Source organism: Colossoma macropomum, unplaced genomic scaffold (assembly GCF_904425465.1).
Source record: "Colossoma macropomum unplaced genomic scaffold, Colossoma_macropomum, whole genome shotgun sequence".
NCBI lineage: Eukaryota > Metazoa > Chordata > Actinopteri > Characiformes > Serrasalmidae > Colossoma > Colossoma macropomum.
In genome coordinates this window covers 45,559,081-45,631,169 of record NW_023494793.1, presented here as the reverse complement: position 1 = coordinate 45,631,169, position 72,089 = coordinate 45,559,081, and the positions used below count along the sequence as shown (strand labels likewise).

The 72,089-nt window shown below is 39.2% G+C and overlaps 3 protein-coding genes across 5 annotated transcripts in view; all 3 read left to right on the top strand.

Moving 5' to 3' along the window:
• LOC118814008 (guanylate-binding protein 1-like) overlaps nucleotides 1-6,132 on the top strand; it is a 15,281-nt gene extending 9,149 nt beyond the window's left edge. Inside the window, exons 8-11 of the mRNA XM_036579680.1 lie at nucleotides 1,796-2,008; nucleotides 2,143-2,245; nucleotides 3,526-3,719; nucleotides 5,792-6,132. Of these exons, the coding sequence (XP_036435573.1) occupies nucleotides 1,796-2,008; nucleotides 2,143-2,245; nucleotides 3,526-3,719; nucleotides 5,792-5,914 (633 nt within the window). The 3' untranslated portion in view covers nucleotides 5,915-6,132. The remainder of the gene's footprint in view (nucleotides 1-1,795; nucleotides 2,009-2,142; nucleotides 2,246-3,525; nucleotides 3,720-5,791) is intronic.
• A 5,528-nt stretch (nucleotides 6,133-11,660) lies between these two features.
• Nucleotides 11,661-54,849, top strand: LOC118814007 (low-density lipoprotein receptor-related protein 8-like). The gene is made up of 12 exons (XM_036579679.1): nucleotides 11,661-11,741; nucleotides 14,429-14,710; nucleotides 20,408-20,527; nucleotides 25,348-25,473; nucleotides 26,268-26,439; nucleotides 27,271-27,489; nucleotides 34,169-34,287; nucleotides 35,543-35,682; nucleotides 38,519-38,663; nucleotides 52,547-52,627; nucleotides 53,177-53,307; nucleotides 54,295-54,849. The coding sequence occupies exons 1-12, from the start codon at nucleotides 11,678-11,680 to the stop codon at nucleotides 54,322-54,324; spliced, it is 1,629 nt and encodes a 542-aa protein (XP_036435572.1). The 5' UTR covers nucleotides 11,661-11,677; the 3' UTR covers nucleotides 54,325-54,849.
• Nucleotides 54,850-57,235: 2,386 nt separating this feature from the next.
• On the top strand, nucleotides 57,236-65,732 carry LOC118814006 (N-acetyllactosaminide beta-1,3-N-acetylglucosaminyltransferase 3-like). Of its 3 annotated transcripts, XM_036579677.1 has the most exons (4): nucleotides 57,633-57,740; nucleotides 59,376-59,479; nucleotides 59,651-59,710; nucleotides 63,896-65,732. In XM_036579677.1, exons 3-4 carry the CDS (start codon nucleotides 59,683-59,685, stop codon nucleotides 65,038-65,040), a joined length of 1,173 nt encoding a protein of 390 aa, XP_036435570.1. In that variant the 5' UTR covers nucleotides 57,633-57,740; nucleotides 59,376-59,479; nucleotides 59,651-59,682; the 3' UTR covers nucleotides 65,041-65,732. The 3 variants fall into 3 exon arrangements, with proteins under 3 accessions (XP_036435571.1, XP_036435570.1, XP_036435568.1); XM_036579678.1 differs by lacking the exons at nucleotides 59,376-59,479; nucleotides 59,651-59,710 and adding an exon at nucleotides 57,236-57,377 and having other exon boundaries at nucleotides 57,635-57,740; XM_036579675.1 differs by lacking the exon at nucleotides 59,376-59,479.
• Nucleotides 65,733-72,089: the final 6,357 nt, after the last annotated feature.

The following is a 72,089-nucleotide window of genomic DNA, read 5'->3' as shown; positions in this document are numbered from 1 at the left end:
ATGTTAATGTAGCAAACCAGTTTGGTAACACTTGGTCCCTAGTAGATGATTAATAAACACCTAACAGAGAATGACTTACACATCAGCAAAGTACAGTGAAGTAGCAGTAGGGCAGCATCTGAATACACTGAAGTGAATACCTTAAAGATTTACTGTTTATATATGACTTACATTAAGTAGATGTCTAAGCCAAATAAAGTGAAATCCAGCTGAATTCAGCAGATTATCAACAAATTTTATTTACGTAGTTAATTAAAAGTGTCTTGATAATCTACTGAATATATTTACTGCTGCTACATCATTAATATATTGTTGATGTTATTGAGAAGGACCACTCAAAAAAAGTGTCACCACCAGTTTTTCTAACTTACAATTAAATGCTTGAATTTGGTCACACTGTCTCCTGGTGGTGTAAGGGCCCAGCCTGTACCGCCGGCCACCAGCAGAGGGCGACAGCTTCCTCTACTTAAGGCTGTGGCAAACACCAGCCCTTTGTCACACCTTTGTAGAGGGGTGACCGGTACGGTACTTAGCCCAGGTGGGTATTTAAACAAAAAGAAAAGAAAAGAAAAGTAAAGAAAAGAGAGCTGGAAAAACAAAAGAGAGAAATTGCCCCAAAACTACTTAAAAACCCAAAAAGAAGGCTTGAAAAAGAAACAACTCCAAGACATAAAATAAGTTTAAACAGGTGCAAAAAGGGCAAACAGGTGAAACATAAAATTGACCATACTCTCATAATTACAGAGAAAGTGTCTTTTGTTTTCTGATTATCTTTTACAGTATTTCACTTTTCTATCTCAGCCTTTGTTTGAGTACTCAGTACAATCACCAAATTCACATTCCATCACCTCATTAAATTCATTTAAGACCCTTTTTCATGGGTTTTCCTCTCTGCACTTGGCTCCGCCTCCCTGTTGGCATTTTAACCTCTTTTTGGCAAGCTGCACAGGATGGCATCCCTCAGGAAAAATAGGTTTATCATTTTTATTTCATCCCAAAATAGGGTTAATAAGTGTGAAGACCATTTTTGTAATATTCAGTGTCTTATAAATTACATATTATGTGATGGTATTTTTTGCTGAAATATGTTTGTTGCCTAAAAGCAACATTATCTGACACTGGAATGGATATAGCCAGAAGCCAGCCAAGTGTTTCTTATGCTGCCACTTGAGATGACAGAATTATTATTTATTTAGTACATTTTTATGTACTATTTAATGTATTCAATAAAAATATTTAACATTTAATGTATATGCAGTATTAGTGACTAGAAGCCTATTCTAGCCAATTCTGCGATGTAACACTCAACATACAGTATATTTTTCTAAAACCACGTTTTATTTACAGAATTCTGAATCAATTCTGAAAATGACTTGATTGTTTTTATGTTTTGCTTTTAAACAACTGTTTGCTGTGCAAGAAATTGAAAAATTATGTCAGTGTTAAATTATGATAACATAGTTTTACTGAAACAATATGAAACAAAATTCATTCCTCTTTGAAGAATTCTTAGTATTATAGATCAGAAAATTGTCTCTGGACTTGGTGTCATTTCAAATATGTATAATACTGTGTTCCATATGATACTCTGTATTATTTCTTTCCATTGTTGCACAATGTTGCCTCAAGGCAACATATTTCACAAGGACCCCTGTACACATTATTAACAAAAATGTTTTGTATTTTAATAATCAGATACATTTTGTGAGGGAAAAGTGAAGCAAACATTTTGCCATGCATGCAAAAGAGGGTTAAATTTAACATAAACATAGTTTTTTTCATTTTTCATCCTCAGAAATGCCTTAAGAAGGAGTATGAGGAGTTTGTTAAACGGAATATGGAAGAATCCCGCAAAGCATGCGGGTCTATCATTTCTCGGGTGTTCTGTCCTCTGGAGGAGGCAGTGAAGGAAGGTACTTACATGCAGCCTGGAGGCTACACAGAGTACTGCAGTGCCCTGGAGGAAGCAGTTCAGCAGTACAGGTCAGAGAAAGGCCACGGACCTATGGTGAGTTGCAATTTAGCCACTAACACATTTTCGTAATAATAATAACAACTGAAACATTCATATCAATTCAAGCCCTAGTATTACCTCTAAAATATCTTACTTGAACATTTATATCCTAATTGTGTTCTTCTCAGCTTGAGGAGGTACTGTCGAATTACCTGGCCGAGAAGAGTGCAGTGGGAGGGAACATTCTTGCAGCTGACCGCTCCCTCAGTGAAGCTGAGCAGAAGACAGAGGGTAAAACACACGACTGTTAGTCTCGCAAGACTTCCAGTTTCATTACTTAGCATGGTCAAGAACTGCTTACTAAGTCTGTCACGATTATTGCATATTAACCAGATTGCAATTGATTTAAACTTTTAAAATTATTTGAGCTGACCACAATTATTTTCTAAAGCTATTAGCTTGTTTGTTTGCTTGATGTTTGATAATAAAACATTTAGAGGGCGGCGCTGAGCGACGTTTGTTTGATGTTTGTTAATGATGCCTTTAGAGGGCGGCAGTGAGTGACATTTGTTTATCTGATGGTTGTTAATGATGCCTTTAGAGGGCGGCACTGAGCGACGTTTGTTTATCTGATGGTTGTTAATGATGCCTTTAGAGGGCGGCGCTGAGTGACGTTTGTTTATCTAATGGTTGTTAATGATGCCTTTAGAGGGCAGCGCTGAGCGACGTTTGTTTATTTGATGGTTGTTGATGACGCCTTTAGAGGGCGGCGCTGAGCGACGTTTGTTTGTTTGATGGTCGTTAATGATGCCTTTAGAGGGCGGCGCTGAGTGACGTTTGTTTATTTGATGGTTGTTGATGACGCCTTTAGAGGGCGGCGCTGAGCGACGTTTGTTTGTTTGATGGTCGTTAATGACGCCTTTAGAGGGCGGCGCTGAGCTCGTTTGTTTATTTGATGGTTGTTAATGACGCCTTTAGAGGGCGGCGCTGAGCGACATTTGTTTGTTTGATGGTCGTTAATGACGACTTTAGAGGGCGGCTCTGAGCGACGTTTTTTTGATGGTTGTTAATGACGCCTTTAGAGGGCGGCGCTGAGCGACGTTTTTTTGATGGTTGTTAATGACGCCTTTAGAGGGCGGCGCTGAGCTCGTTTGTTTGTTTTTGATGGTTGTTAATGACGCCTTTAGAGTGCGGCGCTGAGCTCGTTTGTTTGTTTTTGATGGTTGTTAATGACGCCTTTAGAGGGCGGCGCTGAGCTCGTTTGTTTGTTTGATGGTTGTTAATGACGCCTCTAGAGGGCGGCGCTGAGCTTGTTTGTTTGTTTGATGTTTGTTAATGACACCTTTAGAGGGCGGCGCTGAGCGACATTTGTTTGATGTTTGATGATGACGCCTTTAGAGGGCGGTGCTGAGCGACGTTTGTTTGATGTTTGTTGATGACGCCTTTAGAGGGCGGCGCTGAGCTCGTTTGTTTGTTTGATGGTTGTTAATAATGCCTTTAGAGAGATAAATGGAGAGGCTATTTTGTGGAGCTGTTTAAACCTCCCCATGCCTGTTCATCTTTCTTTCTAGAGGAAAAGCGTCAGAAAGAGGCTTTGGAGCAGCAGAACAGACAACTAGAAGAACAGAAGAAATTCCAGGAGCAGCTGATTCAAGATCAGAAGAAATCCCACGAGGAACACATCGAGCAGCTGAAGAAGAAAATGGAAGAAGAGAGGAAACGTTCAGAGGAGCAATTTAGGCGAACACAGCAAGCTTTACATCAGGTAACTACTTATTGATAAAAGACCCTTGAAGGTATTAGTGCTTAGAGACGGTTGCCATGCGGTGATTTGTAGAGTGTTGCCACAGTTATTTCTGGTCACTGCTGGTCAGAGTTGGCCAATGTCCTTCGCTTCTTTTTGGCTGCATTCACATTACAAGCCTCATAGCTCAAATCTGAATTTTTGCTCTGATCCAATCTTTCTGACTCGATGGTTCTCATTCGTGTAGGTAAGTGACCCAAACCTGTAATTAATGAAACGACCTGCACGCGCACATCCTAATCAATAACTTCATATTAATGAACCACATGCATCATGAACATCAAGCTAACCAGCAGAACGAGCCTTCATCACGAAGATAATTCAGCTGTTTGTTTTCAGATTGAGAATGTGAAAGAATATCTTGTACAGTGCAGCTTTAAGTCCTATTAGATCTGTCCCTGAGACAGTCTATAAAAAGACTGATCTACTACGTGACACCTTGATTTTACACCTACTGCTACTAATTTACTGACAGATATTTTAGGGATATTTTTTCTCCCCCAGACTGCCTAGTAGGGGTTTTGTCATGAAGCCATAAATCTACTCCAGTCTATTCTACTGTTGAGACTGACACATCGGGTCACATAAAGGTTAAATGCTTTCTAGGCTTGTGTGATCCAATGTTTTGTGCGAGCAGACTAAAAATCAGTAGCACAAAGTAAAATCTAGCAGACGTCACATAGATGTAACATTTGAAAAAGTTTTATTATTTTAAAAGAGCCGCTGGAAATCTTTTGGTCACTGTGTGGTAAACTGGCAGGTTTTCGAGTCCAACAATGATACGTAATAGATAAGCTAATGCACCTCCACTAACACTAGAGCTGACCAGTGCAGCAGCAGATGGTGAGGACTCTACTTTACTCTACTAGTGAGGGTTTTTACTCACGGTTTTGAGTAGTGATTGACGCCTTTGAATGATGTGAATATGTTTTTATTATTTTAACTAACAGATGCTAAAGTAGTTATGGTACCTCTACCTTCTTAATGCATCCTTGGCAGCGCACTCACAGAGGCACTTGTGTAATATAGGGTGACTCAAAAAGATTAATCCGATTTCAAAGCGCCATATTTTTACAACCGTGAGGCACTGAGGAACCAATCACAATCCAATTGAAAGAGGGGGTCATAGAGTTTCTGACTGTCAGTGGAAGATGGCTCCCTTCAGTCTGAGAGGAGATGAGACCCCTGAGCAGAAAGCGTTCTGCGTTCTCCACTTCAATAAGAGTGAATCCGTCATAACTGTGCAGTGTGATTTTCGTGGGCAGTGAAGCTCCAACAGCTCAGAGCGTTCGGCGTTGGTTCCACAACACTGGATGATCTCCGAAATCGCACTGAAAGAGCCGTGAGTGCAGCGACACCCGACACGCTTAATCCAGTATGTGATGAGTTTGACTATGGTGTTGATGTTGTCTGTACAGCTGGAGGAGGTTCAGACTGAGACCTTCTACAATTACATAATAAACTTTATGCTCATTTAAACCATTTACAGTTCACTGCACTGATCTGTAATGATTTACAAGAGAAATAAATCGTTTTGAAATCAGATTAATTTTTTGGAATCACGCTAGTGTGTATAATGATAGTGACTTCAGTCTTGAAATACTGACATCCGGAATGTTTGAAGGAATGAATGTTCTTCATTCTACAGCTCATTCTACCGGTGAAATGAAAATTGATTTTTCATTAATATAATAAAATAAAATATTTCTTCCTCATAACTCTGTTATCAGATGAACTAGGACTCTGTTGTCTCGGTGTGTGAAATGTTGTTGAGCTGCTAGCGAGCAATGAGGGGTGAAAGGGGAAGAGTGAGAACCCCTGCTGTGAAAAACTATACACACCTCTCCACAAAGCTTTCTCATGACTGCAGCTTTCTTAATATCAAACAGTCCTGCACAACTGACACAATAAACACACAGCATGTATTATAACAATAAACAAACAACAAAATCTTTGAAATGTAACTGAAAACCCAGAAATCATGAATGGGATTGACTCACTATCAGCCCATGTTTTATGTTTCATTGTTTCAGGAGCAGATACGGTTGATGCAAGAGGGCTTTTGGAAGAAAAGTGCAGAGATGCAGGAGCAAATCGATAAACTGACAAAGGAGATAAAAAGGAAAAAAAAGAAGAGGTGGTATCAGAGAATTTAAAAATTTTTAATTGGTGACCTTTGGAAGTTACTTTTAATTAGAATTTAATTTAAATCCTAGATTTATGACTTGATCATGTGTTTATGGGAACTGATTTTTTAAAGATGTTGAAAATAGATGCACAGTCCGGTTGAAATGAAACAATAATCGTGAGGTTAAAATGCGGTCTGTAGATTTTACTCAAGCGGACTTTAATTAGATTAGATTAGATTAGATAATCCTTTATTAATCCCACAACGGGGAAATTTGTGGTGTTACAGCAGCACAGAAGACAGAGCAGCAGGAAATATACAAACAATATATAAAATAGAATAAACAATAAAAGTATAAAGATATATATGTATATGTACAAAGATTAAAAGAAAAATATACTAAGTATTAAATTTAAATTTAGAAATGTAGAAATGTATGTATTGTAGTGAGTATTGCACAGTGAATAAAATAGCAAATAAATAAACAGTAAATAAATGGAGAAATATTGCACTTGACATAATTGCACATAATGGTGTTAAACATGTTGACAGTGATCCGCAGTGAATATACTACGCATGGTGGGTTGAGATATTGCACACAGTAAAGTGCTGTGGCAGTGATGTTGAGAGTTCTTGCACATGGAAAGTAATTGTAAACTACTGTCTACTGAGTGCCGTGACTGTTATAGAGTCTGACAGCAGCTGGGAGGAAGGACCTGCGGTATCTCTCCTTCACGCACCGCGGGTGCCGCAGCCGGGCACTGAAGGAGCTGCTCAGTGCTGTCAGAGAGCGGTGCATGGGGTGGGACAGGTTCTTCAGCATGTTTGTTTATCATGCTGGGGTGAAATAAAAAAATCATTTTTTTTAACCTGATTTTCCCAATTTAGTCGTCTCCAATTCCACCCGCTAGTTAGGACTCCCCCAATCACACGATACTGTCAGCGCTAGGAGGGTGAAGGCTAACACAGGCTTCCTCCGAGACCTGTGAAGCCAACCACCGCATCTTTTCGAGCTGCTGCTCACGCAACGTCACCGGACAGCTGAACGCGCTCGGAGGAAAGCGCCAACCGCCAGATCTGTTACGTCAGCTAACAGACGCCTGCGCTGACTAGCATCGCGTTAAGTGATGGGGGGAGAAGGAACTCGTGATCTTCTGATGATAGGACCAACGCTTAGACGGTCGCGCCACTCCGGAGCCCCAAGGGGACTTAAATCTTAATTGAAACATGTAGAAATTATGGACAACAATAAACAAGTATGATTTTTACAAATTTAATGAAATAATTTTGAATATTGAAACTTAGAAAGAGTAATATGTTTTGATCAAATTGTAGCCCTGCACAGTTTTTCACGTCTTACTTCGAGATGGCAAAATTAATTCAAGTTTTTGTCAGAAAAAGTTACTGAATTTTTTCAAAGAAATAAAATAAAACAGTTTTAATTTTTAAAAAATGTTTTATTCTGCATCTCTGAACAATGGTCTGAAATGAAAACTGGCCGATTTTTATTTTGTACATAAATATTGTATTTTATAATAAATCACACAGAAGCTTAATGGTAAGTCAGCTAAATGGCCACATCAGGAACAGAATGTATCAGTGACCTAAAATAACACTGTTTGTTTCATTAACTCCTCAGTGCTTTTGTTATTGGGTCTGCAGTGTGTAACTCTCTGTCTTCTCTTCCAGTGTGTGTAACATTTCATGACTTTGGGTTTGTTAACTGCGCCACCTCACCCATAAAAAACATTCACCTGGCACCACCTGTTCCAGTTCTTGCACAGCCACTGTTTATCTGAACCTGCACTGCTCCAATAAAAATGAGTTTCTGAGATCCACACCTGATGACTGATGGACTGAATCTGGAGTGCTTTAGCAGAAGAACACCAAACTGTGCTGGACTCACCACCCAGTGAGAGTGGTTTTTGGGCTTATTGGCTTTCTTGGGACACCTGGTATTTGGGACTTATAGATCCTGTATTATAGTTCTGAGGAGCTTTATAACCAGTGAGACCCTCCCTATGCAGAAAGTTCACCAGACCAATAATCAGGCTAATACATTTGTAGTGAGTTTAGCAGTATAATTGACACTGCCTGACAGGTTCCCAATACACAATGATCATTTAAGGAGGGAAATGACGATTCGGATTTTTATTTTGTTTTTCTTTTGGGTTTTTCTTTTACTTTGAATTACTTTGCTATTTGATTTGATTTTTGGTTTGTTTTTGTTTTTAACTATTTACTCTTTGATTTTATTCATTAATCTTCACTTATTTTGATGTTATTTTACTCATTCAACATTTATAATATGTTATTCAGCATTACTCTCTGTTTGGTATGTTAAACACATTAATCAATTATAACGTTCACAGTGAACCGTGAAAAGGGAGAAAATGACAGAGATTTTGAATAAATATTCCCTTAATCAGTAATCAAATAGATATTGTAATCAATAACCAAATAGGAGAATATGAATTTTCTCACAAAGCGTCAGCCTTTTAATTACCTGCTCTAGTAGCTGGAGGGAATTCAAATGGAAGCTTATTACTAATAACTTCAGAACTTCAGAACACCATATATAACCAAGAGGACTGGCTCATCTTCATCAAGCAGTTGCTGGAGGAATTGTGGGGAAACCGAAGTGAACATTGTTCATATGTTTTGGTGATGTGAAAAACTGAGGAAGTATTGTGAGGATATCTACAATGCTCTAAACTCTGTCTTCGGTATTCCAATCCCTAAAGAACCTTTAATGTCATTGCTAGGAGTTGTCCCTCGGGGATTTGATAATAGGTGCCAAATCTACCTTCTCCAAATTTAATTAGCAGCAGCCATTAAGGGTATAACTGTTAATTGGCTGAAAATTCCTGTTCCAACAAATGAGTCCTGGATTCAGCGTTTCTGGGAACTACATAATATGGAAGAAATAACACACAATTTGAGATTACAGACACAGAAATTTATCAAAAGATGGAGACCAGCAATGTCAATAATGGTTTGAAGATATGGTATAATTAAATTTAAATAGGTAGAAGGCATCAATCCTGATTCCACTACATCTCCTCCCTTCCACCCAGGTTATTGTTTTGTTAAGTCTGTTGTTAGATTTTGACGTATATGTGACCAGCAGTGTTTATGTATGTATGTCTGTATGTATACACCTGACTTACTGTGGCCTGACTGCAAAGTTGTGAGTCTTTTTGTGATCCTTTAATAAATAATAAGTTCCAAAAACAAAGGGTCGGCCTTAGTCTGTCTGCATAGGAGATTCTAGACACTGGAACGCCCCTGGGTTCACAGACAGTCCTGTGTGTACTTACTGACTCAGTGAAGAGAGGTGCAAGTTAATAAATAATAATAATAATAATCAGAATTAATCATTAATAATAATTAATCATTAATAATAATTTATTTTATTAATTTATTTATAGAGCACTTTTCATGCCGGTGGCAGCTCAGGGTGCTTTACAGACAGGTGATAAAACATATTTATACAAGAAATCATTAGTATTTATTTAGAATCAGAAGAAGATGAAACAGATCAAATTAGAAGATAAAAACCACGAGACGTAGAGTTTTAATGAAGCGCTGAGTTAAAGAGCTGCATTTTCAAATGTTTATTAAAAGTGAGCTCTGAGCTCGACTGTCTAATAAAAGCTGAACTGAGCTCCACAGTTTAGAAGCAGAATAACTGAAAGAGTCTCTCCACGTTTTCTGTGTTTTACTGAGGGTTTTTGTAGAAGGTCAGAATCTGCAGATCTAAAATCATAAACAGACAGACCTTAAAAGGTAAAGCAGGCTGGTAAAAAACCAGTGATGAAACCAGTTTTTATAAGTGAGCTCATCATGTGATGGCCAAATTGACAGATGAAGAGATGCACCTATTAGAGAATAAGCTAATAGCAAAATTTAGAAAAGTAAGGAGGGGGATATCAAACTACCCCAGATAAATGGTATAAACTGTTGTTTGGATCACTGTATTTGTGCAGCTGGGTCTCTCTCTTTCTGTGCCACCTGACGCTGAAATAAAGAAGAAGTCTTTTTCCCTCTTCCACAAACTCAGCGTCTGAAGATTCTTTCCTTTTTGTCATCTTTTGAGAACTTAAAACAGTTATTAGTGAAAGTGTTTAGCTGGTATTAAAATATTTCTTTTTATTCATAATATTATGTTGGAGGCCTGGGGTTGAAGGGGAACAGCCCTTGGTACCAACAGTGCCTCTAGCAGTCGTTTTGAATGATCAATGAGCCTGATTCTCCAGTATCTCCCTCGGTTTGTTCTTAGGTGTGTTCTTGATAAAGGTTCTAAGAAAATGTCTGCGTGTTCTTAAAGCGCAGAGCTGTTCTCACCTTTGTGCTCTTGAGTGTAGATTCTGTTCTTATCTAAGAACAAACAACCCATTAGAGAACACTGGTGAGTGAGTATAATGATCAGTTTCATAAAGAAAAATGTTAAGTATCGTTTTGATAAATGTAAGTTGGGAATTCTAACTTTTTTCACATAGTATTAGCAAGTTGTGGCTCCCAAAGTGCCTATAATTTTTTTGAAATGGGACAAAATGGCTTTTTTTAACATTTGGATTGCGACTAGGGCTGGGTATCATTTGAAAATATTCGATACCGATACCAATACGATACTTTCAAAATGACAACTTTTTTCTAATTGTGACAAAAAAATACAAAAAAGGAATAATTATTATCATGGTCTTTTTCTGCTGCATACCAGGCAGGTATTAGTGTGTTTGATGGCATATCTCTGGATGGGGCTGATATTTTGGATTTAATGCTTTTATCATCTCTCTGAATAAATAAAAACACAGAGAAAAACGTATTTATAAACACATTATTGTAGCCACTGTTACAGGTTTGTCATAGAGGGATAAAACGTATGATCTATCCTGCGTCTCCCACCTAAACCAGGGAGACTCAACAGTCAAAAGGGGCTGCAATCCTTTAACAGTAAAACTGTGAACTGTGAACAGCCAATCAGGCTCTGTTGCACCGAAACATGTCGCTCAACCCAGAAATTAACTGGCAAATGTAATGTTTAGGAAGAAGCTGAGCCTTTAATTCTTCATCTCACATAAATTTGGATATGAAAACAAAAGTAAATCTCTTAATCACTGGATTTTTTTTCTGTCAAATTCTGCCACATTTTACCTTCACAGAGCTTTAAAAAATACCCAAATTTGCTGTTTTCTGTGACAATTATTAAGAATTAAATCTCAGTAGAGTCTCAAATTCAGAATGATTAACAACACAAAGAATGTACATTTAAAAAAAAAAAGCTTTAATGTAATATATGCACCCCACCCCTTACATAGCTCCCCCGTCTCTATATTTTGTGTATATTTAATATACTTCAGTTTGAGTATTATGTTTATATTTTTATTTTTACTTAGTTTACTTCTGTAGAGTGATTATCTGAGCCTCGCCACAAGCATTTCAATGCATGAATGTCCTGATATGTTGTGCAAATGACAAATAAACTTGAAACAGTAATTGTTCTTTTCCCTCCTTTTTTGTACTTAATATAATATATATAATATATTTTGTTTACTTGTACTGTTATTTGTTGTTTGTCATTTTTAATCATTTCTTGCATTTAGGCGTGTTTAAATGTGTAATGTTGCCGTAATTATTTAATAAAGACAAAAAATCGATCGTTCTCTTGTGCCCTTATTTTAGTTCCCTAGATAGTGATTCCCTACGAAGGGAACAAGCGCTCGGTTCGTGACGCGCTCTCGCAGCGTCATATTCTCGCGATAGTTGGTAGAGGTCGGTGTAGTAAAGCATGGAGCTGCTCGGGTTTCTGCTGTGGGTGACCGGCTTTCTGCGCTTAAACTCCTCAGCATCAGGTAAACACGCGTTTCACCATCCTCCTGCGGTGGTGTTCGCTCAGCGGGGCTGCAGGGTGGGCGCTGTAGCTGAGTTTAGAGCCGAGCTGAGAGCAGAGCTGTCAAACAGCAGCAGCACATGGCTCAGAGCCCAGAGCCCATCCTAGTTCACTGCTGCGGAATGAATGGCAGAGCTGCGAGTCTGCAGGCTGGACTGAGACTGAGAGCGTCTGTGAAGTTTGTGTCCATTTAGATTCATTTTCTCATTAAGAAAAGAGAACATGGACAGAAACATCACTCCTTACCTGCTCCCTCACCTTTCCCACCTTAACCAGGTTGGCCATAAAGTGTCAGGTGGACGTTAGGAGAGTATTCTGTGAAGTTTGTGTCCATTTGCATTAATTTTCTGACAAATTCAGAGTATATGGACAGACGCATCACTCCCTACCTGCTCCCTCACCTTTCCCACCGTAACCAGGTGATCCGCAGTGTTCCGGGACGATGTTAGGAAAGCATTCTGTGAAGTTTGTGTCTGTTTGTATTAGTTTTCTTAGAAATTGAGAGCATATGGACGGACACGCGAGTGCCTACCTGCTCCCTCACCTTTCTCACCTTTACCTGGTGCCCCACAAGAAAATTAAGAGCCTATGGACAGACGAATGCCTACCTTCTACCTCACTTTTCCCACCTTAACCAGGTGACCCACAATGTTCCGGGAGGATGTTAAGAACATTTTATTTGAAGTTTTGTCTATTTGCATTAAATTTGTCATAAATTAAGGGAATATGGACAGGTCACGTCATGCCCTACCTGCTCCTTTCCTTTCCCACCTCGACCAGGTGACCCACAGTGTTTCACGTGGATGTAAGGAGAGCATGAGCAAGGAGAGTTTGTGTCCATTTTATAGGTTTTCTTACAGTTTGAGAGCATATGGACAGACGCTTTACTCCCTGCCTGCTCCCTCACCTTTCTCACCTTAAACAGGTGACCCGTAAAGTTCCAGGTGGGTGTTAGGAAAGCATTCTATGAAGTTTGTGTCTATTTGTATTAGTTTTCTTAGAAATTGAGAGCATATGGACAGACACACGAGTGCCTACCTGCTCCCTCACCTTTCTCACCTTTACCTGGTGACCCGCGATGTTCCAGGTGGATGTTAGGAGAACATTTATTTGATGTTTTTGTGCATTTGCATTTATTTTGAGAGCATATGGACAGACACTTTACTCCCTACCTGCTCCTTCACCTTTCTCACCTTAAGCAGGAAACCCACAATGTTCCAGGTGGGTGTTAGGTGTATATTCTGTGAAGCTTGTGTCCATTTGCATTCTTCTTCTCACATGTAGCTGTTCTCTTCTTTCCCAGGTAGCTGTTAGGTGTGTTCATGTTTATGATCAAAGCAAATGCAAACATAAACAACCCAGTACTGAAGAGACAGGTACAACATAATAGAGGTATAACAGAGAATAATGAATTTGTGAAATATAAAAGCTCTGAGACGACGTACACTACTTTCAAAGGTTTGGGATCACTTGTCATTAATTGTTGCTGTAGTTTATGCAGTGTGGATTTAAAATGCTGTAAATTAGACACTGAACGGTACATTTTAGATGTTTTAAGCAATACTTCGTTTTTGGGGAAGTTAAATCATGGAGACCATAAATAAGATACTGTGAGGTAACATTATTTATGAGGCATCTTACTGTCTGTCTCTTTATAATTATGTTTCCCAGATTTTTATCACCACATTTGGTTTATTAAAATGTTGCTCTTGATGTTCTACAGTTTTTTTTTTTCAGAAATAATCATGAAAAGATGAAAATTCAGCTTTTTTTAAATATTCAAATTCGAATCGCTGTTGTCGGAGCAAAACCTCCTATCTCCAAAAAGGCAACTTTACAGGAAAAGGATAAACAGTCTTACCTTTTAATGGAAGTAAATGGAGAAATATTTTTTTCCAAGTGGTTTTGGAGCATTTCTGTTGGTCCATTCGTTGTGAAATTTTGACGCATCATAAAGGGCAACTGGCCTTTTTAAATTATGTCAAAAATGGAAAGCGACAAACATGAAGATATGAGGTTTTGTCTCGACAGCAACAAAATAATTCAAATAATATGGGCCCAACTGATAAAACACAAATGTGCCTAACATGAATTTACTCCTAATAGTGCAGCGTGAAAGAATACAGTAATTGCAAAAGTGCTGCCATGTGTGTATAATTTAAAAACAATGAGGGCAAAAAAGTAGTAACACTTTTTCTTTTTAAAAAGTTGTGAGTAGTTATGACACAAAAAAATGTCAATCAAAATGTAAAGAGTTTCATACAGTGTGCACCTGTCTATTGGCTGTAAACTAAACTGAGTCTGGGCTGTGTCTCTTACTGTGGCTCTACAGGACATGCAAACTGTCTTTGTTTGGTCTAATCGGTCTTATCTTTGTCCTGGCACTTTGCAGTTTGTACCTCATAGATAGTGTGGAGTACAGTATATTCCTGTGTGGTGTACAGTATATTCCTGTGTGGTGTACAGTATATTACTGTGCTGTATATAATATTACAATGTGGTGTTTAGTGTGGTGTACAGTATATTACAATGTAGTATAGAGATTATCACAGTGTACTATTAGTGTAGTACAGAGAATATTAGTGTAGTGTAATACAGTGTAGGGTAGAGTATATTACATTGTTGTTTGGGATGTTTGTATGTGTGCAGGTGTAGGACGGTGTAGTCTGGAGGAGTTTACCTGCACTGCAGAGGGGGTCCACCATTCTTCCTCCGGCAGCTGTGTGTCTCTCTCCGTGGTATGTGACGGCTGGCCGGACTGTCCGAATGGAGCCGACGAGCGACTGGAGGAGTGCGGAGGAGCAAAACCAGGAAAACCAAAGTCCTGTAGCAGCCCTGAGTTCAGCTGCTCTAATGGACAGTGCGTGCCACACTCATGGAGGTGTGACCACTCCAGAGACTGCGAGGACGGCAGTGACGAAGACAATTGCAGTAAGAAATTTTCATATTTATGTACATATATTTGGTTATTTGTATATAACCGTGTTCAGCAGCTGATGAGCTATCGTCTCTAATTTTACATCTAAAAGGTGGATAATAGTGACACTTAAATCGGTATCGGTGATGGGGATACCGATACCTGTGACTGACACCACAAAGCAGTTTCTAAAGCGTGCATTTGCACCAGTAGTTGGCTGTGTGGGACAACAAGCAGCAGTAAAAACGCGCGTGGCAGAATCTGTAACGGCACCCTTTGGTGTTAAGAACGCGCTAACGGAGCCGCTTACCTGGACGGCTGAGCGGCTTCTTTTAGTGATCACTCGTCTGCTGCTGTGTGGTCACTCATAGTCTGAGTTAATGTTACTGAGAAAGTGGAAGGAACCACAGGACAGTCGGCATAATGATAGCATTTAGACTTGATTTAGCCTTTAGCCTAGCAGCCTGCTAGAAACATGATTCTTATTACTAATTATATACAGTAAATAAACAAATACCTTTTCTTAAGCATATAATAAATATAATCCAACAAGTAAAAGCCATCTACCCAAACTGATTGTGTTTTATTTGTGATACAGAACATAGATTTTACCAAAATAAAAGATTTTATGATTGTAATTGTATAAATAATACATTGCTATATAAGTGTATTCTTAAATATGTTTAATAATAAGTGGACTCTAATTTATTATTATTATTGAAATATAATTTAAAATGCGTTTAAGTGCGTTTAAGCTGCAGTACAACTCAATAGGTAGTGTATCAGTGCTGAGAAAGGAGAATGAAATGCAGTGCTGAGAATGGGCAACCATCCAAATAGTACCTGCTCTGTTGAGTCAACAAAGTATGTAGAGAAGCGGTTGGACTACTGCCTGTAACTGTAGAACTACAGAGTACAAAGTTTGAGCACCGCTGATCAAATTACATGCTTTGTTGATTTTCCAAGTTACTAAGTTAACACATCCTCTGCAGAGAACACACTGAAATATGACACTTTAGTGCACAATTTCTAATTTTTTGCTGAATTTAACATATTGGGGGGGGGACAAAAATATACAGTATAACTTTTGCACAGGCCACATTTCTTGTTCATTTTTTTTCCCAGTACCTTTTGGCAAGAAAAAGAGAAAACACAGCTTTTTGACTTTAAAAGTGGATGTTGTAACAGCTGAATTTTCTGTCTTTCTTGCCAAAAAGTTGCCCCTTATTTAAAGTTTACATGAGCATATAGTAACCACAGCTTCAGTCACCAGGAGATACAGCGTCAGAGTATCAACAAGGCTAATAATCTAACCCAGGGGTCGGCAACATATGCGGCTCTTTTACTGCCCTGTTGTGGCTCCACAGCAGAATCAGATTTGTAGGTAAAAATAAAATAATCCTCCTTTACAGTAAAATAAAGCTCTGCTGATCGTTCAACACAGTTTAACAATAAATGGTCTTAAACTCTGGAGTTAATGTAGAACTGCTAATTCACCCTTTAACCCTGAAGATCAGCGCAGACTGCTGGTCACCATAGCAACACAGACAACAGTCTCGCCTAGCTAGTAGCTAACGAAACGGCAGAGAGAGAGATTTAAGATGAACATCAATAATTTCAGACGAATGGACTTATTTGCATTTATAATCACTCCAGCTGGTTTCCTGATACGTTTAATCTGCAACGAGAAACTGAAACACTAAAAAGTCACAAAGCTGAAGTCAGATTCTCATTCGCCAGCTTCTTATTCAAATCTTTCCGTTCCACATTAAATGGTGCAGCAGTTAAGTTCTGGTGCCTCAGACACCATTTAAGGTGCAACAGGAGAATTCAAACAAGAAGCTGGAGAACGAGAAGCGACTTCAGCCTCGTAAAAAGTTGAATGTTGAGAGACATTTTACAAGAAACTGTTCTACTTTAGCTGAAAAGTTTCCTGCTGGAGATGCGAGAAAAGCAGCTATAGCTGAGCTAAAGCTTAAAGCAGAGCAAAGTGAGTCTGTGGTTTTGTTTATATTAGATTTTTGGCCAACTTTAGCACATCAGCACACACTGAGACATTTACAGCCAAGAGGGTAAAATGGACATAAAGGTTGTGGTTCCCATGGTGGTGTAATTTTCATTAAAAGGACAAAATAGCTCTTCTTAATTTGGGTTGTGACCTCTGACCTACACTAAAGAACAACAAGCCCAAACCACTGCGACTGTGAGGCGTCTGCTGCCAGACTGAAACACCCAACGCAGCTACTGCTCTTTGTTCTGGGCCTTTTCAGTGTCAATTAACCACCGGGCTCAATCATACGTGACCTCCTGCGCTACACCAACTCCCAAGACTGGAACGTCAGTCTGAAAGATACAGACAGAGGAACAGAGAAAGGTGCAACGCCAGACAAGTAACAAGTTCAACTAACATTACAGAACATGTCATAACAGGACGTAACACAGCACATAAACAGTAATGGTGCATTAAATTATGTTCTCTGCAGAGGACAGAACATGTCATTTGACCAGGGCTCCCAAACTTTTGCACATGACTGTACATGGAAAGTGGACTTTGTAGTGTGAGCCCACAAGAGCAAGATTAATCTGCTTAGAAAGAAAACACGGATTTAGATTCCCCGGGGCTTTAAGCAGTGGAGTTATGGAAACACTGAAGCATGTCTGAAGCCCCTCCTCCTCCCGATGTAACAGCCTATAAATGTCCCATCTCTACCTTTTGTTTCTTGTGCCTCAGTACTTTTTAGAGATGCACCAATATCACTTTTTCCCTACCAATACTGATACCTGATCTTTAAGTACTGGCCGATACCGAGTACAGACACCAGTACTAACTCTGTCTAACCTAACTCACCTATAAGTCCTGATATTTATATAGTTACATTTTAAAATATTTTATTTTGGTAAAAACTGTGTTCTGCATTACAAATAAAACACACTTAGCTTGGCTACATGGTGGTGTTTACACATCAGCACACAGCAGCTTCTCTGGCTCAAAAACGGAGCTGAATGTTGTTTCACATCCAAATTTCTCAGGTCATTTGTCTCACACGAGCATCTTGTTCCCTCGCACTGTGTCTCTGAGCGTCAGTTTGGTAAGATCACCATCGTTCACGCTGTCAGTATCAGTGACTTTAACTGTTTTTTCTGGCTTGGTTGAAGCGACGGGCCGTGAGACGCCGCTGCTGAGTCATACAGCTGAGCGACGGAGGTGCACTGCAGGCAGGGCTAGTGGACGCACAGGCCCGGCTAGCGGGCTGCTATGCTAAAGGCTAAATCAAGGCTAAAGGCTATCATTACGCCGAGAGTCTGGGCGGTTCCTTCGGCTCTCTCAGTAACATTAACTCAGACTGTGAGTGACCACACAGCGGCAGACGAGTGACACTGAAAGAAGCAGCTCAGCCGTTCAGGTAAGCGGCTCCGTTAGCGGCTCTTCACACCAAAGGCTGCCGTTACAGATTCTGCCATGAGACACTGTATGACACACTTACCTATAAAATTTTGTCTGTACTTCAGCCGTTGTTTATTGACAGCAGTGTGACTTAAGCGCAATTCAAACGAGATTAGTTTTATATGAGAAGATGGGGCAACACCGGTTTGACTGGACGTCTCCAGGGTTTACGAGCAGTTCACACTGGTTAAGAAACCTCAGTGTAAATGACAGAGATGGGAGCGGCTACTCGATTTACAGCCCGGCTTCAGTGCAGAAATGAGTAGAAAACATGTCGAAATGTTTAATTTAGCCTTTATTCTGTTTTTATTGTAAACATCTGTCCAGCTGTCTTCAGTGAATACAGTGTGTCACAGCCAACAGCCAACATTACCGCATAAAAGCAAACGTTTTTCTGTAAATTTTCTGTTTTAATGTTCGAAGTTGTTCAGTTTTGGAGGACGTACTGGAAAAAATGGTCTCTTGTCAAGTAAAATAATCTTAAATATAGTCGATAAATCTAATATTTCTCCTGTTGAGATTGTTGTAAGCTTAATTTAAGATTATTTACCTTTAAAATGATCTCACTATGTTGGCAGATAATTGTGCTTGTTGTAAGAAATGAGCTTGAAACCAGCAAAATTATCTGCCGGTATAGTGAGATATGCTGTGTCTGATCCACTCATACCAGCACAACACACACTAACACACCACCACCACATCAGTGTTACTGCAGTGCTGAGAATGATCCACCACCCAAATAGTACCTGCTCTGTGAGGGTCCATGGGGGTCCTGACCACTGAAGAACAGGGTAAAAGGGGGCTAACAAAGTATCAGAGAAACAGATGGACTACAGTCTGTAACTGTAGAACTACAAAGTGCACCTATATAGTAAGTGGAGCTGATAAAATGGACAGTGAGTGTAGAAACAAGGAGGTGGTCAGAATGTTATGGCTGATCAGTGTATAAGTTTGATTTTCGCCACAAGAAAGCCTCACGAAAACGCTTCTGCAGAAAACTATAGCATTATTACTGACATACAGCTGGTTTTATGGCGCCAGGGTCTTTGAATCCACCTGAATGAAATGTTACATCAACATGATTTCTATGCGTAAAGTACTTAATTAACTTTATTGATGTTAATTTAATGTTTCATTTGCGTAGAAACAAAATACACCTTTAAATCACATTTTAGTGTACACAACAAAATCCGGTCTATTGGAGGTCACTGATCCGTGATCCACATGGTCTGAAACAAGTGATGATTTAGACATGCAGTTAGCGCCGTGCTAATTAGCTAATGCTAAAAACTGCCATTACTTGTTAGCTACATTAGCCTCGTAGCTCCAGCCTTCAGTGATTGACTCACTACATTTGGTGTGAGGAGGATAAACAGGATGAACACTCTGAACTATGGCTTTAACCCCACCCATCTCTGTCTCTCTCGCGCTCTCTCTCTTTCTCTCTGTCTGTCTGTCTGTCTGTCTGTCTCTTTCTCTCTCTCTCTCTCTCTCTCTCTCTCTCTCTCTCTCTCTCTCTCTCTCTGTCTGTCTGTCTGTCTGTCTGTCTGTCTCTCTCTCTCGCTCTCTCTCTCTCTCTCTCTCTCTGTCTGTCTGTCTGTCTCTTTCTCTCTCTCTCTCTCTCTCTCGCGCTCTTTCTCTCTGTCTGTCTGTCTCTCTCCTCTCTCTGTCTGTCTCTCTGTCTCTTTCTCTCTCTCTCTCTCTCTCGTGTCTGTCTCTCTCTCTCTTGCACTTTCTCTCTGTCTGTCTGTCTCTCTCCTCTGTCTGTCTGTCTCTCTCTTCTCTCTCTATCTCTCTCTCTGTCTGTCTGTCTCTGTCTATCTGTCTCTCTCTCTCTCTCTCTCTCTCTCGTGTGTCTCTCTCTCTCTTGCGCTCTTTCTCTCTGTCTGTCTGTCTCTCTCCTCTCTCTGTCTGTCTCTCTGTCACTTTCTCTCTCTCTCTCTCTCTCTCTCGTGTCTGTCTCTCTCTCTCTTGCGCTTTCTCTCTGTCTGTCTGTTTCTCTCCTCTGTCTGTCTGTCTCTCTCTTCTCTTTCTCTATCTCTCTCTCTGTCTGTCTGTCTATCTGTCTGTCTCTGTCTATCTGTCTCTCTCGCTCTTTCTCGCGCTCTCTCGCTCTCTCTCGCGCTCTCACGCTCTCTCTCTCGCTCTCTCTCACGCTCTCTCTCACGCTCTCTCACTCTCACTCTCTCTCTCTCTCTCTCTCTCACTCTCACTCTCTCTCTCTCTCGCTCTCGCTCTCTCGCTCTCCCTCTCTCTCTCTCTGTAGGTCAGAATGAGTGTGAGGTGAATAATGGCGGCTGCTCTCACGTCTGTTTGGATCTGCCGCTGGGCTTCGTGTGCGATTGCCCCCCCGGCATGCGGCTGGTGCAGGACACTCACTGTGAAGGTGGGAGGAGCTTGATTAACAGATTTACTCTGACAGTCAAGAACAAGTTCAGTCAAGCTCAGTGCTGTAATGCTACATCAACCACAACCACCTACATCCATAAGACCAGACAGACACAGTACAGTGTCAGGGTTCCTGTGAGTCCTTAAAGGGAAATTCCACCAATTTATTTAAATTTCTGCATGATTCAGTTGTTGCACTACACAACATGCGAAATTAGCCAGTGAATGTATCTTAAATGTGGTCAGTATCTCATATTTCTCATTATTGTTCCATTGACACTTCATTTACTTGTTTTGAATAATATAGCAGATCATTTTGCTTATTTTAAGAAATAAACAATGTTTAAAGCAAGTAAAATGACTTAAAACAAGAAAAAAAAAGATCCATAATCTTAGAATATTCTTACAGCAATCTACTAATGAGAAATATTATATATATTGACTAGATGTAAGACTTTTCACTTATTAAAGTATTATTTTTGCAGTGTGAGATGTAAACAGAGAGATTCAGAGTGGTGTGAAATGGTTCAGATGTCTTTACAGTGGTGGTGATAGGAACCAGGGGTCGCCATGACTACAACACCAATATAGACATTTTATTTACTATCCAGAACCACCAGTGAAGGTTATTAAATATCTAAAAATGATCATTTTTTTTACTGAGATAAAAAAGTTCTGATATCAAAGTTAAACACTGAAAACTAAAAAATAAATAAACAAATAAAGAGGGAAACTGAGAAGACTGTGTGAGTCTCAGCTGATTTAACAGAACGTAGTCTCATTCGTATTTTAAATGTCATTTTTATTCTCGAGAAGGTTTAGTTGAACTGCGCTTTATTGACTGATATGATGGTGTCAGAGTTCACGATTCTCAAACTTAAATAAACAGCAGAAACTCACCATCTTAGTAATGTAAATAATGTAGCACCGGGTGCAGAGAAACCCAGAACTCTTTGGTTTTGTTTTCTATTTGTAATGTCTTACTTTGATTTTTCATTGTTTTTGTGTGTTAGTAGACGTTAATGTGGTGCTAAAGTTGAGGTTTGTGTTTTATTTCATTGTTTTTAATAGTGAAACAGCAGTTCCCATTATTAGGTTCCTCAGGGGCAGAACTGTCTAAGCTTTTGTCTTGTTGAACGAATAAGTGAGTGAGTGGGCGAATGAATGAGTGAGCGAGCAGGTGAATGAGTGAGCGAGTGAATAAGTAAGTGAGCGAATAAGTCAATGAGCGAGTGAGTGAATAAGTGAACGAGTGAGTGATTAGTTTGCACTGTTGATTGGTGAAAATAGTTTGATTTGCCCTTAAACAGGTATTAAAAGCATTGAGTTTGAGTTTAAAGCGTAAACCCATCAGACTGAGCTGTAAAAGAGTGTGGCTTAAATTTCAGTGCTACAAATGTGACATCAGGAGAAAAACAAAAACAAAATCAAAGTAAACAGCGAAGAGTCAACATGCAGATTAAAGTTCAGTCAAAGTACTGAGTGCATAAAAGCACTGGACCTAAACTCTCAGCGTTCTGGAGTCTCTGACTTTTTACTGAAACTGAATTAAATGCTGTTGTGAAAAGCAGACACTCCTCAGACGCCACTCAAAACAGAAAGAGAGCGAAGAAATGAGCAAACAGGAGAGATGAACTGGGAACATGATCTTCATGAGCTTCATCCTCCTCAAGATCTGCACTGGCTGTGTCCAAAACCGCAAACCACACTACGTAGTGAGTCTGAATAGAACAGCAGCATTAGCAGCACAATCATTAGTGCAGTTCAGTACAAAGGACTTGAATCACTGTTGACATATTAACAGTTTTTGTTATTTTATATCAAAAATAACTAATTTTAAGTTGGGTTTAAGTTTTACAAACCACCCACCAAAAGGCCTTTTAGATGTTTTATTCAGTATTTTAACAATTCACTGAATAAAATGATAAATAAGATACTGTAATCATCTGTTTACATTTGTTCTGCCTGAGATTTTACCTCCACTTTTAAAATATGATGATTCCTGGATGTTTGGTTTATTACAACTTCATTCCTGGGCCCAGTCCCATTTCACCCCTCGCCTGTAACACTCAGCCCTTAGCCCTCCGTTTTGCGTGTTCACGTCTAGGGGTAGGGTGTCCTGATTCTTGTTGAGATAAAAGGGGTAGGGTGAAGTGTTGGGGCTACACGACCCTCCAAACGGAGGTTTTTCAGACACTCCAAACAGAGTGATATGAGAAAAAAAGAAAAACCAGCAAGATGAGTAAGAGACCAAAGAAACACACAAATTTGAGAATTTTCTCTGTTAAAAAATTACGAAAACCACTGTTTTATCTTAGTTTAATGTTGTTTCGGTGTATTATGGTCGTTTTCTTCATAACAAGCATAAAAAATCGCTAGTACTATGCTGACGTCTTGGTAGCTAACTTTCCCGTTCCACCTTAAATAGCCCAGCAGTTCTGACGCCTGAAGCACCAGAATGTAACTGCTGCTCCATTTAAGGTGGAACGGGAAAATTCGAAAGAGAAGCTGGTGGAAAAAAAACTGACTTCAGCTTCATATCACTGAAGAATTAGAGGTGGGTGATAATAAATAATTGCCCCCCTCTTTGAAGGCATATGATGCCCTAAATGTACCCGAAGCCCAGCAGTGAGGAGCTGAACTTTACCCTCATCATCATCATCACTTTCCCATGCTCAAGGACGCTTTACAATCAATACATAATCAACAATACATAACACAGAACATGCATGATGCATGACACAATCCTATCTGGTTCTATTAATATTAGCCCATTTGACAAAGCACTACAATCCCCAGCATGCACTGCAATGTAAAGTGTGCTCTTACTCTCCTCGCCCAACAACAAACAATGAGACAGTTGCTGCACCGCAGTTGCAGACCAACATGTGCTGCAGTTCAACGAATATAAACACTGAGCAGCTCAGAAATGGATCCCAAGAATGAACCCTCTGGGGTTCCTGAGCTCACATCAGATCTTCTGTCTCTATATCTGTGTCTGTGTCTTTGTGATGATCCAGCTCAGAAATCCAGTTCAAACACTTCCTGAATCTGTAGAGTCGCCCTTTCCATTCCATCTTATCACGAGATCATACGAGACTCACATCCGGAGTTATGAGCCTATGAAGAGGGGCTGAGATACACGTCATCTGCCTCTCACCTTGGGGAACTGGTGGATTGGTGTGTCCGTCTACATTCTGTGTGAAACTGACTAATGGACACTCAGGAAATCACTAAGGACTGACCATCACGCCGGAAACCCTTCATTCTTCATTCAGTCCACATCGGAGACTCATGTGAAATGGCGTGCAGAGAGTTTACAGCTGCTGAAGCTGCTGCAGCGGTTTTGGAAAGTAGAGATGAAGATAACGGAGCATTTAGATATGAAACATATGAGGATCATGTTATATGAAGAACCTTTAAAGGAGAGAATTTGAACAGATCGAGAGAGAATGACCTCAGAGCTCAGAGGGTTAATGAACTTGCAGTAAAGAAAGGATGCCAGGTGTCTAGTTTAAGCAAATAGGTAGGTTTAAAGGACTGAGCTGCTGGGGACGTTTACATTTTGAATATTGCACAAAGTAAAAACAACAGAGGAAGAAAAGATAATCAAGAATAAAAACAAAATATAACAAACAATAAATAGCAGAAAATGAATATGTTAGGATGTGTTATTTACACTTGGAAAATCAACAAAACATGGAAAAACAAAAACAGACCACTTGGCATCAGGAACAGCTATTTTGTGGGCATTATATCATGGATTTAATGATCATTATTAATAAAAAAAAATCACAAAGTAAAAAACAGTATCACAATAGGCTGTGAGCACCTCACTGTGAATTATGGGTAACTCCGTGAGCAATGTGTGCTGAAGGCTGCATCCCAAGCCTTTCTGGAACTTTATGGAATGTCTACATTATCCCCCTTGCGGTCTAGATGAATGCAGGATTAGAGTATTAGAGGATTAGACTGGAGATTTAGATTAGGCCTTTGTGTGTACAACAAACACGGGCGCACCTGCAAACCAACAGAAACACCACTAGGTGGCACTCTTCAACTAGAAAACAACAGCAATGGCAGCACAGTATGTCAGCAAAAAGGGTTCTGTACAGAACCAGAGAAGGAAACGGTAGCAGAACCCTTTTTTGGTCTTATATACATTTTTTAAAAGGTCAAGCTATGTAGAACAGGTTTGTACAGAACCATCTATTCACTCACATGTGTTCTTTATGTGGTCTTGGTTCTGTAATTGAGGTGTGTGTTAATGAGAAGAACCTTAACTTAAAGGTTTCATAAAAACCTTTCTAATTTGTGTTCACTCTTTAAAAAGATGGTTCTTCAAGGGTTCTTTAGTAAAGACAGTGGTTCAGTATAGAATCTTAAACACACATAGAACAAAGAATCTGCATGCTTAAATGGTTCTCTGCATGGTGAAGTGGTTCTTCAGATTGGTGGAGAATGTGTCATATATGGTAGTACCAAAAAGCGTTCTGCTATTGTTGCAGTGTCAAGCTTGTGTACAATAAGAAGAACCCTTTAGTGCTACATGGGACTACTCTCAAAAAGGTTCTGTGTAGAACCATGTACAGCACATTCTCCATCAACCTGAAGGACCATTTTGCCGTGCAGAGAACCATTTAAGCATGCAAATGTGTTCTTTGAGTGTTCATAGTTCTGTATGGAACCATTAACTTCACTAAAAAACCCTTGAAGAACCATCCTTATTTATTAGCATTTGTTTTTTTGTTAATAAATAATGTAGAACTTTATTTTTATTTAATTTTGAATTAATTAATTTATGTGATTGTTGCTCAGAGGTGGATCCTTGTCTGGACAGAGATGTGTGTGATCAGCTGTGTGTCCAGTCTAGCGGCTCTCTTACATGTGAGTGTGAGGAGGGGTACCTGAAGACTTCAGAGAGTGGGCGGTGCCTGGCCACAGGTGAGTCCTGTTAGTTATTTATTTATTTATTTATTTATATATTTATTTATTCATTGCCTAAAAGAGTAAACTTCTCTAAAGCAAAATAAATAAAACTTTTGCAGCTTGTTTAGACAAAGTTTTACATATTTTGCATTAATAGGTTTTACAGGTGCAGTGTGTGAGATTTCTAGGGATTTATTAGTAAAAATGGAATATAGTAAACAAAACCAACAGAATCATTAATGTATAATCACCTGTAAATATGAATCGTTGTGTTTTCGTTATCTTAGAATGAGCCCTTCATAGCTACATAGCGAGCAGCCCCTCTTCAACAGAGGCCGCCATGTTGCGCCACCATGTTTCTACTGTAGCCCAGAGCAGACAAACCAAACTCTGGCTCTAGAGGGCGCCTTTCATGTTTTTACGCTGAAGCAGCAGCTTGAATTTCGTGGCGCTGTAGCTCCGCCTGGAAGATGTAGAAAGAAGAAGGATCAGTGGTTGCTTCTGGTGCTGCTGACCATTCTGTGTTCAGACGTTTGGGCACCCAAATTTTGACGAACAGAAAATTGGGACAGGCAGCAGCAGAAAACATGGTTCAGTTGGTTGCAATTTGCAACCTCACCACTAGATGCCACTAGATCTTACACACTGCCTTTAATTTTAAATATCGGGTCATAGATGTGTTCAGGGACACACAATTAATTATTATATGTTGTTGTTATGTTTTTTATTATATATTTTCTGTTTTTGTGTGAACACAGTTCTGATTCTGATGCACTTTTCTCTCGTTTGCTGTGCTGAAATGTGTGCAGGTGATGCTGCAGGTCTGGTTTTCTCCAGCAGTGCAGGGATTGGCTGGATGAGCAGCTCAGGTTCAGATCAGAGGAAAATCTCAGACAGTACAGGAGCTGCTGGGCCTTTAGCAGCATCCTTAGCAAACAGCACCCTCTACTGGAGCAACCCTGAGCACACAGGAGTGTACAGGTACTGCAGGAACTCCTCACCTGCACTCACATCTGACAATCAGACATGATACCTGATGATGATGATGATAATTATGGTAATAATAATAATAATAATAATCATAATAATGTGTTATTATCCCAAGGCACTTTGCTTAGCATCAACAATAGAGAACAGAGCCCATGAAGCAATAAAATAATATTGCTTCATAAAAATATATATATTTATAAATAAATAAATATATATATTTATGAATAAAAATAAAAATCAAAGGCAAATAAAGAAGAAAAAATACACAAACCATAATAAAATGAACAAGGTTGACACAATATACACTCTTAAACTCAAAGAAACATTTGCATGATCAAATAGGGAAATTGTTCTTCAAATTGAGGGAGAATGTGTTCTTGATGGTTCCGTATAGCACCAAAAAGGGTTCTGCTTTTGTTTCAAGCATGACATTGTAACAATAGCAGGGTACTGTGTGGGACCCTCTTCTAAAAAGGGAACCATTTTCAAAAAGGTTCTGTATTATTATTCTCCATCAGTCTTTTATAGAACCAACGACTTTACTAAAGAACCCTTAAAGAGCCATAGTTTTTAGGAGTGTACAACAATCTACCATGTTCATAGTGTATCATATTCATATTGTAATGTATACAGTGCAATACAAGAAATACAGCGTGAGTAGTTTGTATTGTATAAACAAGTAAGTACAGTAGTGGAATTCTGGGAATGAGTGAATTCAAAACCTATTAAACATACTCAGATGTAACAATGTAGAGGTAAGAATCCTGGAGGGACTAAAGCTCTTTGAGAACGTTGTGATTCCCCTGTGTGTGGGTGTTTCAGGCTGTCTCTGGCTGATGGAGATCAGACGCCTGCCGTGCTGTTTGAAGGCACCAGAGGAATTGTGGGATTGGCTGTGGACTGGGTGCATGAGCTTCTGTACTGGACCAGCAATCACACTCGAGCTTTACACGTCTCCTCTCTGAACGGATCAGAACAGCACAGAGCGCTCATCACCGGACTGACCCGACCCGCCGCCGTCGCTGTCCAGCCTCTGCTGCGGTACGTCACGCTGATAATGACAACTGAGGCCCAGTCCCATTTCACCCCTCACCCTACCACTCAGCCCTTAGCCCTCTGTTTGTGTGTTCCAGTCTAGGGGTAGGGTGTCCCAATTCTTGTTGAGATAGAGGGGGAGGGTGAAGTGTTGGGGCTACATGACCCTCCAAACGGAGGTTTTTCAGAGACTCCAAACAGAGAGTTTTGAGGAAAAAAGAAAATGGAGCACAAGAGACCAAAGAAACCCACAAATGTGAGAATTTAAAAAAATTACGATAACCATCGTATTATTTCAGTTTAATGTTGTTTCAGTGTATTGCGGTCGTAACTGCTGCACCATTTAAGGTGGAACAGGAAAATTCGAACAAGAATCTGGTGAATATCTGACTTCAGCTTCATATCACTGAAGAATTAGGGGTGGGTGATAATAAATAATTGCCCCCCTCTTTGAAGATCATATGATGCCCTAAATGTAACTAAAGCCCAGCAGTGAGGAGCTGAACTTTACCCTCCTCTGCTGTCACTGTAGACTGGCAGGGTCGCCTACAGAGCAGCGCTAGTAGCTGTTAATGAAGCCATGTGTTATTTTTTTTTATTATTATTAATTTATTTTTTTATTTTAATTTGAGGGTCCCATTTCGTAGGGCAAGATTTCAACTACTACCCCCTGTAAGTCAGTTCCAAGGGGTTAAGGTGACACTCGAAAACAAGGGGTAGGGGTAAAAAGAAGAAATGGGACTAGGCCTACTTTACACTGTAAAGTTGATCAGTTCCTACTATTTCCTTCTCACCCCAATTCTTACCCTTAATTGATCAGCCAAAATGTGTAATTTGATGGTTAATTGATTAAGTCAGATTCTTTAACTTACATTTACATTTGTGGCATTTATGTAGATCAGGAGTCACAACCCAAATGTTAAGAAGAGCCATTTTGTCCTCTCAACAAAAATCAAACCACCTTGGGAGCCACAACATTTAATGTCCATTTTATTGAAGTAACATTTCACCATCTTGGCTGTAAACATGTCTCAGCATGTGCTGATGTGCTAGTATGCGCTAAAAAAAATAAGATAAACAAAAACACAGACTTACTTTGCTCTGCTTTAAGCTTTAGCTCAGCTATAGCTGCTTTTCTTGCATCTCCAGCAGGAAACTTTTCCTCAAAAGTAGAACAGTTTCTTATAAAATGTTTCTCAACATTTAAGTTTTTGCAAGGCTGAAGTCGCTTCTCATTCGCCAGCTTCTTGTTCGAACGTTCCTGTTCTGCCTTAAATGGTGCCTGAGTGTACCTGCTGCAACATTTAAGGTGGAACGGGAGAATTTGAATGAGAAGCTGGCGAATGAGAAGCTGAGTTGCAGATTAAATGTATCAGGAAACCAGCTGGAGTGATTATAAATACAAATAAGTCCATTCGTCTCTAAATTGTCAACGTTTTAAATATTTCTCTTCTTTCTCTTTCGTTAGCTACAGGCTAGGCGAGATTGTTGTCTGTGTTGCTGTGTGACCAGCAGTCTGCGCTGATCTTCAGGATTCAAGGGTGAATTAGCAGTGTTTAAGACCATTTATCGGCTGAACCTTGTGTTAGAAGCCCCAGCAAAGCTTTATGTAACGGTTACGGAGGATTATTATTATTTTTACCTACAAATCTATTAGAGGGTAGTAAAAGACGTTGCCGACCCCTAATTTGGTTTAATCACGTTACAGAGGCAGGTTAGGTGTCTTGTCCAAGGACTTGGTATAGTGTGTGTGTGTGTGTGTGTATGTATGTATGTGTGTGTGTATATATATATATATATATATATATATATATATATATATATATATATATATATATATATACACATACATACATACACACACACATATATATATATATATATATATATATATACGTACATATATATGTGTGTGTGTGTGTGTGTGTGTATATATATATATATATTATATATATATATATATATTATATATATTTATATATATATATATATATATATATATATATATATATAGATACATGTGTTGTTTTTATTAATTGTATTAGTTATATCAGACACACAAGCCATATAGAAGTGCAGGTATATTTTTTTTTTTTTTCACATTTAAGACCAAGTTTAGCGTTTTTCACTTTCATTAAAAATTGAGTGAAATTTAAACGAGAAAAGATGAGTGTTTCAAAGTTTGACACCTCTTGAACGCAGTGTTAGATTACTTCAGTTCACAGAAACAGTTTCTGCGAGATTTCACAGCTTCTTCAGCAGCACCACATGTACAATAACAGCTTCAGGACACGAAAACAGACACGAGTGATCTCATCATTCTGCACACAGCATTATGGCCAAAAGTATGTGGACACCTGACTATCGCACCTATTTCAGCTTGTTGGATGTCCAATGCCAAAACCATGGGCATTAATACGAAGTTGCCCCCCCTCTGCTATAACAGCCTCCACTCTTTTGGGAAGCTTTCTAAAAGATTTTAGAATTTTTGATTTTTGAGATTTTTGCCCATTCAGTCTAAAGAGCATTTGTGAGGTCAGACACTGATGTTGGACGAGAGGGTCTGGCTCACAATCTCCGAGTTCCTCCACACCAAACTGGTCAAACCATGACTTTATGGAGCTGCTTTGTGCTCAGGGGTTCAGTCATGGAACAGGAAAGGCTCTTCCCCAAACTGCTGACACAAAGCTGGAAGCAGATAACTGTGTAAAATGTCTTTGTGCTGCAGCATCAACATCACCCTTCACTGGAACTGAGGGGCCCAAACCCTGAATAACAGCCCAGCTCATCATCCCTCCTCCACCAAACTTTACTGTTGGCAATGGTAGGTAACGTTCTCCTGGCATCCACCAAACCCAGATTCATCATCAGACTAACAGATAGAGAAGCTAATTCATCACTCCAGAGAGCACGTTTCCACTGCTCCAGAGTCCAGTGACGGCGCTTTACACCCCTCCAGCCGACACTTGGCATTGCGCATAGTGATCTTAGGCTTGTGTGCAGCTGCTCAGCCATGGAGACCCATTTCATGAAGGTCCTGATGCCCAGTTCTTGTGCTTTCAGAGGCAGTGTGGAACTATGTGGTGAGCAAAGTTACAGATAATAGGTCATTTTTATGTGCTACCGCTGTTGTTATGGAGCTGTTGTTACTCCTAGATGCTTCCATTTCACAATAACAGCACTTAACCAAGGCAGATCCAGCAGTATATGTGTGTGTATGTATATATGTGTGTGTGTGTGTGTGTGTGGAATATATATGTACGTAATATAAGTAGGATCACTGCTCAGAGCTCATAACACAGTGACTTCACCAACACACAGGAAAAACAAAGGAGAACATGTAGATCAGGGGTATGTCATTAAAATTCAATAAGGTCCAGTTAGAGAATTTCCTCAAGCACAGGTCCGGAACATCATGTCTAAGCTGCATCATGACTCAGTGCCATATACTGTTTACTGAAGTAGCCTAGTAGGTATATCAACGCCTTATACTGTCAACAACTGAATATCAAATCAAATAAAGTACAGTTCAGTCATATTTCAACAACATTTATTGTCAGTTTTCTCTTTTTAGAGTGCGCCGTGTGAAATAACTTCCCTCTGACTCAATTTCTTCTCCGACACCTCGTCCCTCCCCTGTGTGTGCGTCAATCACTCGAGTCCCAGTGCTCATCGTAATGCACAGATCTGATTGGCTGAGTAGCATCACGTGTGATATTTACAACGCATACGATTGGTCTGTGAGTTTCCCGGGCCGCTAAAGCTACCGTAAAGGCTAGAAAAGTTACGCCGAATAAAACAGGACCACCCCGTCGAAATTAAATAATTCTCCATAGTTTATCGGTTATAGGTCCAGGTCCGCATAGGACAGCGTCTGGGTCCGGACTCGGACCACGGTCCGCCTATTAGTGACCACTGATATAGAGCCTTATTTAGTCTTTGGAAGATTTATGTGTGTGTGTGTGTATAGAAGAGGAGTGGGTGGGACCAGAGTGGAGCTAGAAAAGAGCAACAAAAGCACATTGCCTAACCATGTGCACTACCGCACAGACCCAGGAGGGGGTAGTATGAGACATCTTGATAGAATGGACCCAGATATATATGGAATGATTGATGTGTATGGTTTGAACATAATGTTTGAGATTTATTCATTGAATGTTTATATTTATAAATTGAATATCCACCCATCTGTGGCTGCTTATCATTTATCAGCCAACCTTAAGTATTTCTGGTCAAGGGATCACCATGTATACTAACTGGCATCTTTATCATCATCATCACTTTTATTTCTATAGCGCCTTTCTCATGCTCAAGGATGCTTTGCAATCAAAGAACAATGAACACATTGAACAATTTGCAACAAAAGGTACACATTGACGTGTAAACAGAACAATGATAACACAGTGAAAACAAGTAAGGCTTTAACAGAGATTTAAATGAAGACAGAGAGGAGCATACTGAATAGACTGGGGGAGAGTGTTCCATTATTTGGGAGCTACTACACTAAATGATCGACCACCCATAGAAGTCAATTTAAACCTTGGAACATGAAGGCCTAAATTTAGCGATCTTAAAATATGGGATGGGACTTTTCCACTATCAAGCCAAATAGTTCTCTGGACTGGCCTGGGGGTTTCGCACTATTCCAGACTCATGAGACCGGTTACGGTTTCTGTTTCCATCTGGTGGTGTTTGAGCATCTGTTACTGAAACAGCCTGTACTCAGGTGGGTTTCACCTGTAGTTGAACAACCAGCTACATTAGCATTAGCGTCACCTGGTTCAGCTCAAAGCACCACAGAGCAATTCTATTGTTTATCTTCACTTCAACACCAGTCATTTTGAATTTGTGCTCTCAGATGTGAGTCTTTATCCTCTAAACGGGTGTTTTCAATCATCAGTTCACTAGAACTGAGCCCTTACTGTGATGAGAGGCACCGTGCACTCGTGTTAGCTTAGCCTACCAGGTTACAGCTTAATGCACTACAGAACGGGTCAGATTTCGTCTTTCTGTCAGTCGATCAGTCGACTTTGCTCTCGCTGTCATAAGTTTTTATCATTTATACTTTTGATAGCAGAGCAGTTAGTCGAATCAAACCTGTACTGCGGTGTTTGGATCTCTTCAGCTAAGCTAAGTTAGCTAGGAGAGAGGAGCTGGCTAGCATTAGTTTAGCTGTAAGGCTCCAGCTCCAAACACCAGAGAACAGGTTTAAGTTCAGCGTTCTGTCCCTCCAACATCAGCCGCTCGACTTCTCTTCCTCAGAGCTGAGTCATTATCTAAATTAGTGTCAGTGAAGCTTCTGTTAGTCAGAGTCAAACCTGTTCTGTGGTGAGCAGAGCTGGCAGCATGCTAGCTAAGATATTGCTAACCAGCTACTCTCTTCTGGTTAGCAGCGCTGTTTGACTTTTAGAAACTGGTCTTAGATTGAAGCTTTCATGATTATTGAATGGTGGCTTTAAAATCGTGCACTGTTTTCACTTATTTGAGCAAACTGAACTTATTTGATTGTTTTTGGGTTGAAATAATGCAGCAGGAGGCTGTGGCACAAAACTGGCATAAACAGATAACGAGTCAGCGAACAGCTACATCGTTACATCATCCCACCGAACGGTTCTGTGACCCTGAGTACGGTTAGCTAACCGTGCCAAAGAAAAACAGGCTGAGCCCGGTTTTTAAGCCTTCCATGTCAAACTGTGTTCATGTGGAAACGCCACTGGAACGGTTACCCTCCGTGCTCAGAACTTCTCGGCTCTGCAGTGGAAAGCCTTAGATGAAACTCAGCCAGATATTGGAGAAGGAGTCACCAGAATCCCATCAATATTGATGCCAAGGACAGATGAACTGGATGTCAGTACCTTTTGAGCAAATTAAAAAAAGCAGTTTTGCTGGCGATCAGTATAAAAAAAAATTCATACTCATCCTTGACTTTGTCAGGAGCACAGTCAGATAAAGCAAGTGGTGGTTTAGTCTGAGCAGGACACTTACATAGATCTGAGTGTCGTCTGCCTAACAATGAAAATTTAAACCAGGATGGGGTATTATATGGCCAAGTGGCAGCGCATATATGAAAGAGTAGGGGACTTAAAACTGAGCCCTGTGGAACACCCTTAGAAGCAGACCCCTTTTGGCTCTATATTTCCGTTTATCACTAAGACATAAAGGAAGCCAGAAAAGGGCGTATTCAGTAATACCAGTGCTGCGCATACGAGGGAGTAATGGTTCATGATGTATGGTATCAAAAGCGGACCTAAGATCAAAAAGTGTCAGCATACTAAGAGCTGCTGAAACAGCTACATGTAGGAGATCATTAGTAACTCTAAGAAGTGCACTTTACCAGAAACACTTTTCTTTAAGCTCCAGCTGGTATTTGCTGAGGCCCTTCAACAGTTTCCGACCACAGAGCTGCTCTGAATACATGTGGGTGGTGCACTAGTGACAATGAGGTGTGCAAACTTCAGGAACATGTCAGTGTTGTTTTGTGTTGAAATGTCACCTTTCACTGTTTGTCACTGTTCATTCTATATCAGTGATCATTCCATGTGTTTCAAAGCTCATTCCATATATATCAATGTTCGGCCAATATAGATCAGTATTCACTCCATATATATATATATATATATATATATGTGTACATTTCATATATTAATGCTCATTCAAAATATATATATTATATGTATCTTTCTAGGTTGCTGTTCTGGGCGGATGGTGGGGTTTCACCCAGGATTGAGCAGTCCAGTCTTGATGGAATGGACAGAAAAGCCCTGGTTACCTCGATAATACGCAACCCGGTCTCCATCTGTTTAGGTGAGAATATGCACTTTCGTTCTGCGGGTCATCATGGACGTTATTTAGAGATACAGTACCAGTGAGAATCACATACCTAACTGTTTTGCAATCCCAGTTCCAAAAAAGTTAGGACGCTGTGTAAAATGCAAATAAATGTAAATAAAAACCGAATAGAATAGTTTTCCATTTTGCCTCAGTGCATCTTAAATGAGCTTGGGCCCAGAGAAGTTGGTGGCATTTCTGGATCCTGTTTATATATGGCTTCTTCTTTGCATGATACAGCTTTCACTTGGATTTCTCGATTGACGGTGAACTGTGTTCACAGTCAGTGATTTATGGAAGTGTTTCTGAGCTCATGCAGTGATTTCCAATACAGAATCAAGCCTGTTTTTAATGCAGTGCTGTCTGAGGGCCCGAAGATCACAAGCATCCAATATTGACCGTCGGCCTTGTCCCTGGCATACAGGGATTTCTCTAGATTCTCTAAATCTTTTGATGATATTGTGTACTGTAGATGGTGGAATATCCAAAGTCTTCGCAATGTTACACTGATGAACATTTTTCTGAAATTGTTCCTCAATTTTTAGAAAGTTTTTGCAGATTGGTGAACCTCTGCCCATCTTTGCTTCTGAGACACTCTAAAATACTCTATTTATACTCAGTCATGTGGGTTAGTTGCACATTGCTTCTCCAGCTGTTTTATTTATTAGAACCACTTACTTTTCCAGCCTTTTGTTGCTTCTGTCCCAACTTTTTTGAGATGTGTTGCTGCCATCGAGGTCTAAATAAGTTAATATTTTTTCATGAAATGGTAAAATGTCTCACTTTCAACATCTGATATGTGTTCAATGTTCTGTTGTGAATAAAATATGGGTCTATGAGATTTGCAAATCATTGCATTCTGTTTTTATTTACATTTATTTACAATTTACACAGCGTCCCAACTGCTTAAATGCTTGAAATTTGTTTCCAAAACAAACATAAATAGATATATTTATGTAGTTAGGTACAAAACATTTAATTGCTATAAACAGTTTGGATATTTTTGTTATATTTATCATATATCATTATGTGTGTTCTATGTCTTCTTTATTATTATAAAATTGGAAAATAGTAGAACTAAAGAAGAGTCCAGTCTTTTCACTAATTATGTTTTTTATATAGAGAACAGTGAGTGCTGGTTTGTGTCCTGCATTGTTTAGCTGAATTTTTGGATGATTGATTATTTGATGGACTGATTGATTTTATGCATTATTTTTCTTCCTCTAATCAGATATTCCCCGTGGGCTGCTGTACTGGGCGGACTCAGGACTCCACACCATATCACGGGTCAGATACGACGGGCAGCATCGGAAGACGGTGGTGGAATCGAACGGTTATCTGGACGAGCCGTTTGGACTGGCAGTATTTGAGGTATGTGCTGCTGCTCCTGTGCAGAACTGCAAAGAATGATTATTTCTGTACTTTCAGTCACATGATTTTTCTGTTATGGCTGCCGTGTTTGAAACCAAATTTCTGTCATTGCTGCACTAGATTACCTTTCTGTGGGAGAGAGAATATCCTAGATGTGGAATTTTTTATATGAATTTTTTTTAAGTGAAAAATTCTCCTCTACACTGTCAGAAAAAAGGTGCTGTTCACCTATTCAGCCTAGAGCAATTTAGCCCCGCCCATTCACACTGAAGTTTTAAGGAGTGTTTCAGTCTGGAGTGCTTTTTGAATGAGGGTAGCCAATCAGAACAGAGCTCATTTACATGAATCAGTCTTAAAGGCTCAGTAACAGTTTTATTCTGGGAAAAAAAAGACTGGTGGGAAAATGGTCATGTAGAAATTATTGTGACTGTTTTTGGTACATTAAACCTCAAAGTGTTATAAGTGGGCCCAAAATGTGAGGAACGCCTAGCATATGGGGAAAATTTTGGAAAGTAAAGCTAATTTATTTAACTTGCTGGCACGTTGCAATTTCCTGCAATCATCATTCAAAATATATTTTGTGCTGTGACTGTTTTGTCTGCACTGCCTGTACATTTTCATTACCAGCCACAGCAAATCCATTTGAGATGATACTTGTGTGAAAAATCTCATTACTGGATAGTGTGAGATACATAGGTTAACAGTCTACACTGCTAAAGCTCTTCTGATAATCATACACTTTTGGCAGGGATGCTGTTGTCTTCCTTATAACTGCATGGTGCCACTGGATATATAACACTTCCACCACCATGCTTTACAGCTGGTATGAGGCTCTTCTGATCAAATGCTGTCCTTTGGTTTTCACCAAGCATGGCTTCTGGAATCGAGGACCACTATGAGGCATGGAATGAGTTTTTTTTCCTTTTCTTTTCTTTTCGAATTTAACATGTAAATGCAGCATCAGGCCTGCTGTCAGCACCATGCTAATTGGTGGGGTATAAACTTCCATAACATTTTAGCTATTAGCCTCTTCACTTCATTGCTAAAACTAAAGATGCAAACTTAAGACACCCAACACGTCTCAGCTGATCGACTACATTTGTGGTAAGCAGAAGAAAGAAATGTAAATAATGTGTTTATATATATATATATATAAACGATGCCTCAGTCAGTAACTTGGAACGGATGTAAGGTGGTCCTATTTTTGCGACCACTGTCTTCACTTCGTCTTCAACAACAAGCTGCTCAGTGGCTTGTTCAGTGACTGCCACTGCATTTCCTTTCCTTATTTCCTTTATTTCTTCACTTTTTATGTATTTATCAGAGACATTGCATGGTAATAAACCCAAAGTGTGCCAGTTCATTTTCAACCACAGTCCTTGTGCTGAAATTATAGTATTAAAAATAACTAAAATAAATTAAACAAAAAAAAAGATTTTTTTGTACCAACATACAGATATTATAGCAAAATAAATATACTTAGGGGGAAAAATATGTCCCATATTCCTGTCATTGTAGTTATTTTTGTTTAAATTCTATTGCTTGTTTGCCTTTATTTCAGTGCTAACAGTATTCTTCCCCCTTCTCGTGCTTTTTTCTTGCTGCATGTATTCAGCAGTAGTGAGGAAGTGGCGGTTGTGGCCCAAAAGCCCAACCTTTTCTCTGGTTATTTTGGCTGTGTCTTAGAGAGCTGCCTGAAAAAGTGGTTAGGGTGTTTTTACTTAAGTGAATATGAAACTGTCAAACTCACCATGCCTGCAAGAAAGTTGTCAAGACTGTTGTTTTATAGGTACGTAGGCTGTTGGATTTAGTTCAGAAAGGGCTGGCATGCTGATTAAAAAAAAGCTTAAAATTAGTTTAGGCTAGATCTTTAGTTTGGCTCTGCAATCTGTGCTGTACTAAAGCTACTAAAGCGGTTTATGTCCACAGTGTGGCAGAAATGTCATTTTTTGAAGTCCGGCACGTAGCTCAGTGATCATAAAAGCATATGATTCCCAAATGATTAAACACTCAGACAGGAATTTTATATCATCAAACCGAAGTTTAGCCAAAAATGAACATGAACAAAAAAAACATAATGTCTAATTTATAATGACTTATGACAGAACCTCATCACTGTGCCGGAACGTTACTGTATACTGAGCTGCTGACAGGACAGGCTCACTGGGCACTAACTGGACATTGTTATTCTCGTCTCTCTGCTCATATTACTATGCACTGCCGCTTTGTTTATACATCTATAGAACTATAAGCATGTTATTGTTTATAGTGTTTATCACTCAGTTTATCCACCCTGTCACCTACATATTTTATTTACTGATTTTTGTACTGCACATTAAATTTTTTATGGTTGTTTTACTATATTTTATCATATATCTTTACTTCTATATGGTAATACCTTTGTTCTTGTTTTGCTCTGTAGTGAATTTTATCTGTCTATCTATCTATCTGTCTGTCTGTCTGTCGTCTGTCTGCCTATCTATCTGTATGTCTGTCTGTCCATCTATCTATCTATCTATCTATCTATCTGTCTGTCTATCTATCTATCTGTCTGTCTATCCATCTATCTGTCTGTCTGTCCATCTATCTGTCTATCTGCCTATCTATCTGTCTGTCTGTCTATCTATCTATCTAGAACTGTAAGTTCAGTTGGTTCGTGTTTGGATCAGTTGTTGATTTGATTGTGAAATATCTGAAGTGAACATTTCCTTATTAAACCCTGTCCAGCTTTAAAACAGCTCAGACTCCTGATGCTGTAGAGTAGCATGTGCTGAATTCAGAGTTCACATAATTCAGATTTGGCTACTGAAACTGTCCTGTGTGTGTGTTTGTGCAGGGTCGTGTGTACTGGAGTGACCAGGTGACCGGCTCGATCTGTAGCGCAGATAAACATAATGGGAGATCGCTGAGAGTGACTCAGAACGCTGGGACGCGTTTCCCTGCAGGACTGCTGATTTATCACCCACTCATCCAGCCCACGGGTGGGTACTGAACCGCATATTCAACACAGACACGAGATCGAGTAGTGGGGGATGTATGTCGTTCAAGTAGTGTCTAAAAGTGCCCTTCTAACGAGTAGACTCTGCTGTTTAACCCTTAAAGACACTAAATTTCAAAACTGCACTCTGTCTACGCCCAAGTCTGGCTTAAAGGGGAATTCCACCAATTTATCTAAATTTCTGCATAATTAAGTGGTTCAGATGTAAACAGTCATTCAGAGTGGTTTGGTCTGAAACGCGCTCTGTGCTAGATGAACTTACCGAGTCAGAACTGTTCACAGTGGTGGTGATAGGAACCAGACGTCCACCTCTAAAAGCTCCCTCACAGAAAGTTCCTACATGAAATGGTTATGAATTCACTGCCTGATGACTGAGACACTGTTTTATGATAGTTTAGAGAACTTAAACGCCATTCATGGTGGAGGGATACATGCAGGGTGCTGTGAGGCAAAATAGTCCCCAAAGAAAACATTATTTCAGATTTTCCACTATTTTCCATCATCAACATTCCATATAAACTCAGAAGACTTGTGTAGGTTCACTGGTGGTTCTGGATAGTAAATAAAATGTCTGTATTTGTGTTGTAGTCATGGCGACCCCTGGTTCCTATCACCACCACTGACATCTGAACCATTTCACACCAAACCACTCTGTGACTGAATTATGGATAAAATTTGAAGAATTGTTGGAATTCCCCTTTAACAGCTGAGTTTACCCATGACCTGGTGACAGTTACAGTCATATGGAAAAGTTTGGGCGCCCTGGTTAAATGACGTGTAAAGTAAATAACTAAATAATCCTCTACTGAGACTCACTGCTATACACTATAACACACACTTACTGTTTATTTACTGAGTTTAACATAAAATTTGGCCTATAAGGTGGTGAAAATAATATGGAGGCAGAATAAACTAAATAAACTAGGTAAACACATACACTGCAAAAAATAGCATCTTGTCAAGTAAAATTATCTCACTATACTTTGAAGCTCATTTCTTACAACAAGCTCAATTATCTGCCTATATAGTGAGATAATTTTATTTGTAATTACTGAAACAGGTAATAAGTTGAAATAAGTTAAATAATTTAAGCTTACAACAATCTAAACCAGAGAAATATTAGACTTACTGATTATATTTAAGATGATTTTACTGGACAAGACAGTTTTTTTGGTAACACTTTCTTTGAAGGGGGTGTACATAACACATTCATATCACCTTACATAAACACTTCATAACATGTTCATGAATGCTTAAATCAACATTCATAAACTATACATGTTTTACATGATATTAATATGGACTACTATGTCATTTTACTGAAAGATGTTTTTCAAAATAAAAGTCCTCATTTTATTTATTATTTTCAGTGAAACTCCTCGTTTCTGGACTGTCAGCATAAAATGACCTGGCTTTATCCCTTTGGACAGAAAGTGTTTTGACACTTTTTGCCTAGACTTTCAACTTTTCTCAAGCATTTGTATTTTGCAATATGCTATTCTTTCTGCTTTTTACACTAATTATTCATATATAAAATGTACTGTTCATTCAACACTCTATAGATAATTGTGGAAAATGTTACTTAAACTAAGTTGAACTTTCTTGGGGTAAATGCTAACACTGTTATCCCAATTACTTTGGAGGTTTTATTTTTAGTGATGTTCTTCCTCACTTATGGTTTTGGAGAAGGCACAAGTATAACTGTGCATTGGTTATCCTGTGTAACTGAGGTTAAATGTGACAAGCACTGTTATCACAAGGAATGATTCCTTTTTTGGCATTACTTCAAAGTACAATCGAGTGGTGGCTCTTTGACTTTCCTCACTCAGGGTGCTGATGATTTTGTAAGAAACGTCCTTTATAAATTTGCCTTGCTTTGCCTTCACCATAAAAGTGATGGAAGTCACGTTATCCTCACTAAAGTGCATGTTACATGAATGGATGGATCTTGAATGGAATGGATAAGTATTATGGGCCTGTCCCACCACCACACAGAGTTTGAGACTTTAAGTTGATTGACTGTTCATAGCATATTTATGAGTAATTCACTGTCCATATAGTAAAGTGACATGCAAAGCAGCATTCATAAGTGATTCATAGCATTTTAAGGAGCTGTTAATATACCATATAGTAAAGTGACATGCAAAGCAGCATTCATAAGTGATTCATAGCATTTTAAGGAGCTGTTAATATACCTTATAGTAAAGTGACATGCAAAGCAGCATTCATAAGTGATTCATAGCACATGCAAAGCAGCATTCATAAGTGATTCATAGCATTTTAAGGAGCTGTTAATATACCTTATAGTAAAGTGACATGCAAAGCAGCATTCATAAGAGATTCATAGCACATGCAAAGCAACATTCATAAGTGATTCATAGCATTTTAAGGAGCTGTTAATATACCTTATAGTAAAGTGACATGCAAAGCAGCATTCATAAGTGATTCATAGCATTTTAAGGAGCCGTTAATATACCATATAGTAAAGTGACATGCAAAGCAGCATTCATAAGTGATTCATAGCACATGCAAAGCAGCATTCATAAGAGATTCATAGCATTTTAAGGAGCTGTTAATATACCTTATAGTAAAGTGACATGCAAAGCAACATTCATAAGTGATTCATAGCACATGCAAAGCAACATTCATAAGTGATTCATAGCATTTTAAGGAGCTGTTAATATACCATATAGTAAAGTGACATGCAAAGCAGCATTCATAAGTGATTCATAGCATTTTAAGGAGCCGTTAATATACCATATAGTAAAGTGACATGCAAAGCAGCATTCATAAGTGATTCATAGCATTTTAAGGAGCTGTTAATATACCTTATAGTAAAGTGACACGCAAAGCAACATTCATAAGTGATTCATAGCATTTTAAGGAGCTGTTAATATACCTTATAGTAAAGTGACATGCAAAGCAACATTCATAAGTGATTCGTAGCATTTTTTAGGGATGTTTACAGACCATGTGTATAAATAGTGATTTACAATTAAACATCTACAATTATTTTCCTTACCTTTGCAGCAAGACCCAATGACTGTGAAAAGGAGTCAATAAACACCACAAGTAGGAAGGTCCTTTTTTTTTATTGGCAAGACCAGAACAGGCACTTAAACATGCTGCTCAAACTCAAATCAGGAAACCACAAACTCTTCTGAACATGGAACTGCAAAATACAGATGTGCTCAATAAAATCTTCAACTCTTTTCTAAAATGAAAAATAAAACGCACCACCTCATGTGGCCATTACTTAAGGGTATTGCCTTCACTTTGCTCCTTTTCTTCTTAGACTGAAATTATTTTAAATTCTCTGAAAAACAAAACAAAAATATGAAGAAAATAAACAAAACGGCACAAGTCACTGCAAGAGTCTGAAGATATCATGATACTGGCTCTGCTGCTGGCTGTCTGTCCTCTTCTGGCTATACAAAAGATCAAACAGGAGCAGTCAGATGTGTGGAACTCTACACGCACAGGATGAGCCTATTTATACTGAAAGCACATGAACGTTGTGTTAGTGGGCTAGACAGACTGTCATAGCAGAGGTATGATATATAACTAGCAGTACAGCAGTTAAATTAGCTACTTTGCTTATGATCAGTAACTGCAGCCAAGAAACTTTGCTAACTAGCTAGCAGGCTAACGCTACCTTACATTAGCTATTAGAATGCATCAGGCTAATGTTAACGTCACCTAATTAGCTAAGTTACATGATTCAGTTAAGCCCCAAAGATTAATAGACCTTATGCGGGCTCTTGATAACAACATCCTTTTTTTTCGAACTTAAATAACTGATACTGATTTAACTTAGCGCACTGTTTTCTGGCTGTGCCAGTCGAGCTGAAGTAGTTAGTGGCCTAAATGAGCATCACTTATGACGCACAGCAGTGATGCGGAGTGATACGTTAAACAAACTAGTCCCAAACGCAAGGTGCACTTAAAACACTCGCTAACGTTTGGCTAGTGACGTGGTCTACACCAGGGGTCGGCGAAGTGTCAACAAAAATCATTTTACTATCCTGGCTGTAATGTGTCTCAGTATGTGCTAATGTGGTAGTATAGGCTAAAAGTATAGAAACGAAAGACTTACTTTGCTCTGCTTTAACCTTTAGCTCAGCTATAGCCGCGTGTCTCGCATCTCCACCACGAAACTTTGCCGAAAAGTAAAATAATTCTTGTAAAATGTCTCTCAAAGTTCGTTTTTTACGAGGCTGAAGTCGCTTCTCGTTCGCCAGCTTCTTGTTCGAATTTACCCGTTCCACCTTAAATGGCGCCTGAGGTGCCAGAATGTAACTGCTGCAGCATTTAAGGTGGAACGGGTAAATTCGAAAAACAAGCTGGCGAACGAGAAGCTGATTTCAGCCTCGCGACTTTTCAGTATTTGATAGTTTCTCGTTACAGATTAAATATATCGGGAAACCAACTGGAGTGATAATGAATTTATATAAGTCCTTTCGTATCCAAATTACCGATGTTTGTCTTAAATATTTCCCTTCGCTTTTTTGTTAGCTAACTTACTAGCTAGCTGGGCAAGACTGTTGACTGTCCTGCTGTGACCAGAAGTCTGCAGGCCTGCAGGGTTAAAGGGTAAATTAGCAGATAGAGGCTATATTAACTCCAGTGTTTTAGACCGTTTATAGTTGAAACTGTGTTGAACGATCAGCAGAGCTTTATTTTACTGTAAAGGAGGATTATTTTATTTTTGCCTATTTTGCAGTTCCATGTTCAGAAGAGTTTGTGGTTTCCTGATTTGAGTTTGAGCAGCATGTTTAAGTGCCTGTTCTGGTCTTGCCAATAAAAAAAAAAGGACCTTCCTACTTGTGGTGTTTATTGACTCCTTTTCACAGTCATTGGGTCTTGCTGCAAAGGTAAGGAAAATAATTGTAGATGTTTAATTGTAAATCACTATTTATACACGTTTCTGTAAACATCCCTAAAAAATGCTATGAATCACTTATGAATTTGGACAGAAAGTGTTTCTGACACTTTTTGCCTAGACTTTCAACTTTTTTTTTCTCAAGCATTTGTATTTTGCAATATGCTATTCTTTCTGCTTTTTACACTAATTATTCATATATAAAATGTACTGTTCATTCAACACTCTATAGATAATTGTGGAAAATGTTACTTAAACTAAGTTGAACTTTCTTGGGGTAAATGCTAACACTGTTATCCCAATTACTGTGGAGGTTTTATTTTTAGTGATGTTCTTCCTCACTTACGGTTTTGGAGAAGGCACAAGTATAACTGTGCATTGGTTATCCTGTGTAACTGAGGTTAAATGTGACAAGCACTGTTATCACAAGGAATGATTCCTTTTTTGGCATTACTTCAAAGTACAATCGAGTGGTGGCTCTTTGACTTTCCTCACTCAGGGTGCTGATGATTTTGTAAGAAACGTCCTTTATAAATTTGCCTTGCTTTGCCTTCACCATAAAAGTGATGGAAGCCACGTTATCCTCACTAAAGTGCATGTTACATGAATGGATGGATCTTGAATGGAATGGATAAGTATTATGGGCCTGTCCCACCACCACACAGAGTTTGAGACTTTAAGTTGATTGACTGTTCATAGCATATTTATGAGTAATTCACTGTCCATATAGTAAAGTGACATGCAAAGCAGCATTCATAAGTGATTCATAGCATTTTAAGGAGCTGTTAATGTACCATATAGTAAAGTGACATGCAAAGCAGCATTCATAAGTGATTCATAGCACATGCAAAGCAACATTCATAAGTGATTCATAGCATTTTAAGGAGCTGTTAATATACCATATAGTAAAGTGACATGCAAAGCAGCATTCATAAGTGATTCATAGCATTTTAAGGAGCTGTTAATATACCTTATAGTAAAGTGACATGCAAAGCAGCATTCATAAGTGATTCATAGCACATGCAAAGCAACATTCATAAGTGATTCATAGCATTTTTTAGGGATGTTTACAGACCATGTGTATAAATAGTGATTTACAATTAAACATCTACAATTATTTTCCTTACCTTTGCAGCAAGACCCAATGACTGTGAAAAGGAGTCAATAAACACCACAAGTAGGTAGGTCCTTTTTTTTATTGGCAAGACCAGAACAGGCACTTAAACATGCTGCTCAAACTCAAATCAGGAAACCACAAACTCTTCTGACCATGGAACTGCAAAATACAGATGTGCTCAATAAAATCTTCAACTCTTTTCTAAAATGAAAAATAAAACGCACCACCTCATGTGGCCATTACTTAAGGGTAATGCCTTAACTTTGCTCCTTTTCTTCTTAGACTGAAATTATTTTAAATTCTCTGAAAAACAAAACAAAAATATGAAGAAAATAAAAAAACGGCACAAGTCACTGCAAGAGTCTGAAGATATCATGATACTGGCTCTGCTGCTGGTTGTCTGTCCTCTTCTGGCTATAAAAAGATCAAACAGTAGCAGTCAGATGTGTGGAACTCTACACGCACAGGATGAGCCTATTTATACTGAAAGTGCATGAACGTTGTGTTAGTGGGCTAGATAGACTGCCATAGCAGAGGTAAATATATATATTTTTTGTTAGCTAACTTACTAGCTAGCTGGGCAAGACTGTTGACTGTCCTGCTGTGACCAGAAGTCTGCAGGCCTGCAGGGTTAAAGGGTAAATTAGCAGATAGAGGCTATATTAACTCCAGTGTTTTAGACCGTTTATAGTTGAAACTGTGTTGAACGATCAGCAGAGCTTTATTTTACTGTAAAGGAGGATTATTTTATGTTTGCCTATTTTGCAGTTCCATGTTCAGAAGAGTTTGTGGTTTCCTGATTTGAGTTTGAGCAGCATGTTTAAGTGCCTGTTCTGGTCTTGCCAATAAAAAAAGGACCTACCTACTTGTGGTGTTTATTGACTCCTTTTCACAGTCATTGGGTTTTGCTGCAAAGGTAAGGAAAATAATTGTAGATATTTAATTGTAAATCACTATTTATACACATTTTGTAAACATCTGTTAAAAAATGCTATGAATCACTTATGAATGTTGTCTTGCGTGTCACTTTACCATATGGTATATTAACAGCTCCTTAAAATGCTATGAATCACTTATGAATGCTGCTTTGCATGTCACTTTACTATATGGTATACTAACAGCTCCTTAAAATGCTATGAATCACTTATGAATGCTGCTTTGCATGTCACTTTACTATATGGACAGTGAATTACTCATAAACATGCTATGAACAGTCAATCAACTTAAAGTCTCAAACTCTGTGTGGTGGTGGGACAGGGCCCATAATACTTATCCATTCCGTTCAAGATCCATCCATTCATGTAACATGCACTTTAGTGAGGATAACGTGACTTCCATCACTTTTATGGTGAAGGCAAAGCAAGGCAAATTTATAAAGGACGTTTCTTACAAAATCATCAGCACCCTGAGTGAGGAAAGTCAAAGAGCCACCACTCGATTGTACTTTGAAGTAATGCCAAAAAAGGAATCATTCCTTGTGATAACAGTGCTTGTCACATTTAACCTCAGTTACACAGGATAACTAATGCACAGTTATACTTGTGCCTTCTCCAAAACCGTAAGTGAGGAAGAACATCACTAAAAATAAAACCTCCACAGTAATTGGGATAACAGTGTTAGCATTTACCCCAAAAAAGTTCAACTTAGTTTAAGTAACATTTTCCACAATTATCTATAGAGTGTTGAATGAACAGTACATTTTATATATGAATAATTAGTGTAAAAAGCAGAAAGAATAGCATATTGCAAAATACAAATGCTTGAGAAGTTGAAAGTCTAGGCAAAAAGTGTCAAAACACTTTCTGTCCAAAGGGATAAAGCCAGGTCATTTTATGCTGACAGTCCAGAAACGAGGAGTTTCACTGAAAATAATAAATAAAATGAGGACTTTTATTTTGAAAAACATCTTTCGGTAAAATGACATAGTAGTCCATATTAATATCATGAAAAACATGTATAGTTTATGAATGTTGATTCAAGCATTCATGAACATGTTATGAAGTGTTTATGTAAGGTGATATGAATGTGTTATGTAGACACCCTTCAAAGAAAGTGTTACCGTTTTTTGCAGTGTATTTGAGACATGATGTGTAAACAAATATTTGAAGGTCTAGTGAACAGTGTTTTAAAGTTCTGTGATGGGGGCCTTTGAAGTTGAGCTGTGTACGTTTTCTGTATTTTATTTTCTTGAGTACCTTCTGCTTCTTATCTGAGTGTGACTACTGTGAACTAACCACACGACCCACACCCTACTCGAGAAACTGTCTTCTGTTCAGTTTGTTATCTTCGTGTAGCCACTACTCATTTCTTAAAAGGACATTTCAACACACTTCCTGTTGCAGAATCATGTCTCTGATCATTATGTCTGGATTAACACACACATGCTCGCACCGGATCATTAGGAACTGGTCAGTCAGTCCTGCCGAAGGTGAAGACGACACATGGAAAAGCAGAGTTTAGATACTATGCTGCTCTAAAATGGACCAAGTGGACAGAGAGCATTAGAACAGCCCTCTGAAATGAGACCCTCAAATAAAAAGAGCATCACTTCATTAACAGCTACCAGCGCTGCTCTGTAGGCGACCCTGCCAGTCTGCAGTGACAGCAGAGGAGGGTAAAGTTCAGCTCCTCACTGCTGGGCTTTAGTTACATTTAGGGCATCATATGATCTTCAAAGAGGGGGGCAGTTATTTATTATCACCCACCCCTAATTCTTCAGTGATATGAAGCTGAAGTCAGATATTCACCAGATTCTTGTTCGAATTTTCCCATTCCACCTTAAATCATGCAGCAGTTACATTCTGGCACTTCAGGCATCAGAACTGCTGCACTATTTAAGGTGGAACAGGAAAATTAGCTAGCTAGCCACCAAAACATTAGCATGCTATTAGCGATTTTTTATGGTTGTTATAAAGAAAACAACCATAATACACTGAAACGACATTAAACTAAGATAATACAGTGGTTATCGTAATTTTTAACAGAGAAAATTCTCACATTTGTGTGTTTCTTTGTTCTCTTGTTCAGCCGTCTTGCCGGTTTTTCTGGGTTTTTTCTCATAACTCTCAGTTTGGAGTCTCTGAAAAACCTCAGTTTGGAGGCTCATGTAGCCCCAACACTTCGCCCTCCCCCTCTATCTCAACAAGAACCTAGACGAGAACACGCAAAATGGAGGGCTGAGGGCCTGAGTGGTGGCGATATGGGATTGGGCCTTCATCTTTAATCTGAGTTTAATTTTAATGATGAACTTCTTCTCTTTTTAAACTCTCATGTTTTAGTTCTCCTCTATTTTGTGACATTTCAAAACATTTCCTGTTGCAGATTCACCTCCCTGACCTTTACAGTCTTAACACACCGATACTCACACCAAGCTGCCCCCTTCACAAAGAACCTGCTCTGACTGTAAGGCAGGTGGTTGTGAATATTTTGGGTACATGAATGTAAATACTTATTCAAAGCACTTACATCCTTGTATTTAAATGTGATGCAAAGCAGTTATAATAAGCTAAATGTTCTATACTAGAGGTCACTAATAGGCGGACCGCGGTCTGTGTCTGGATCCAGGTGCTGTCCTGTGCGGACCTGGACCTATAACTGATAAACTATGGAGAATTATTTAATTTCGACGGGGTGGTTCTGTTTTAATCGGTGTAACTTTTCTAGCCTTTACAGTTGTAAATATCACGTGACGCTACTCAGCCAATCAGATCTGTGCATTACGACGAGCACTGAGACTCAAGTGATTGACGCACACACAGGGGAGGGACGAGGAGAGAAACAGCAGTCAGAGAAGAAAGTGAGTCAGAGGGAAGTTATTTCACACGTCATGCTCCAAAAAGAGAAAACTGACAATAAATGTTGTTGAAATATGACTGAACTGTACTTTATTTGATTTGACATTCAGTTGTTGACTGTATAAGATGTTGATATACCTACTAGGCTACTTCAGTAAACAGTATATGGCACTGAGTCATGATGCAGCTTAGACATTATGATGTTCTGGACCTTTGCTTAAGGAAATTTTCTTCAGCTGGACCTTTTTGAATTTTGATTAAAGACCTCTGTTCTATATATTTGGCCTGTAGTCACTACTGAAGTGGTTCATATAATATAGTTCACATAATTCACTTATGAAAATGATGAAAGCAGTAATAAACTCAGAGGAGCGCTGTCTGTCTGTCTGTCTGTCTGTCTGTCTGTCTGTCTGTCTGTCTGCTGTGTTGGCAGCACCAAATCAGAATTTAAAAAGGTCAGCGTCACACAACCTGAGCACTGACGCGGTTATTCTCTGCGCTCAGTTGACTTGTGTGTGATCTTTTCTATCTCTGTTGGACAAAAACGGCTGTAATCTATCCTCCAACTGTGCAAATTCTAGTAGCTCGTAAACTTGAATGTAGTGGCAGTTTACGTTCATACTAGACTACGATCGAACTTGCGTTCAGCTGGTGCAACTGGCTGCTGGAGTGTAGGTGGTGGGCTGGTTTAACCCCTAAATAAATACAGCTATACACTTGGATATAACATTTCATAGTTTATCTGAGCATTCTTGTGCTTTTATTTGTGTTTATACATAAGCTTGCAGTTGAATTAAGATAAATCAGGTGATTTTTTTTTCAGGAGTAGCAGTGAAAGGCACAGACTAGCTGCCTATCTGGATTCAAGAGCCCTAAAATCTAAAGAACTAGTACGTAACCTCTGGACTCTGGACTCTCTGATCTCGGTTTTAGCATTTGTGTTAAAGCAATGACTAAATCACCTTAAAAACATCAACAAGATCAGAGATTTTCAGACTAAAGCAGATCTGGAGAAACTCATCCATGCCTTTATTTCTAGCAGGATTGATCACTGTAATGGTCTCCGAACTGGACCATCAAACAGGTTCAGCTAGTTCAGAATGCAGCTGCCAGAGTCTCACTAGGAGTAAAAGAAGGAACACATCACCCTCAAATCCTTCCACTGGCTACCAGTCTGTTCAGAACAGACTTTAAGGAGCTGTTACTGCTCCATAAATGTCTTATTGGTCAGGAGCAGCGTATTTATCTGACCTGCTGCAGCGATATGAGCCGAGCAGAACTCTCAGATCATTAGGAACTGGTCAGTCAGTCCTGCCGAAGGTGAAGACTAAACATGGAGAAGCAGCGTTTAGATACTATGCTGCTCTTAAATGGACCCAGTGGACAGAGAGCATTAGACGAGCCCCGACACTGGACACTTTAAACCAGCCTGAAAACTGTTTGAGGAGCTTTCAGCTCAGTTTAAACACAGTTAGCTCTACTGCTCTTCTCTCCCCTAACGACACTCTATTATCATCATTTCAGCTTTAATTTGATTTTTAATTTAATGTTTAATTTCATGTTTTGATTCACGTTCTCCTTTATCTTGTTACTTTTTAAATTATAATTTCAATTATATTTGCATTTTCTCATTTGTAAAGGACTTTGGATAATCACAGTGTGTGAAAGGAGCTATATAAGTAAACTTGTTTTGCCCAAAATGCTACTGGCCCACTGGGAATTCTCCCAGCTGTCCTGATTACCCAGTCTGACATTGGTTAGATGATAGTTAATGAAACTACGCAATCTCTACGACCACCTAAAAATAACCTGATTATTATGTCATAGCTTAATACTATTTACCCAAACCTGTAGAGGAAACAGTTCTGGACCTTAAATCATTGACATGTTGTCTCGACAAAATGCAGTCCGACTTTTTAAAGACTATTTTTAACTTTGAAGCAACTGATCTTTTGCTTCTGAATGTACCCTGGGTTTTAACAGATCTGGGAAAATTGTACATCTTGGACACGGAATAATCCACCAAAAGATCCAAAAATGAATACATATCCTAAGTGCATCATAAGGAATGTGGTAAATGAGACGAGTGGTTGTTTTTCTTGAGTTCAATTAGCTGTTTTGTAATATCATGTTGCATTTGTCATATTTTACACTATATAGACGAAAGTATGTGGACATCCCTCCTAATTAATGAGTTCAGGTGTTTCAAGTAGCTTCACAAAATTGGTCTGTATGGCTGAGCAGCTGCACACAAGCCTAAGATCAAAATGCACAATGCCATGGAGGGGTGTAAAGCGCCGCCACTGGAAACGTGTTCTCTGGAGTGACAAATCAGCTTCTCTATCTATCAGTCTGATATGGGGCTGTTTTTCAGGGGTTGGTCTAGAACCCTTAGTTCCAGTGAAGGGGAATCTTAATGCTTCAGCACCAAGACATTTTGGACAATTGTACACTTCCAAATCTGTGTGAACAGTTTGGGGAATCTTTCCTGTCCCAGAGCACAAAGCAGCTCCATAAAGGCCTGACTGGGTCAGTTTGGTGTGGAAGAACGTGACTGGCCCTCACAGAGCCCTGACCTCAACCTCATCACACGCCTTTGGGATGAACTAGAACGGAGATTGTGAGCCAGGCCCTCTCGTCCAAAGTCTTGTAGAAAGCTTCCCAGAAGAGTGGAAGCTGTTAGAGCTGCAAAGGGGGGCCAACTCCATATTAATGCCTATGGATTTAGACTGGGATTGATAAAAGATCCTGTAGGTGTCCCAATACTTTTGTCCATATAGTGAATGTCGTATATGTTGTGTTTGAATATGTTGAGTCTGTATGGCTGCTATTGGCCAGGTCTCTCTTGTAAAAGGGTTTATTTGATCTCAAAGGGATGTCCTGATAAAATAAAGGGAAAATAATTTTAAAAATAAAATCTGCAGCAAATCCTTAATCGCTCACTGACCTCAGGCATTTTACAGAGTCGCTAAAAACAAACGCTTTTGAGACGGTCTTTAAATAGGGAGCTTTCCTAACAGTCCAACACACTTCTGAGTTTTGTTTATCAGTATCATGTGGTCAGCAAGACCTAAGGCATCAGGAGGTCAAGCAGCACAAGGGCTAATAAGAGAAACTTGTTCAAACATTTGTTACAAGCAAGTTGATCACTGTAATGATGTTCTTACTAGACGTCCTAAGAAAACTATACATCCCTTACAACTCGTATAAAACGCATCAGCGTCCTAACAAAAACAACACAGAGAGATCAGATCAGCCCTGTTTAAAAGAGCTGCACTGGCTGCCTGCATCGCTCAGGATATACTTTAAAGTTCTGCTAATAATTTTTAAAGCTCAAAATGACCTTAAAGCACCGCTTACATCACAGAGTGTCTGTCTGTTTATGTTCCGGCACGTAATCTAAGATCTGCAGATAGTGGCCTTCTACAGACACCCTCTGTAAAATACAGAAAACATGGAGAGACTCTTTCAGTTATTCTGCTTCTAAACTGTGGAGCTCAGTTCAGCTTTTATTAGACAGTCGAGCTCAGAGCTCACTTTTAATAAACATCTGAAAACGTCTCTCTTTAACTCAGCATTTAATTAAAACTCTACATCTCGTCGTTTTTATCTTCCAATTTGATCTGTTTCATTTTCTTCTGATTCTAAATAAATACTAATGATTTCTTGTATAACTGTTTTATCACCTGTCTGTAAAGCACCTTGAGCTGCAACCGGCATGAAAAGTGCTATATAAACAAACATCGTAATTATTATTATTATTATTATTATTATTATTAAATTATATAATTATTATAAATTGTTATATTATTATTAAAGTCAGAGGCGATAGCTCATCTGCTGCTGCAACAGTTTGTGTTGGTCATCCTCTAGTCCTTAATCAGTGGTCACAAAAAAAATTAACAATATAAAGAATTATAAATAAATAAAAGCAAAAAAATGTAAACTGTAAGGATATTTTACCCAAATTCCACATAGTTTTGCACATGAGGTTCTGATTTATGTTACACTTAAGTGTAACAATCTTGTTTTCTCCCTACATTGTTTATTTATTTGTTTTCTTTACCTTTCAGGTGCGGTTCTGTCTCCGGCTGAGCCTGACGCTGATGCTGCGGCGGCTGGTTCCGCCTCCCCCTGGATCCTCTCTCTGATTGGTTGGTTTATTGTTTCATGCTGCTATGATTGGCCAGATGCTTGATTATAAAGTCAACTTACAATCGAAATCTCCTTTTCAGGTTCATATTCATCTTATCATTTTAAAAAGTCTACGTTCTTATTTTCTTATAATCTTCCATTAAAATGTAATGACTTTAGCTCCGCCTCTCAAAAGTCTTCTGATTTTTGATGTCACCATGCACCAGTAGGTGGATCAAACTATTTATTTATCCAAATTTTAAATTTTGTACCATGTGAACCGTGCAGAGGGAGCGTACGGTCGCAGAAGCTCAGAAATCAGGCGGTAAAAATTGACACAGACAGGAAAGATCGGGTATGAATGTTGACAGGCTGAGTCCTATATGACGTTTTATAGGTGTTTGAATATCTGAAGTGATCTGAACTGGAGCGATATGGGGGAGAGACACTACAGGACTCAGAAAGTTGGAGAATGAGGCTCAGTGCTGCTATTATTATTATTACCTTTATTATTGTTATAATTACCAACATTATTATTGCTGTTTGTATCTGTTTCCTCCTTTCTGTAGTTTTTCTCTGCATTCTGCTGGCAGTTCTCCTGCTGTGCTGGAGGAGATCAGACCCAGCTCCTACTTCCACACTGATGGATTCGCAGGATCCCCTCGTCCCGTCTGCACACGCCCACACACACCCAGACAAAGTACGGTTTGCACCCAAACATGACCACACATGCAGCACTGCTCAAACATTTGTCATTTTGGGGCTCCTGAGTGGCGCAACCATCTAAGCCAGAAGTGCACAACTCCGGTCCCAGAGGGCCGGTGTCCAGCACAGTTTGGAGGTTTCTCTGCTCAAACACACCCACTTAACCTGGCAAATAACAGCTGAGTGTAATCAGGTGTGTTGGAGCAGGTAAATCACCAAACTGTGACGGACACCAGCGTTGGCCCTGTCTTCAGGAGGTCACAAGTTTGGACAAGTTTGAAAAATTCCCCTTTTGAAATTTTGAAATATTTTGAAAAATGTACCGTGTTGTAAACAGTGTTGTAAATTGTGGGCTGTATTACAAAAAAAGGCCAATCTTTTTGTCTCTAGATCTGACAGGTCAAGATAAGATTTACACACATTTATATTACACAAACAGTTTGTCTCCATTCCCCAAACGCTTTAGCCGAGCACGCTAACGTTACTCCTCCTAATAAACAGACACACGTTCAGCTCCGTCTCCTCATTATTCACCACCATCACTGTAATATTTCATCATCAACATTAACACACGAAGGTGATCAGAGGGGCGGTGGAGATCGAGTCTGCAGCGTCTGAGATCTTTAAAACGCAGAGTTAGAAAAGAAAATCATCTCACAGTGAAAGCAGCGTTTTACAGTAGGAATAAATGGAGCTCATTATGCTGGTAGTGAACTATGCTGCTGACTCAGCTGCCTAAAAACCATAGAAACGGACCTTAAACAGAAGTGAGGACCCTGTTGGGGTCCATCCTAAAGTTAGGACAGGATTTAGGAGGTTCAGTCTAGTTAGGATGTTTGTGTGATGCTGTTTTCTTATCTGGAGTTCATGATGAGATCATGAAGTTAGGAGCTGTTATTCTGTAATTCAGTCGTACTGAAGTTGTCATGGTGAGATGTTTCTGTAATAAGGCCCTGTTAAATGTTTCTGTTTTGTTCTGCAGGATGGCACATGCATTGATTTATCGCTCTGACACGTGAAGGGAGGAAATGGACTTAAGCTGCTGTGGCTTTTGGACAGAGTGTGTCGGTGCGTGATGGTGTGACGTGTTTTTCATGACCCTCCCAAATGACTCAACACTTGCTCCTGATGAAAAAGTCTTCTTCTGGCCCAGTAATGGTGCTGGATCTGGACACAGATGTGGGCGGAGCCCAAAAATGGCTAGATCAATTTAATTTATGCTTCATAAATGCTGTGCCTGGCTTTAGCTCAGCCACACTCTTCTGTAAACGATTCTTCTGCATCTGACTCTGAGCCATTTCTGTAAACGAGTCTTTTGTGAACATAAGTAGTTTCTCCCATCTTTATTTGACTCCTTTTTTCTAGAATGAATCTGAGTCTGAGTCACTTATGTAAAGAATCTTTTGCTAAAGTAAATAATGAATCTGAATTGGTCAAACAAATCTTGTTTCTACACTCACTGTCCACTTTATCAGCTCCACTGACCATATAGTTTCACTCTGTAGTCCTACAGTTACAGACTGTAGTCCATCTGTTTCTCTGCATACTTTGTTACCCTGTTCTTCAGTGGTCAGGACCCCCATGGACCCCCACAGAGCAGGTACTATTTGGGTGGTGGATCATTCTCAGCACTGCAGTAACACTGACGTGGTGGTGGTGTGTTAGTGTGTGTTGCGCTGGTCTGAGTGGATCAGACACAGCAGTGCTGCTGGAGTTTTTAAACACCTCAGTGTCACTGCTGGACTGAGAATAGTCCACCAACCAAAAATATCCAGCCAACAGCGTCCTGTGGGCAGCGGCCTGTGACCATTGATGAAGGACTAGAGGATGACCATCACAAACTGTGCAGCAGCAGATGAGCTATCGTCTCTGACTTTACATCTACAAGGTGGACTGACAAGGTAGGAGTGTCTAATAGAGTGGACAGTGAGTGGACACAGTGTTTAAACACTCCAGCAGCACTGCTGTGTCTGATCCACTCGTACCATCTATTTGACTCCATCTATTTGAGTCTATTTTCCCCTTAGTGACTCTGTAAACAAATCTTTTATTGTTCTCCCATCTCTTGTATTGAGAATGCATCTGAATCAGAATCGGCTCAGCAGATGAATATTTTGAGAAAGTAATTAGTTTCTCCCGTCTATGAGTTGCCTTTCTAAATGAATCATTTGTAAAAATTTCTTGTCTAGATTTTTTTTTGAATGAATGAATCTGAATTGAATCTGTAAATATATCTTTTGCAGATGTTATAGATGAATCTGAGTCAGTCACCTCTTTACATGATTCTTTTGTGAAAACTGTTCTCACCTGTCTATATTTGACTCTTTTCTCCCCAGAATGAGTCAGAACCTGAATCACATCTGTAAATGAATCATTTGTGAAACTGATTGACTCCTTTTGCAATGAATCTGAATCAGAGTTAGTTTTTTGGTCAAATATTGCGTGAAAATGACTTTCAGCCATCTGATTTTGACTCCTTTGTTCTAAATGAATCTGAAACAGAGTCGCCTCTCTAAATGAATCTGAATCTGCGTTTTGATCTGCATCTAAATCAGTTTTCTGCAGCGGGAATTCACAGCCATTCAGATTTTAGCTTTCGTTTGTTATCACTACAGCGAATCCATTAAAATGAAATCTCGTCAATACATTCAGTTACACCCAATAATGTGCTTCACAAATTTAGAAGTGTTTAAAAAGTGTGTTTTACTTGTTTTGCTGGGCTGGTTTTGGCTTGATCTCATTACAAACAGCCACAGCGCTGCCTACAAAAATGGTGGTAGCGCAATTGTTTGAATTTTTTTTCTAAATGAATCTGAGTCGACTCTTTTTAAATAAATCTTTAGTTAAAAAAAAGGTTTTCCCCCTTTTCTACGTGATTTTTTATTTTCTAGAGATCTTTATTTTTGGCTGGTTCTGAAAGTTTGTGAATCTGTCCCTGCTGTCTGAGCCTCCTTCAGCTACTGATTTGTAGTGATTCAACTCTGAATCAGGATCTTTATGAATCCTCACAGCGACAGTCTTCATATCAGTATTGTAATTCTCACATAACGGAATATCAGGAATCAGTGTTTATCCTGTCAGATGCAGCGAAATCAACAGGTTTATTTAGTTTTTTTTATCAATGGTGCACTTTTAGTACGAGAGCTGATGTCTGTGTTATTTTGGTTTCAGATCCATCTCTAACAGCAGTTCTGTGAATGAATATAGACAGAAATATGTTGTATTTATGTGGAGATTAATATGTTGGTACGAGAGAAATTTTCAGACTGTATTTGTTAGTTTTTCACTACAACTTCCTTCTTTCTGGAATAAAATGCAAATACTCTGATTTCTGGAGAGGAGTTTGTCTCTGAGAGTTGGAGGATGTATGTAAATATTGGTTTATGTTAATGAATGTCATTTTTATTTATGGATTAATGGTGTTAATGCAGTGGTTCAAAATGCTCCTTATTCTTTACTTTCTCTCTCTCTCTCTCTCTCTCTCTCTCTCTCTCTCTCTCTCTCTCTCTCCTCTTTCCTCTTTATTTTTAATTCTCTTTTTCATTTTCGTTTCTCTATCTCTCTTCCCTGTTTCTCTTTCTTTCTTTTTTCTTTCTCCCTCTCTTGCCTTCTCTCTCTTCCCTTCTGTCTTCCTTCTCTCTCTCTCTCTCTCTTAATTCTTCTTTTTTCTTTATCTTTTTTAATCTCTCTCCTTTTTCGTTTTCATTCTTTTTCTGTCTCTCTTCCTGCTTTTTCTTTCTCCCTCTCTCACCTCTCTTTCTTTCTCATTCTTTTTTGTCATTCTCTTTTCTTTCCGTTTCTTTTTCTCTCTTTCTCTCGCCTCTTCTGTCACAATCGTTCATACTGTGTATATTTTTTTCCTCTCTCTCTCTCTCTCTCTCTCTCTCTCTCTCTCTCTCTCTCTCTGACGGGAGGGCTTAGTGTGTGTGTGTGTGTGTGTGTGTGTCTGTGTGTGTGGTTGTTAAGCGAGTGCAGTGTTTCCCGCTCACTCAGACACTGATGTGTGATGACGGGAAGTTCTGCTGAAGATCATGAGGTTAGCAGGACTGAGTTTGGGGGAAAAAGGTAAGATACATTTAAAGGGGAATTCCACCCAACTTCCAAACCTCTTCTGTAACTCAGTGTGTGAGATGTGAACAGAGTCACTCAGAGTGGTTTGTGGTGTGAAACAGTTGATTGTGGAGGGTCTGTGGTGGTGTTGGGAACCGGGGGTGTCTACAGTCAGCCATTTCGCTCCAAACCATTTTGAGTGACTTCTGAAGAACGTTTATGTTCATATCTGATTTTTTTATATCTGATTTTTTTGTGTGTAACCTGATCAGACCTCTGTTTGAGATCATGCGGTATGGAAACACAGACTACAAGCCCAGTTTAACGTTCCTCTCAGGGGACAGCAGCTGATCTCGGAGATGTTCCAGGGGTTCTACAGTGAGTACATTCACACTTCTGCTTTCACCGAAAGCTGCAGAGCTGAAAATGGTTCCGTCACTTTCTACATGTGGAACTATCTGGAACAATAATCTGTCCAGTGCCGTGTCGCGTTACAGTCACGCAGTTCATGCAAATCCCACAGCTGAGCTCAGAGGAGCCGCTCTTAATAAAGATCAACACAGTGCTTAAATGGTTCTTCAGACTGATGGAACAGGTTCTTATGCATACAAGCTGGACATCATCAAAATAGCAGAACCCTTTTTGGTGCTGGATAGAACCCTTTTCAAAAAGGTTCTGTTTAGATTGATGGAGAATGTGTTGTGTAGGGTTTTACATAGAACCTTGTTAAAAATGGAAATCCTTGGCCGAGCGCTCAGGAGTCTCACGTGGGAGGTTCAGATGACAAAGCACTAAATTAATTGATAACTGTTATGCTAACAGTCAATAAACTGCTGCTTTAATCATTTACAGTCACAAGGTCCCCCGAACGCCTTCAAACAGTTGCGTTTTAATAAGCCTCCTCCACTGAACGTCCACTATTCACTATCAACGCTGCTTTTCAGAGCGTCCAGTAGCCTTACGGAAGTGTATTCTTTGCCCTGATAGATGCATCAGTGACACTTTCTCTGAAACCTACATTGTAAATAAACTTTTAAATCTTTGTAACTTGACAACAATAAGTCTGTAAGCATATTTATAAACTCTATAAAGCTAAATAAGGCTCTTATAATGACTTTGGGTGACTTAACATGTTATAACTATTCATCATAATGTCTTTTAAATGAAAAATGACCTGTGTGTAATTGTAAAGCACATATAGTAAAAATATAATACATATTAACAATTCTGAAACCAGCATGAACGTTCAGTGCTTCAAGAGAGATTTTATGTTATTCTTTATTCTTTAAAATTGTCATTAGCTGGACAAACTGGGCAATATGAATGCACATCTCTCAGTAAAGTATAACCATCAAGTTTTAAGGTACTATAAACTTCAGTTTTCTCTGTTGTGAGTTTAATTTCAAACTAGTGATCAAAGCACAGACACTCGTTTCTGAATTAAAAGTGTTTTGTTATGTAAAAACAATTGTTTTTAACATTTTGTTTGTCCTTAAATGTCCAGAGTACATAATCGGCACATAATTAACCTTGCAAATGTACAGGTTATCATCCATGTAAAAGGCATTATAATGAATTATGACAGACGTCATCAAAAAATGAACTATAGTACATTATTACAGCCTTATGAGGCATGATGAGAATGTATAAGTATGCTTAAAAAGCATTGTTTCCAAGAGTTATAAGCACATATATGCCTATTTATGAATGCAGTGCATTTTTTCCTATCAGACTAATCTGATCTGAAAGGCTGATCAGGTTTTTCCATAGTGGGCGGTCAGTCATTTCTTTTTCCATTAACATTGAAAGTTTAATGCTTAAACAGCTCTGTGGAAAATACTGATGTAATAGGCAGCTGTTAAATTGTACAAGTGCACTGTGGATGTAACCCAAAAGCATAGCTATAACCTGCATATACAGTCGCAAAGTTCATCCAAAGCTCTTCAACCCAGTTTTAGGAAATTACCCCTAATAAACTTCCCGTATTCTCACACAGAGTTTCTGCTTTTACAGATCTTCTCAATTATCCTTCACAAATGGGTCACGTAATATGAAAAAACCATGAGGAAATGAAAGCCTCAGCAACTCAAGTTTGACTGTTTCCTATCACTTCAAATGTAAATGACTGCCTGATTCCAGTCACACACAATGGAAATGAGTAGATTCCATATTTAGTATTTACAACTTACAGTTCATCACACTTTTGTTTTGTTCGGCCTTTTTCACATCAGTAACAGCAGCTTAACTCACATTTTTAACATTATTTTAATGACCTGTTTACGTTTCAGCTGTGTGTGTGGTCGGTTGCTAGGAAACAGAGATGACAGCTGATTATCGCCCTCAATCGAGTAAGTTAAGATTTCCTAACTGGAGATAAGATGCTTAAGCAGTAGAACACAGAGGGAGTGTGTTATCGAGAAATAACATCACGGCTGTGATTTGGTCGCCGTAGATCATCACAGCCGTGATGTTATTGGCGATAACACACTCCTCGAGTGTTCTATTGCTTTAATACAACAGTTAAATAAATAAAGTAATAAATTAATAAACTGGGCCGTGAACGCGGCGTTTAATATGTTTTAATGTTCAGTTCCTTCACCAAATTATAGTTCCTTAACGAGCAGCTTGTTGCTACGTCAGAGTAACGAGCTCCGCCCACTCGCTGCACAGCCGGCAGTTCGTTCTCCAGCTCCACACAGACCAACTGACAGTTTGGGAATTTAGTGTTGTCTGATCTTCAGAGTCTGACCAAATCAGACTGAGCCATAAAACTGCCGCAATATCAAGTTCAGCTCAGTTTTGTGAGTTTCTGCCAGATCAGTATTAATGTTGTTTTGTTCCAGCCAGTCTGTAAAGCATCTTACAGCCCATTTAGTTTGGCGAATGGTGTTGGGTTCATTTCTGGCTGATTCCAGGTTGTTCAGCTGTTCTTCTGTCTCAGCTGCCGACTGAAAAGCTGCTCAGTAGTGATGACAGTTTGGGAATTTAGTGTCGTCTCATCTTCAGAGTCTGACCAAATCGGCTGTCGGTCAAATGTGATCTTAAAAGTGTCCGTTTTCTGTTTGTGCAAAGTAAGAAGTAAAAACGTTTCATGTCAGGTGAACTATAATAAACAAAGAACAAAATAATTTGCTTCCTAACTGTGTCTAGAAGATGTTTGAAATCAGAGAGAGAAACTGATTCTGATACCACACTGAATAACCTACGTAGTAGAGGTCTGCACTCCTGCGGATTCCTGGCGGTTCCACCACAATATCCTGATTTTCAGTGTTGCGCCCAGGAAACCAACCCACTGCAGGTGGGAGCAGGACGAAGCACGCATGAAGAAAAATCCCGCAAATTGATGACGAGCCTAAATAAAGTAGAAAGATCACTAAATGTGTACAAATAAGAGTTGGCGAAGCAGCAGATTACGGGGCACAACGCGCAAATTCTCACAGCTTAGACCTGATTCACACATGTGCGGCAACACAGGAAGTCTTGCTTTTCATTTTGACGCCCATGTTCACTGGTCAGCGCTTTCACACAGGCTGTGGCTGCAAAAAGGCAGGATGTCCCAGACACCGCACTAAGAATAGACCCAGCGCCGACTTTTTCTGCACGCGTCACGCAGCAAAATACAGTAAATAAGCCATGAAAATCAATGACAAACATAAAATTGTATACAAACTTAAGTGTTTTATTTAATCTAATTCATGACGAAATACTATCTAAACATTCTGTGCTGCAGACAGATTTCCCGGTTGGTCTACAGCAGAGGTCACTAACAGGCGGACCGCGGCCCGAACCTAAACGCTGTCCTATGTGGACCTGAACCTACACCAATCAGGCATAACGTTATCACCACCTCCTTGTTTCTACACTCAGTTTTACTTCTACTTCAGTAAACAGTATATGGCACTGAATCATGATGCAGCTTAGACATTATGATGTTCTGGACCTGTGATTGAGGAATTTTTCTCTAACTGGACCTTATTGAAATTTAGTTAAATACCCCTGGTTGGTTTACAGGCTTGAAACTTTCACTTCACTGTGTTTGTTCATTAGAGCGGCAGCTGCACTGAGCTTAGGTCACACGGTATCAGCTTGTATTGAAATGTTAGTATTGGTGAATTTGTATAGAGTGAAGAGTGAAACGTCCCTGCTTTTTGTTTTCACGGCATGCTCAATTGATTCTTCTAAGTATGTGATGAAGAGTCAGTAAGGTGCTCAAATGGTCACTTGTCAAGTGAAATGATATTAAATATAGTCGATAAATCTAATATTTCCCATTTTGAGATGGTTGTGCACTTATCATAAGATTATCTAGCTTAGTTCTAGACACATTTCACATGTTTTAAGCCATTTTATTAAGTAAAAGTATCTCACTATACTGGCAGATAATTTTGCTGGTTTCAAGCACATTTCTTAAAACAAGCCTATCATAGTGAGATAATTTTACTCAATGAAATTACTTAAAACAAATAAAAAAATAGAAATAAGCTAAATAATCTTAAATTAAGCTTATACAATCTCAACAGGAGAAATATTAGATTTATTGACTAGATTTAATATAATTTTACTTGACGAGACCATTTTTTGCAGTGTGGTTGGATGTGATATTCACACCAGGGCACTCTTACAAGTCAGGATTAAAGATTATAACTGCCTTTATTTCCAATGCAAATCAAAGTGTAAATGTTTAAAAGCAGGCTGGGGCAGAAGAGACTAAGCTGCCCATGCGCAGCGGCCGCTGCTGCTGCCATCAGGTCAGTCTTTAATCACAGTGTGTGTGAGGGCCTCGGTGTGAGGTCAGCTTTAAATACTGGCCTAAACTTTGCTTTCAGCATTAATTTTCCACCGTTTGTAAACAGTTCAGCTGAAATTGGCACCAGTGCAAACTGTAGAACAGGCAAAAGGAAACAAAAGAATTAAGTCATTTATTAAAACTACTTAACAGTTGAAGCTTAAATAACTGTATATATGAGTTACAGTGACGTTCTAATTGTCAGTGATTAACTCAAACAGCCCAGTCAGTATAAATGGTGTGTTGAGCTGAAAGTGCTGTACTTTTGTACATTCTGCAGCAGTCGGAGAAGAAAGTATGTCAGTTTAAAAATAGGCTGTGGTTATCATGTATATTGTGGTGTGTGTGTGTGTGTGTGTGTGTGTGTGTGTGTGTGTGTATATATATATATATATATATATATATATATATATATATATATAGTTTTTACACTCTTTAAAAAGATGGTTCTTCAATGGTTTGGTTAAATAATTTTCAATAGATTTTAAAATTGTAATTTGATTTTTAATTATCCTAATTAAATTTCTAATTTGATTTTAATATAATGATTTTTTTCTTTTAATTCTGTTTTCATCGTGTTTTAAATTTTGTCTCCTTCACCTTTGTAAAGCACTTTGCGTGACAGCAGTGTATGAAAGGTGCTGTATAAATAAATTTGCCTTGAGGCCCTTATTGTGAATCATGAGTATTAAACATGTTCAGTATTTATGTCTCAGTAGTGTGGGGTGAACATTGAGTCTCTGGTGTGAAACGCAATGTTGATGTTATGCCTGAAAGTCTATCAACCGATGAGAGCTGAGCAGAACCGAAATGAACACTTTTTCTGTGGAGACACACACCACCAACGCAGCAATAGCTAAGAGTATCCCAGGGTTTCAGTCACTTGATTTTTCTTTAGCTAATGTTATCAGCCGAGAGATAAACATCTCTATCGTCCCCCTAACAGAGCTGCAGACCGCTGGTATAACTTTACTCTCTGTTTCTGATTTAAATGACGTTTGAATGGAGAAACATAAGTGTTAAATATCAGACTGAATGTCGTGGGTCGGAAAACGACGTCTTGTTTCGACAGACGTGATTCTGTAAGTTTGCTAGTTCAGAGTTCAGCTCCAGTCCTGAAACCCCTGCACTGCATAACTGTGGTTTCCTGGTTAAAATACCTGATATTATTAGTTAACTAATCCCTTCCTGAGCTGAACGAGGTGTGAACAGCAGAGAAACTCTAAACTGTACAGTGCAGCAGCTCCAAGTTTCCGAGTCTGAAACACTGAATTAAAGGTCTGTGTGTCTCTCGTCTCTCAGCTTCTGTCGTGTCTCACAGGTGAATCGTTCACAAAGCACAGCGAAGTGAAGGCGTCGCAGTCTCTCCCTGATTCAGTCCTCAAAATGGCAGCAACTATACAGTGTGACGTCACAATAGAAGCCTTGTTGCTACCCAATCTGCGTCCCAAGCCCAGTAACCTCACTGTCGTCCGACCTGTCTGTTTAAAACTAAGGTCTCGTTTGTTTGCAGGAAACTAATGCGAGTTTTGAGAATTAGAGCCATTGATCAGGATTATGTGTGCATAATCTGAAAGTGTGTGGTGTTTCTTTCTGGGCAGATGTATGTGAGGGTTTTGATGACAAACATAGATCAAGGACCAAAATAGGTGGGATGCACGAGCAGATGTTTATATGATTGCAGAATGTGTTTCCTTTCCCTTTACCCTGAAAACCTAACTTGCCAACCGTCTCCTCTTCTATCCAGGGATCTGGTCGAGGAGGTGGAAGCTGGAGATGGCAGCTGTATTGATCGCTGGCACTTTTTGCTTGTTCATACTGCTGAGAACAAACATCCAGGACAAGAGCCAAGAGGAGCTTGCATCAGAATATGAATGGAATCTGGAAATCGACGCTTGGAAAAATCAAGCTTTTCCAAGTTTACCACCCAAATGTGAACAGAACTCATCTGCTTCCAACATCAGTGGATTTTCCTCCTTGCCCCAACGCATTCAAGACTTCCTGTATTACCGCCATTGTCGGCATTTCCCGATGTTGCTCAACGTTCCTGGCAAGTGTGGTGGCCCTGAGCGATCTTCAGATGTGTTTCTTTTGTTGGTCATCAAGAGTTCTCCACCCAATTACGAGAGACGGGAGGTGCTGCGGAAAACATGGGCTGCCAAGAGGCTGCAGAGCGGCGTTTGGATTCGTACTGTGTTTATATCCGGGACTGCTGGACAGAGCTTTGAGAAGCAGAGGCTGAACAAACTCCTGGAAGCAGAGAACCGTGAACACAAGGACATTCTGCAGTGGGACTTTCATGATTCCTTCTTCAACCTCACACTCAAGCAGATCCTTTTCTTGGAATGGATGGAAAGATTTTGCCCCAATGCTCACTTCCTGCTCAACGGGGATGATGACATTTTCGCCAACACAGATAACATGGTGGTGTATCTCCAAGGGTTGGGTGATGATGGTGCCAACAAACACTTGTTTGTTGGCCACCTTATCCAGTATGTTGGACCAATCAGGAATGAGGCCAGCAAATATTATGTCCCGGTCCAAGTGCAGGAATCTGATAGGTATCCTCCCTATTGTGGAGGAGGAGGCTTCCTGCTTTCACGTTTTACTGCCAAGACCATCTACAATATGTCTCACTCCATCACTATTTTGCCCATAGATGATGTTTACATGGGAATGTGTCTGGAGAAAGCTGGGCTGAAACCCTCGTCCCACATGGGCATTCGGACTGCCGGCCTACACATTCCCTCCAAAGTGCTGGACCCTTATGACCCTTGCTATTACCGTGAAATGATCCTAGTTCACAGATTCCTGCCTCATCAAATTTACATCATGTGGCAAGAAGTCCACCGACGAGATCTCAAATGTGGAAAGATGCTCAGTGCTCTTTAACCTGGGACTTTGCATGAATGTATTTGATGGACACTGATGAAGGTGTTCATGTGTACCTGGGCTGCAGGATACGGACCTAAAATGTTCAATAAAGGAGTTAAATATCTCAATGATGAGAACTGGTAGCACATCTTTGTGCACTATAAGGCTGGGAAACAGTCAGCATTCCCTGAACAGCTTTTTCTATAAAGACTACAGAAACTAATACTAATAAATCTATTTAGCTCCTTATGGTGATGCATGTTTGCTGTAACAGCAGCCTTTACTGCTCATTGCATAATCAACACTCGGAGTGACAATAGCCACGTTCAGGCAAGTAGTTCCTATCAGTATAGTAATAAAAATGTATCCTGCAGCCCTGCAGTACATGTGCTCACTGGAAACAACAGTTTGCACTTTACACTCTTAGCAATAAAGGTTCTTGATAGCTGCCTGGATCACTACAGCGTATCGTATTGTATTGTTCGAGATGAGGCTCTCCATTGTTTTGCATGGCACTTAAACTAAACTGGTTTTGTACTGTGCATATTGCATAAGATTCAGGGATTTTGTTGATTTCTGTGGTTTTGGGTGGCCTATTTTTTCCATAAGTTTCAATGATGCTGGAACAATATTCGTTAATGTATGCAGTATTGATATAAAGTTTTCATCACTGAAATATAACGAAAAATGTGATTAAACCTTAAAATCTGTTTCTGTCTTTGTCAAGTCAATTTTTATTTATTTATTGTCAGTTTTACCATCAAAATATACTCACAAAATGTTCTCACAGAGATGAAAGCCACAAACAGACGTTAGAGACAAATTTTAATGCACAATTACAGTTTATGCAGAAAGCTATGGCGCATTTATCATATAATTAAACCTAAGTTTGTTTCCTGTAAAAGACATGTTAGCTTTTACAACAAAGTGTAATTTGACCGGAGGTGTTCAAACTTTTGAATACGAAAAAAAAGTTAACTGTTTCAAATTAGTGTCCAAATAATCCCATCAGATTTAAACATACTTTTTAAACTCCTGTAAACTCCAGCCTTCCTGCCTAACATCACTAACCAGTTTAACTCCAATTAGCAACATTAACTGTTAGCACTGGTAGCATTGTTAGCTAACTAGCTAGGTGGAAACAGTGATGTAAGTACTGGCCACACTGGGCCAAATGGCATTGGGTGTGTCCCCTAGGGGTGCAGGAAAAAATCGATTCTTAGATGCATCGCGATGCGGACGTGAACGATTCTGAATCAGTTCACAAATGTCAAAAATCGATTTTCTAAATATTTAATTTATATCGCAATGTTAACGGAACGCAAAAGGTGGAACTTGGAAGTGGGTAAGTGCAGCGCCCGGACAGTCTGTGGCGGCACATAACAAAAACACTACTGGATGAGCAAGAAATCCGACTGGCAGCCTCTGCATTAAAAGCCAGGTTAGATCAGGAGTCACAACACAAATGTTAAGAAGAGACATTTTGTCCTTTCAACAAAAATCAGACCACCTTGGGAGCCTCAACATTTATGTCCAGTATGTCTCAGTATGTGCGAATGTCCTAGTATAAGTTAGCTTAAAAATATAAACAAAAGCGCAGACTTACTCTGTTTTAAGCTTTAGCTACAGCCGCTTTCCTCCCATCTCCACCAGAAAACTTTTCCTCTAAAGTAGATCAGTTTCTCGTAAAATGTCTTCCACCGTTCAACTGTTTTCCGAGGCTGAAGTCTTCGCAACTTTTGTGTTTGACAGTCTCTCGTTGTGGATTTAACTTACCAGAAATCAACTGCAGTGCTTATGAATGCGAATCGTTGCTGTGTGACCTGCAGTCTTATAACGCCAGTTCTCAGTCGTTGCGAAACAGGATATTTTACTGACACAGCGGCCTTGATTTATTAAAAAAAGATACTGGAAGTGAATTCATTATAGATCATTACAAATATTTTGCTTTAAAAGTACCAAGTCCTCAGACAGTGGGAAAATAGAAATGCTATATAGAAAAAAAAGATGCATCGATAATCGTTTTATAATCGCATCGCAGCCTCTGAATCATATTGTGCCCCCGTTGAGATACTCGCACAATTTTAGAATCGTGACTCAGAGAAAGAACCAATTTCACGCCAACAAAACTCACCAGTTATCTTCTGTCAGCACCGCACAGACTGAACTGACCTCGATTCATCTCCCTCGCTGAGCAGCTAATTCATCATAGCCTCTCAACTCTTCCCTTTTTAAAAAATCTGCATAATTAACTGATTATAATGTAATCAGAGCGGTCCAGAGTGGTCCAGAGTGGTTCAGAGTGGTTTGGTGTGAAACGCGCTGTTCTAGATAAACTTACCGAGTCAGAACTGTTCACAGTGGTGGTGATAGGACGTCCACCTCTAAAAGCTCCCTCACAGAAAGTTCCTACATGAAATGGTTATGAATTCACTGCCTGATGACTGAGACACTGTTTTATGATAGTTCAGAGAACTTAAACGCCATTCATGGTGGAGGGATACATGCAGGGCGCTGTGAGGCAAAATAGTCCCCAAAGAAAACTTATTATTTCAGATTTTCCACTATTTTCCATCATCAACATTCCATATAGACTCAGAAGACTCGTGTAGGTTCACTGGTGGTTCTGGATAATAAATAAAATGTCTATATTTGTGTTGTAGTCATGGCGACCCCTGGTTCCTATCACCACCACTGTAAAGACATCTGAACCATTTCACACCAAACCACTCTGAATCTCTCTGTTTACATCTCACACACTGAATTATGGGAAAATTCCCCTTTAAGATTAAAATGATTTCATTCAAATCATATATATGAAGTTTGTGTTTTATCAAAATACAGTCAAAAACACCACTGGCTACATGACGTTTTGTTGATTTTCTTAGAGTCAAAATAAGTTAACGCATCCTCAGAGAACAGTTTATGTTCCCCAGTGTGTTAAATACAGTAAATAAACAGTAATTGTGTGTTAACTTGTGCAGATATGTGTCTGTAGAGGATGTGTAACTAGAGAATCTGTGTAGCTTCTCGTTTGTCCAAATGGCTAAATATGACGTGTAATCATGGTGATCCAAATAATCTGCTGCATGAACAAATATTTCGTTTCACTTTATCAGTGGCAGCTGTGCAAACTCAGCTAGTTACATCAGCCATAACCTTCAAACCACCTTCTCATATCTACACTCACTGTCCACTTTATCAGCTCCACTGACCATATAGTTCTATAGTTACAGACTGTAGTCCATCTGTTTCTCTGCATACTTTGTTAGCCCCCTTTTACCCTGTTCTTCAGTGGTCAGGACCCCCATGGACCCTCACAGAGCAGGTACTATTTGGGTGGTAAATCATTCTTAGCACTGCAGTAACACTGACGTGGTGGTGGTGTGTTAGTGTGTGTTGTGCTAGTACGAGTGGATCAGACACAGCAGTGCTGCTGGAGTTTTTAAACGCTGTGTCCACTCACTGTCCACTCTATTAGACACTCCTACCTTGTCGGTCCACCTTGTAGATGTAAAGTCAGAGACGATAGCTCATCTGCTGCTGCACAGTTTGTGTTGGTCATCCTCTAGGCCTTCATCAGTGGTCACAGAACGCTGCCCACAGGACGCTGTTGGCTGGATATTTTTGGTTGGTGGACTATTCTCAGTCCAGCAGTGACACTGAGGTGTTTAAAAAACTCCAGCAGCACTGCTGTGTCTGATCCACTCAGACCAGCACAACACACACTAACACACCACCACCACGTCAGGGTTACTGCGGTGCTGAGAATGATCCTCCACCCAAATAGTACCTGCTCTGTGAGGGTCCATGGGGGTCCTGACCACTGAAGAACAGGGTAAAAGGGGGCTAACAAAGTATCAGAGAAACAGATGGACTACAGTCTGTAACTGTAGAACCACAGAGTGAAACTATACGGTCAGTGGAGCTGGTAAAGTGGACAGTGAGTGTAGAAACAAGGAGGTGGACTGGTGTATATGGCCAGACTTTTTGGAATTACTTTGGATTTAACTGAATAAATAACAGCGATCAGTCTGGGCTCATTTAAGGTTGAACATTTATTTATCACGTTCGAACCCGAGAGTCGAAGTGCTTGGACTCTGTTGGACTTTGTTGACTCTGTGTTTTTTCGTAAATGGTTTGAAGGTCTTGATGGGGGCGTCAGTAACACAGGAAAGAGTCTACGTTCAAACACTGTGAGTCTGTTTAATCATCAGGCTTTAAACAATGCTAACGCTGCTCTCCAGCCACTGTGAGCACAAACTCTGCTTCCAAAAACACTTTTGATATGTCCTCCACTGCTCTGCACCCGACTCTACATCCCCTATTATTAGAGGTACAGTAAACAATGATTACAAATGAGGAACAGAACAAAACAGAAAACCAAAAACAAATGTTTCACCGAATGTTTCGGAAAGCAGAGCGAAGCTGACGTTCTTACTCACCAGCTTCTTATTCAAATTTTCTGTTCCACCTTAAATGGTGCTATAGTTACTTTCTGGTGCCAGCACACCATTAAGGTAGCTGCCGGGTCATTTAAGGTGGAACAACAAAGTCGAATAAGAAGCCAAGTTGTGCCTCATGAAAAGGGAAACAAGGTAATGTTATCCTGCTCCAAATGATGCACTGCAAAAAAACAGGATCTGGTCAAGTGAAATGATATTAAATCTAGTCGATATTTCTAATATTTCCCATTTTGAGATGGTTGTGCTCTTATTATAAGATTATTTAGTTTATTTCTAGATATTATTTACTAGGTTTAGGTCATTTTATTCAGTAAAATTATCTCACTATACTGGCAGATAATTTTTCTGGTTTCAAGCTCATTTCTTACAACAAGCACAATTATCTGCCAGCATAGTGAGAATTTTACTAAAATTACTTAAAACAAGTAAAAAATGTCGAAGTCAGTTAAATAATCTTAAATTAAGTTTACAACAATCTAAACAGGAGAAATATTAGATTTCCTGCCTTCATTTAAGATTATGTTAATTGAGAAGATACAATTTTTTGCAGTGCAACTTGGTTCCTTTTCAAGGACCGAAAACAAATTTGAAAATGATTCTTTTTCAAAAAATTCTGATCACAGTAAAGATTTTCTCAGCATCACTTTCTGTGAAATACACTCAAAAGATTTAAATGGCTGTGTGAACTTAATTCTTAGTTATAGTTATACCACATAATTAAGCTCAGTGAAGTTGAGCAGTCAGTATTCACACACTTTATTACCTCAACGTAAAGCTGAACTGTTGATGAAACAAAATTGAAAAATTTAATTCTAATTACTTTGAATTTCATTCAAATATGATTGTCTTTAGATCAAAATTACCAGTTCCCGATCGTTCAAATACATTAAAAATACATGAATTTTTGTCCATTTTAGGAAAATCAGTTACTTAAAGGTAGCATAATGCATTTATTTAGTGTCAACAAATTTTCAGTTTTAAGGTTATAATGACCATTTTTTTACTGTAATATTATGGTAAAATGTGGTGAAATATTAATGTAATCTTTTAAGCTGTCTGACATTACTTTGCATAATCTATAAATTTTCACTGTAGTCTGTAGCTTGATCCATTCACTGAAAGACTTTTTATAGAACCAACTTTTTAAAAACAAATTTCTCCGTGATCCCTCCCTGGCATCATTTCTAGGAGTGTGTACTCTGTTATTAATCTATTATTAATTTATTCGCTGAATTATTAAGATTTTAGGCTTATGCAGGGGTGTCGACTGTTTATCTTGGGGGGCAAAGTGCAGTGTTAGTGGTGAAGTTCCTGCTCATCCAGGCTTTTATATTATGTTTTTTATTATGTCTTTTATTACGTTTAACTAAGTCACTAAATCAAGCATCATCAGCATAAAAGTGAACAGTGATCATGCAGATCATGAGAACTACAACCACAAAACTGTTCTCCACAGTTCACTGCACCGTTATGGTTCTTCTCAGCGAAAGCGAACGTGCTGTATACGTTATGTATAGAAAAATGTATCGTATTGAGATTCCAGAGCATCGCGTCAAATTCAATTTTTAATATTGTGAATCATTTGCGAATCAAGCCCATGTTCTTATATCATTCTTAGACTGGATGTCTACATTTTTTACAAAAATACTTCAAAACTACAATTTTAAAAGAAGAAGGAAAAGTTGGTGAATGAGCTATGAAATCCCAGGTGCTAAGGTGTTGCTAGGTTATTGCTTTGGTGTTCCACATCTTTGCTAAGGTGTTGCTAGGTTATTGCTTTGGTGTTCCAGGTGGTTGCTAAGGTGTTGCTATGGTTATTGATTTAATGTTCCAGGTGGGTGCTAAGATTTTGCTAGGTTATTGCTTTGGTGTTCCAGGTAGTTGCTAAGGTGTTGCTGGGTTATTGCTTTGGTTTTCCAGGTGGTTGCTAAGGTGTTGCTATGGTTATTGATTTAATGTTCCAGGTGGGTGCTAAGATTTTGCTAGGTTATTGCTTTGGTGTTCCAGGTAGTTGCTAAGGTGTTGCTAGGTTATTGCTTTGGTGTTCCACATCTTTGCTAAGGTGTTGCTAGGTTATTGCTTTGGTGTTCCAGGTGGTTGCTAAGGTGTTGCTATGGTTATTGATTTAATGTTCCAGGTGGGTGCTAAGATTTTGCTAGGTTATTGCTTTGGTGTTCCAGGTAGTTGCTAAGGTGTTGCTAGGTTATTGCTTTGGTGTTCCACATCTTTGCTAAGGTGTTGCTAGGTTATTGCTTTGGTGTTCCAGGTGGTTGCTAAGGTGTTGCTATGGTTATTGATTTAATGTTCCAGGTGGGTGCTAAGATTTTGCTAGGTTATTGCTTTGGTGTTCCAGGTAGTTGCTAAGGTGTTGCTGGGTTATTGCTTTGGTTTTCCAGGTGGTTGCTAAAATGTTGCTAGATTATTGCTTTAGTGTCCCATATCTTTGCTAAGGTGTTGCTAGGTTATTGCTTTAGTGTTCCAGGTGGTTGCTAAGATGTTGCTAGTTTATTGCTTTGGGGTTTCAGGTGGTTGCTAAGGTGTTGCTAGGTTATAGCTGTGGTATCCTATGGGGTTGCTAAGGTGTCAGAATAGGTCGGTTTT

Coding starts and splice junctions, on each gene's coding strand:
- LOC118814007 (XM_036579679.1), top strand. CDS start 11,678: ATGGAGCTGCTCGGGTTTCTGCTGTGGGTGACCGGCTTTCTGCGCTTA. Junction 34,288..35,542: donor CCCGGTCTCCATCTGTTTAG/GTGAGAATATGC, acceptor TCCTCTAATCAG/ATATTCCCCGTGGGCTGCTG. Junction 38,664..52,546: donor CCCACTCATCCAGCCCACGG/GTGGGTACTGAA, acceptor TTTACCTTTCAG/GTGCGGTTCTGTCTCCGGCT.
- LOC118814006 (XM_036579675.1), top strand. CDS start 59,683: ATGACAGCTGATTATCGCCCTCAATCGA. Junction 59,711..63,895: donor TGATTATCGCCCTCAATCGA/GTAAGTTAAGAT, acceptor TCTTCTATCCAG/GGATCTGGTCGAGGAGGTGG.